This window comes from Chaetodon trifascialis, chromosome 9 (assembly GCF_039877785.1).
Source record: "Chaetodon trifascialis isolate fChaTrf1 chromosome 9, fChaTrf1.hap1, whole genome shotgun sequence".
NCBI lineage: Eukaryota > Metazoa > Chordata > Actinopteri > Chaetodontiformes > Chaetodontidae > Chaetodon > Chaetodon trifascialis.
The window spans coordinates 12,616,446-12,668,945 of NC_092064.1; the positions used below are offsets into that span (position 1 = coordinate 12,616,446).

The 52,500-nt window shown below is 43.9% G+C and overlaps 1 protein-coding gene across 1 annotated transcript; it reads left to right on the forward strand.

The window, feature by feature from the left end:
- The first annotated feature begins 8,876 nt into the window (after positions 1-8,876).
- Positions 8,877-28,821, forward strand: tiparp (TCDD-inducible poly(ADP-ribose) polymerase). The gene is made up of 7 exons (XM_070970234.1): positions 8,877-9,164; positions 10,212-11,255; positions 19,352-19,541; positions 19,936-20,123; positions 24,054-24,362; positions 25,878-26,135; positions 27,425-28,821. The coding sequence occupies exons 2-7, from the start codon at positions 10,237-10,239 to the stop codon at positions 27,612-27,614; spliced, it is 2,154 nt and encodes a 717-aa protein (XP_070826335.1). The 5' UTR covers positions 8,877-9,164; positions 10,212-10,236; the 3' UTR covers positions 27,615-28,821.
- Positions 28,822-52,500: the final 23,679 nt, after the last annotated feature.

Here is a 52,500-nt window from a genome sequence, read left to right on the forward strand (position 1 = left end):
GGTTTCTGGGTCATTAAAATTCCTCTTCTCCTCACTTCTCCTCTCTGAAGCCACAGTTTCTGCCCCAAGCGACATGTTGGCTCATGTCCACCTGCTCGGCCTCGCCTCCTCTCCTCCACCGTCACTCTCTCTGTTATCTCCCCACTGCAGAGTGCACTGCTTTCTCTGTGAGTCAGGAAGACAAATTTCTCTAGAAGTTTTCTCTCAGTCTCTCTCTGGCTGCCTCATGTTTTCCTCTCTGTCACCCCTTCTCCATTCTTTCTTTTCTACATCCAGATGTGATCACAGTAAATTGTCTTTGACGGCACAGATCTAGACAGTCATGCCTCATCTTTGTCTCCTTTCACTCTCTTCTAACTCTCTGTTTTTTTCTTCAACTCACCTTCCTCTCCTCGATGGCTGCTCCCTCTCTCTCCATCGAAGCGTGTAAGGCGGTATTCTCTGGAGTGTCACTTCTGCTTAAATCTGAGATGATGAAGCAAACAAAGTAAACGTCAAACCTGCCCAGACTCCTTACCACTTGTTTAAGTATCCCCTGCCAACAACAACAACCACAACCACAACCACAACAAAAACAGGCATGACCTGACTAAAATATGTACAGGCAACCTAAGCTTCCAAGCACTTCCAAATGTCACCCATACAACAGAGACAACAACAACAACAAGTACTGTGAAAAAAGTCCTGGTTCTGCTTGAGAAGCTATTACATGTTGAAACTACAAGAGTCCACTCAGCAGAGCACAGATCTCTGCCAGGCTCACAGTCAAAGGGCGGCAAGGATGACAAAAACTGGGATTTTAACTTTAGTGGATTTTAACATATCGGGTATGGAATTAATCTGTAGATGCTCCAGTTCCAGATGAGGCGAGACTTTTCTATGGATGTCAGTTTTTGAGCCACCAAAAAGGCCAAAATGGGGGCTCCAACAGACTAGGTAAGCCTTGTTTTTAGCCTAGCCGATTGCCAGAATTCCAGTATCTGATGCCAACTGTTCATGCTGGTTGAGGATTTCCATTAAGCTGCCTATATAACACAACATGAGCTATTTATTTGCATTAACACCAGGACTCCACATGACAAGGAGTTCTCTGGTTGCAAAGACAAATACTTCATCATAGCGTCCATGTGTACAAAGTCTAATCTACCCTCATCAAACAGGATGCACGTCTTATATGGCACATTTTGTTTTGACTGCATGCAAGATATTTGAAGCATCCACATGACACAACAAACAGAAGATCAGCTTGTCATTGCCAGAAAACACTAATCTCAGACATATAGAGAGGATTACTGGCCTGTCCTTCGTTTTCAGAGGTGAATTAACCCCATGTGTGATTGGCACCATATCGCTGCTTTACTTTATTTGGATTTTCGATGTGAATGATTAATAGGTTGCATAATCATGACTACCATCACCCTAAAAGATGTTTTAGCAATCCAAAGTTGCGACAGTATCTCTCAGTCAATGAGAACAGTTGCATAATTTATTCTGTGGCTCTGATGATGTCATGCAACGTCATCAGAGTTATCTGGGCTTCATTAATTACATTTAGAAACAAAAGCCTGTGTAACAAACACACAAACAGGTTTCTACGGAGTTTGAAATAATTGGGCAGTTACTAGGCAGAGATGATCTAAGAAGAATTTCTGTTGCAAGTTGCATCATGGGAAATGTAGGATCCATTGTTTTGTTAGCTTGACAGATGCTATGGGATAACCAGGATATCTTGGACTCTACTACTTATTTACTTATCTGTTGTATGCAAGTCCTCAGAATTTATGAAAGTACGAAACTAAATCAATCCCTGTGCTGAGTATCCCTGACTACCCTTTAATGTTTGCTGTACTAATATCCTTATCTAGCCTATTGAGTGAAGAAGCATCAAAATAGACTATCCATTCAGCTCATCATCTGTGATTACTTGAAATCGCAACCATGTCATGAGCACGTGTTAGCGTGCACACTAGAGATGATTTTGATGCCAGTCCTTTTGTGATGTAGGAGTCAGTCTTTACCATCCTAACACACTGTGATTTAACGATTCAGAAAAAAAATCTACCATTAACTATTATACAGAATGCTAAGTTATTATGTTTATTATTGTGTGGCAACCTATAACTCCAAAGCAGTTTCAATGGCTGCTGAAGACATAAAACCTCTGTATTTCCGACTGTGTAATCATAAAAAACTGTCCACAACAGAAAATTGTGGACAGGCTTTAGGGACACAACACAATGCCTGTTGACCCACAGCACACATGAGCCACCACACACAAGCTCACACTCCCTCCCGGGTTAATCTCCTATACTGGGCCCCCTCCCCAAGAGCCAGAGCTTGCCTTTGATCAACATACATTGTCAAGGCACACTAGGTGACCTGTGTGTGTGTGTGTGTGTGTGTGTGTGTGTGTGTGTGTGTGTGTGTGTGTGTGTGTGTGTGTGTGAGGGAGAGACACAGAAGTTTGGTGGGGGTGGGAGGTCCTAACCTGAAGTGCCGGATATTGTTGCGCTACTTCCTGCCCTCTAAGCCCTGACCCGGGGAACCACGGCCAAAGAGCCTTTTGTTTAGCTGACCCTCAACCTCTCCTCTGGCCCTCCCTGTCTCCCCTTCCTCCTCTTTCTTTCTTCTTGACCTTTTTTCTCTCTCTCCTTGAACCTCAAACGTACACTAATGCCAGACTCTTGGAATTGATCATCAAAGAGACCACCAGAGCACATGGTCACACGAACACACGCGCTCTCTCACACACACACGCATTCCTGTTATGTTGCCATAGCAGCAGAGATCCCTGATACCAAGCTTTGAACCTGAATGCGAGTAGGTCATTCTCACCTTTATGGTCCACTCAGAGAGATCAGATATGAGACAGTTCCTTCTAAAGGTTAATGCATGTGTAGAAGCTTGAAAGGTATTAAGAAAACTTAACACACATCATACACAGTGACATATCAAGAAGGAGTGACTAAACTAGTCCAAGATGACCACATGGATGTATGTTTAGCCACACTAGTGGCGTGGCTTCAGGAATGGTAGTTTCAGTCTGTCTATCTGTTGGCTGGTCCACCACTTTGGCCCAGATTGAGATTTCCACTAGCATCACCAGCAGGTCAGAGTTTTCAGTCATCCAGTGACATATCTCAACATCCACAAGATGGATTGGCACAGTATTTGGTACAGATGTCGTTGGTGCCCAGATGATGTATCCTAATGTGAAACTTAATGACTTCAGTGATTCCCTGACTCACTTGACTGCCAAACTGGAGACTTTAAAACCGTAGTCTGCAAACCATTGAGTGACACCACTCTCTTGCACAATGCACGATATTGCCATAAGTCTTTAGCTGTACTTTGTTTCATGCTAACACGCTAAACTAAAATGGAGAACCTGGTAAACAATATATCTGCTATACATCAGTATGTTAGCATTCTCACTGTGAGCATGCTGGTGTGCTGTCATTAGCCTTTAGCTCAAAGCATTGCTGCTGCTAGCACCCGCTTAACCTGATGTAGTCATAGGTCAGTAGAGTAACATTAACATTGTGTTAATGCAGCTTTCACATGTCGAGCTCTTTACTGTAATGCATCATATGAAATCCTATCAGAAATTATTATACCAAGCTAACAGGAAAGAACACAAAATCAATACTACAAATACAAAGATGCGTGTGAGTTCACCCTCCACTGCATCCCTGGTTTCAGCCCACATCTCAACAGTATGAAGCCCTAATGCACATGCTACGACATGTGACTCAGCTGTAAAAAAAAAAAAAAAAAAAAAAAAAGGTGTATGAGGGCACATATCTCCCTGTGTAAGAAAGTTCATGTCTGCAATGTGATGCACTGGCACGGGTGCAGAAAACACATGCAGCTATGCCAAAACCAATCTTATGCACGCACATACAAACACAACCAGTGTTCAGATTCAGCTCAGTCTACTCAAACTAGCATGCTTGTCATAGCTCTTCTAGTTATTTGGGATTACATGATGCTGTCAGTGAGAGAGAGACAAATTTATAGGTAGCCTGACTGGTTAGATCACAAAGAACGTGATGTCTTTGTGTTGGGGCAAGTGACTAACGAGAGCATGTGTAATAAAAAAAAAACAGTAGTGTGCAGACTGATCCTGCGCTGCGTTGAAGGATGATTCAATAGAGTAATTCCTGGTGCCATTTAATATGGAAGGGAGCCTCATAATGGGTAAGCACCACCACCCATTAACATTCCATTAACCACTTTAGTTAACTGTTTATTCGACCTTTTTTTGGACAAATGGCTTTGCCTCTGGGAAGTAGATTTTTCTACTCAGTGAAATGCACATACCTCTAACAGACAAAAAACGTCTTTCTCCCTGGTGTTTCCTGTTTTCTTTGCATGTGTGCAATTGTAACACACAAAGGGAATACACAAAACCATTTCAACTATTCTAGCCACAGATGACCTCAAATATCTCTGGGTGTGTTCAACATTTCAAAGCTGCCCTGCAAAAAAGTGTTTTTCTGTGCCGTCCTTCTTGATTGGAGGAACATTGTGCAGCCATGTTTGAAAGTAAATCGAGAGTAATTTTTAAATTTTTTTCCGGTGTACATCAGGTCTATCAGGGTGCATGCAATCTGCAGGTAGCTCATAACTGATGTTTGTAAAAAGCTGTTTGTGTTTAAAAGTCATTAATTCAGACTGTTTGTTGACTGTGTAGCTGCCGATACGGTTCATGCTTCATGCAATACAAACCAGGCGTATGGATTTCAGTGAACTAATGAGCTAAAAATGTATGCTTTAGATATGAAGCAACCACTGTAAGAAAAGTATATACAGGCATGTTTTAATGTTTTGTTTAGCCTCACTGTTTTTACCTTACTGCTGCTTCTACTTATGTGTATCCCTTCTGTTCTTGTTGGTACTCCATGCAGTTTCCCATGTGCTGTGTTCTATCTTTGGCTAGATTAAACGAGTATTAAAATTGTAACCATAAAAAAAAAATGCATAACTGCTCCTCATTTTGCATTATTGACAGGATTTTTCCCTGTACTCATGTGGCAGTTTGACACAGCCCACAAACTCTTTTCATTTTCATGGTGTTTCATCTCGCACAAAACAATTAGTCATTAAAAAAGGTTTTGGCACAGATCAAAGGTGGTACAAGGCAAACACAGAACCAGTTTCGATATGAAAGAATGGTACAAGCCGTGTCGCTGACTTACAAAATAAGGCACCTGTCACAGGCGTTGGAAGTTACACATATCCGGAACTTTAGTCATATAAAACCAAACGCTGCTTTCATATCAGTCAAGCTTGATATATGGTGGAAGTATTCAGATCCTTTATTTATTTATAGCAATGTATAAATACTCTTTCACAAGTCCTGTATTCAAAATTTTACTTGAGTAAAGGTTACGAACCATTAGCATCAAGATATTCTTAAAGTACATGCAGAATGGTATAATACATGAGAAAATGTGTTACTTTCCACCTATAAAACCGCTTTCTCTGTCTTTGTGTAAAATCCAGAAATTTACCCATTGCGATTCACATGAAAGCGACAAAATTACTGGCCATAATGACAATAATTATACAGCGAGACTTTCATTGCTGTTTATGGCACCCATGGGCTCCACTGCCAGTCCAACACCAATTACCTCAATAAAATGTATTTTTATGTTTCCATGCTGTGGAACTGTTTCATGCGTAAAACAGGCGTGTCAAGGCTGAAGGCCTGTCACCAGTGGTAACTGATCTGCCTCCAGTAATTGTGTTGTGTGCAGGCATGTGAACAGATGAGATTCAGAGGGTGGGGGCTGAAACACAGTACCTTTACTCTGTCACTTACAAAGACCCACCTAATGCCCTTTCATGTGGTTTTGGTTTGTAGAATTACTTTACTGTAAGTTTTATTCCGGACCGAGCGTGGCCGCCCTGGCTTTAAAAACACGCCTGGATTTACGTTCCTGCTCCTGCAAGCATCCACCCTGCTGTTCTGACCTTTGACCTCCTTTTCAGGGAGGCAAGTGGATAGAAATTTAACCGCAGGGACGGATGAAGCATCAGCACATGTACATTTTCATTGCAAGTCTGAGTAGGATCCCGTATTTGTGGGTGTATCCAAATTTTGCCAAATACTTTAATAATACTCCCAATGCAGGTAGTCTCCAAAGACATGAGTTTCTTCAGCTTATTGCACTTCATGACAGCGGTCCTTCCCACATGTATTAAAGGATCATTGCAGTACTTGTTGTTTCATGTGTTAAGATAGCTCACTGATTTTTGTCAGTCAACAAGCGAGCAGGAGTTGGCAGGCAGGTATCTCTTTTATAGGGCGTCCTCTGAGACAAGTCAAAACTTGAACAATAGTACGTCGTTATGCATGTCAGCCGAGGAGGAATGCTCGAGATCCGTTGGTATGCAACCAGGCAATTACTCTCATATACGTCAGTTCTCCCATGTCTTCAGCAGCAAGCCCGTAATTTACCAATTACTAACCTTCATTGGAACTCCTTTGACGGCATTGGTGATTGTCTGGAAGATGTTTGTAGACATTTATGTTAATCTACAACGTCTTGAACCGCAGCCTGTGGCCTGCATATGGAAAAATAAATCATTTGAAAAGTGCACAGGGATCTGTTGTTGGTTAGTGGCTGTTATGGGGTAAGATGGTTTGCATGTGGTACAGTATCAGGGGATTTGGCCTTTTCACCTTTGTCATTAAAGTTCAGGGGGTTAATGGTGGGTGATGTTAAAAGATACATGTGCTTTAATGGTGTTGATAGGCTTATTAATAGGAAGTTAATCTCATGAATAAGACATTCAATTTAGTGTTTCCTCCATAATCGCTCCCACAGGGATCCTGAGGGGAAATGAGGGCTACTTTAATTTCCTGTTATTTCACTTTCTAGAACAATAGGAAAAAGTGCAAGACTGAATGTTTCATCCAACTGTTGCCTCTCCTCCTCACAGAGACAAACTACACTGAACACCAATGGGTTAAAAGCTTGATTGAGTATTTAGGTGTAGGGCTCCTTATAGAAATCAGTCTCTAATTCCTGTTGAGAGGGAATAATAGAGGACAGCTTGTGACTGTCACAGCAGGCTTATCTTTAAAGCCACTAATCTGATGTCACACAGGTAGTGTTATTTGGAGAGTGATTGCCCAAAATGATAACTCTGGCTACACACAGCATGTTATATAAGATCCAAGAATCCCAGAATTGCTGCCGTTATATTCTGACGTAAACAACTGCGTGCTAAGTGTGCATTATGTGCTTAGAGACCAGCCCATTCGAGAAATCCTCTCTTAAGAAACAAGAAAATGTTTGGCTGAGCAGGCTCATCTATAAACAACGAAACTTAGGGCGGAAGGCAGTGCAGCACAGCAGGTTCCTAAAACACTACTTCTGGTAAAACAGGGAGGAGAGAGAAGCTGAGTCAACGCACACTCAGTAAACACTACACTCCCTTATGGAAATGTGACAGATCAGCTGCAAAGGCCAGAGTGAGGCTTGCTAATTACTGTAAGAAACCAATAAACACCAGATAAGCATAGGAAAATGACTAATTCTCCTCACATCTGCTTTTGGCTGAATTATAATTATGGCTGAATAAGTTTCATGTTTAGTCATGATCTGCTGTGTTTAAACATACAAATGTTTGAAAATGAACTGTTGAAGAACTGTTGTGAGAGATGTGATAATCATCTTCAAACAGGATTTAATTAACAAAGTATTTCAGTTAGCACATTTCCTGTATGCACAAATGATCTCATGTTTGACACAGAATTTCTAAGCATATTTCCATTGATGGTGGAAAGCAGGCAGATGAGTGCATTGGCTAGGTACTGTATTTATGTACAGTTTAAGGCTCTTCTAATTCACCTGAGTATTTCTGTTTCACGCTGCTTTATTCTTCTACTTCACTACATTTCTTATGTGAATGTTGCACTTTTTGCTCCACTGCATGTATCTGACAGCTGTAGTTACTAATTATCTTGACCAGCGACAACAATAAAATTCTGATGGCCACTTTCTTGAAAGACGCACTTTGTAAAGAGTTTCTAACTGCTAACTAATGGCTTTGTTCATATTTATGAAAATCATTTATGATACATCATTATGGACTAATCATCGTCCAATATGTTTGTGTTGCCAGGTTGTAAACAAAACAAAAAAAAGCCCCTTTGTGAGGAGGCGATCCAACCAGGCAAAAGAGGCAACTGCCTCAGGGCCCCAGACCCAGAGGGGGCCCCAAAAACCCATTTCACTGCAAGTTAATTTGTTTGGGATTATGTACCAGTAAAATGTACAAAGAAGGATTGCGTGGTGCTTATTCCTTAATAGATATGTGTTTAAACCGCTTGCCTCACAAGTTTAAATCCTGTGGCCCACTAGTATTGAAGAATAGTATATATGGTCAGTGTACTAACTTGGTGACAGCACACTTACACAAAACACTAAGGGTGGGTCAAAAGGGGGGCCCAGATTTTATTTTATTTTTTTGCCTGCGTACCTTTACAGGTTCATCTGGCGGTATCTAGAGTTGCTATAATATTACAATAATACATGTATTTCAGTGACCCTATTTTTTAAGCAGGTGTTTTACTTGAAATGGATTATTTGCATGTTTCTTACTGTCTTTACTCAATGGCTGTATGATGTATAGATATTTCTTGTCTCCAGACCTATTTGCATCCAGTTTGCTTTTTATTACTTCCGGGGCCAGCCATAACGGCCCGTCAGGGTCCTCACACCCCCATGCAGCTTCATCCGATCGCCACCAGACGCCTCCCTCCTCCTCCTCCTCCTCCTCCTCTCTTTGAAGCGAAGCACCGCCTCTGACCAGGTTACGGGGCGGGGCCTGGGCGCGCGGAGCCGGGACGCAGGCAGAGCGTCTCTCAACACAGCTGTGCTTCGTTCTTTGTCGGTCTCAGCTTTGCAGCGCTGCTCTATCCGGTAGAAGGATACAAAGAGAGGGACGGACAGCATGAAATAGAGCCTGAGCATGAGAGCGACGGGGGCAGCAGAGGGACACGAGAAACCGAACCGGACTACAGTCTAGTCCGGACGCGGATACTGTTTTCTCCGGACTGGATACGGAGCTCCGCCGATGTACGCACTGGATTTTAACCACCAAAGAGTGTCGAGACTGGGGGGAGAGGGGCGGACTTTATCGCGCAGGTAGGGTTTTGTTGTCTCGGTGTCAGAGAAATGCAGACAGGGTGTCCGTCTTTTCTTTAAAATCGGCTATGCGAAAGCCGGAACAAACTGCAGTGTGTCAGTGTTCGGGGCTTTAAAAACTCCCGCAGCCTCCAGCTCCGGGTCCGCCGGACAAGTGTCTCTGACGCGGGCGGAAAGCTGCTGTAGCGCCGCGGTGAAATAAAGCTCCGGGGTGCCCCGTTTATCTTTTGTCGCTGCTCCGCCGCAGTGCCTGTGTGTGTGTGTGTGTGTGTGTGTGTGTGTGTGTGTGTGTGTGTGTGTGTGTGTGTGTGTGTGTGTGTGTGTCCGCGACTGTAGCCTACGTGCAAACTTGCTCGGGCAGCGACGTGTAAGCGGCACGTAGACGGCAGTGGCCGCGTATCGGACTACTGCCATCAAAATATATCGTCCCGAGAGAGAGAGGTTTTGTTACAATGATGATTTTATCGCTCCTGCTCGGAGACGCAGCTGCAATTGCAGGCATGACGTTAGTGAAGAGACCGAAGCAAACCCACACTGACCAGGCCTATATACCCTTATTTTACACGATTAATCTGAGGCTGGTGACTCCGTGCACAAGTTCCCTTCAGCAGGATTAGGTCATATTTTTCCGCTTCAGTTGCTGCAAGGAGCGGCGTGAAGCCTTTTCTCCTTCCCTGACGAGAATCGGTGTAACAGGCTTCTCCTGTAATGTGGGCTTATCGTCTAATGTGCCTGTGTCAGCAGATCATTATGGTGGCTGCGTTATTCCTGTTTCATCTGTGGGGTCATTGTGGGAGCAGGCCAGCCTGTAGTTGTTGTCAAAGAGGTTAAACAGGTTTCGTTTCAGCACAGAGCGGGGCTTTTCTTTCCAGGAAAGGAAAGATGAGTTTTCACAGTTATTTTTATGGCGTAATTGCTCGTCCGCGCAACCTATTAATATGCGCTTATATGCGCCAGGATGACTTCACCGTGGAAACTAAGATTATAGGATTACAGGTGTTAACTTTGATGACTACCTCTTTCTTTCTCTCTTTCTCTTTCTCTCAGGACTGTCGGGGTTTAGGAGGTGATCATGGATAAAACTTTGCACATTCTCCAGAAATCCGCAGACGGTGTACCGACCGGGATCTCGCTGGATGTGAGCTTAAACATGGACGAAGCGGAAGATTTCACGGAGCAGCAGATCGTGGGGCTCCCGGACAAAATACCTCTGGTGAAACCTTATTTCAAGAAGAAGCAGAGGAAATTGGACGCAAAATGCCTCCACCGCGCCCTGGAGGATCCTATTCTGACCACTTTGCTGAGTACAGACACGCTGGTCTCCGGGGATGGGGTGTTTGTTCCCCGGAACCAGCCGGGCCGGACTCCGGGCACCCTGTGCGCAGCGGCCGTGGTGAAACAGAACTGTATAGGCCAGGTGTGTCTCAAAGACCCGGGAGCTGCTGACGATGCCACCGCTGGTCCCGGGTTGATGACCCGGGACGCTGATGTGGAAATAGCCGATACTACTGCGGAGCTGGAGGAGACCGAGCGGCGAGGGAAGAGACCCAAGATCACAGATCCTACCCCCGACAGCCGCTGCTTTCAGCCGAAACCTGGCCTCAGGGCGGCCGGCAGCACAGTGACAATAACTCCCCCCAGCAGGGATATACCTCCCATAGTTGCACCACAGGCTCCTCACCAGGAGGGGCGCATCAAAAGCAATGACCTCATAACCTCTGGGTCTAAAAACCTCCCGGGCAAAGACTGCACCGGCAGCCAGGACCCCCATCCCCTCATCCTGCAGCCCGACAAAAGAGTGCTGTTTCAGGATAAAAGTGAAGAGGCCTCTCTGGACCTGGTTTTTGAGCTGCTCACCCAGCTCCAGTATCACACGCACCAGTCAGACTCAGTAGACATCTGTGTGGATTTCCTCCAAGGACAGTGTGTTTATGGCAATGACTGTGCCCACCACCACACCGTCCTGCCCTACCACTGGCAGATCCGCAGGAGCAGTAGTCAGACGTGGCAGAGCATAGCGGACGACTCCCAGGAACAGCTGGAGAGATTGTACTGCAACCCGGACAATGAGCAAGTCAGGCTCAAGTTTCAGTAAGTATCTCTATAGTGTTGCCTGTAACCTGCAGGCTGTCAACCTGTAATGTGTATACTGTGTGTCCTCTGAGTAGATACGGGATCCTGCTGTGAGGGGAAGCAGCAACACAGTGTTTCTGTTTTGTGTCTGAACTCTTTTCAGTTCAATCAATTCAGAACAGGAACTGAAACCGTAATTCGCACACTTGAGGAGAAATGATCGTTTCCAACCATCTGTTTATTGTGGACGCCTAAATGTTATTTGTAAAGATCTTGAAATGAAAATTGCAGAAGGGTTTGAAAATTCGGACAGAAATCCTCTCACTGGATCGATAAAGTTGCAGCACATTGCACCCACAGCAGTCTGTTAAAAGGCCGCCGTGTGGTGAACTGATAGGTGCATTGTTGCCGTGTCACAGGTAGCTATGAATTAACAAATATTTGACATTGTGACATGGCAACAATGGTGCAGTAAGCTGATAGGCTGCTTGTCGACAATAAGCACGTCTGCTTTGGTGTGTTGGAAACAGTAGAGATCAGCCCGAGCTTCCTCTTTGGTTTCACTACCGGTGACAAACCGAAGGCTCTGACTCTACAGCTGTTCTGTGCATGTGTGACTGATGGGCTGCAGCCACGTGAATGTGCCTGTGTGAGAGTTACTTTCAGCGTTCTTAATGCAGCAAACCTGCCTTATTAATGCATATGCAAAAGTGTGTGTGTGTGTGTGTGTGTGTGTGTGTGTGTGTGTGTGTGTGTGTGTGTGTGTGTGTTTGTTTTGGCCTTCAGCTCCCGTCAAGTTGGCGTGTATCATATCAGCTATTGGCTCTTGTGTAGACATGGCACTCCATCTCCCAACCCTGATAATGGTTATCTAGTTCCTCCATTTACCTGCTCCCAAACTCACCCTGTGATTGGCTGGAGCCCCAAACCAGACTTCACAGCACTCATTGCAGAAAGCTGTGAACTTCTATGACCCTCAGTTGCCGTGTGCGGTCACTGACACAGACGCACTTGGCAGCTTCTCTCCTTCCCTCGGTCATAGACATGCACACCACTGTGTACACACACACGCACACACACACTGCTTGGCACGCAGATGCTCGCACGAATCGGCTGCACATAGAAGCTCAGTGGCTTGCAGTGCTCACACGCACGCCTTTCAGCAGACAGAGATAAACCTCTCTTTCACTCTCTCACACACCCACATAGATACACACACACATGCAAGCACTTGGCAAGCCCCAGTGGGGTGACATAAAGGAGCATGCACCGCTTCCTGTGAAACTGTACGGTATGCAGGCATATTCACACACACACTTGCACACAATGAGCACTTCTACATCCACTGACCCCATTCGGAACACAGCTTGCTTGTCATTTAGTCTGTTTATATTCTCATTTACTATATTTACTCCTGCCTTGAACTCCAGTCTCGTCCCTTGATAATCCCAGTATCCCATGGTTCTGGTGTCTGGCATATTTTTCCGATTTTTAATGGTTATTTTTATTAACGATTTTGCTGAATGTTTTCTTGATTGTTCGATCTGTAACATTCTTTTAAAGCTCACTGTGGCGTCTTCAAACATCTTGCTTTGTCCAGACCCCAAAGGTGTTCAGTTTACCATCACATAAATGAAAGAAAAGTCACGCTCGAGAAGCTGGAAGTAGACGATGTTTAGCATCTGTGGCTCAGTTGATTATCAAAATACATGCAGACACAGAAAGCAGCCGTTGTCAGGCAGTTAAATTGTTGTATTGTATCAAAATTAGCCAACACGCTGATAGTCATTGTTTGAGGATTGTGTTGACACATCTTTAATCAGTTGATCAAACTGAAAAGTTGTAAAATATCACGTTTTAACTATATTATGTTAACTCCAAGTATGATCTCATAATGTGTTAATTAACACCTGTGAACACCGTCTTAGTCACCAGAGCTGTCAACCATGTCCACCCCCCCCTCCCCGTAACATCACCAGTTCGTTCATGATTAACTAACCCTTGGAGCGACCATGTGTGTTTCTCTTTGTTTATGTCTGTGTGGACAGTACACACACACTCACACAGGTTTTGTGTGTGTGTGCAGGGATTTGTATGCGTCCGTGTGTTTGCCCTGTTGACTCATGTTTTCAACTGAAACTCTATGCAAAGTGCATATTGCTCCACAAACAGGATATGCACCTGGTGGTGTCAACCCAAATTCTTCAGAGGCCTTTTGAGTGTGTTCACGCTCTCACACAGTCAGACAGGACCATCTGGCTCACTTCACTGAAACTCCAGTAGAAACTAGAAACGCCACAATAACTGCACCAGTGTGTTTGACATATATTTCTTGTCATTGCAGTGATAATGATGATTTTTTTTAAAAGTCGCCTGTAAGGTGTGCGGCTGTGAAATCCATTCTCTTCATGCGCATTCTTTCCCCTAATCCTCCCCGTTGCTTCTTCTGGAGCGACGTTCTTGTCGCCTTTCAACACAAAACAGTGCGTTAAAAGTTTTTCTAACCCTGACCCTAAAAACAGGTTTGACTGTTTGAAAACGGTAGAGTGAAAACATAATGTCAAACATTTCACGTGACGTAAAACGTTTTCATTCCTGAAATACACAACACCTCTGGCAGGTCTGTAGGTTTATCCATCCACAGGAAGTAAACACAGGCTAATTCCTGGTTTAAAAAAAGGTTTTTTTTTGTATTGTTTCCGTCTTCTCGTCCTGTGTTTATTCACACCCCAGAGCTGAAATGGGAGGCTGACCTGCCTCTCATGGATGTGAACGTTATGAAACTGTTTCAGAGACATGTTGACGCTGGCTATGCTCAGTATTGGTTCTGGGCCTCTTAAGAGCCGAGCATCCTCTCAGGTGATGAGAAACTCAGTAAACTGTGGAGCTTTCACACTGCTCTGGCCATTCAGCGCTCCGTTCGCTCATTTACTCAACGCTTTGTGTTGCGCTGGGTGTGTGTGGAGAGCTCTTTTGATACTTCCTTTGGAGACGCAGTCCAGCCTGCCTTTTCATGCACACACACACACACATACACAGGGCGAAGGCATCACCGTGGTTACCATAGCCAAATGATAACATCGTTAGTGATCTAAAGAGCAGCAGATGACTTAACAAGCTCTACTGTCGGTATGGCAACTCAGGCCTGTTTTGCCTTCTGCCGTGTGTGTGTGTGTGTGTGTGTGTGTGTGTGTGTGTGTGTGTGTGTGTGTGTGTGTGTGTGTGTGTGTGTGTGTGTGTGTGTGTGTGTGTGTGTGTGTGTGTGTGTGTGTGTGTGTGTGTGTGTGTGTGTGCGCGTGCAGAAGAGAGGGAGTGGACGGCATTTTTGTGTGCCTGTATCTGATTATGTCCTGTGCAGCCTATTGTAATACGTATGTATGAGTGTGTGTTCTGTGCTGAGCTTTTCCCATGTGTGTAGGATCCATAGCACAGGTTAATCCCATCCATATGATAAGCAGGAATGGAAGTCGGACTAATCCGCCTTAGTCATGAACTCAGCAGTAAGGAGGAATGTGGCCGTCATCGCTTCTAAAAGTTATACTGTGATAATCTTCAGCTGTGCAGTTGCTTGCTAACAGATTTATGCCGTGCTGTTGAGTGTGTGTGTGTGTGTGTGTGAGAGAGAGAAAATATGGATTACATGATGTTTGTTATTTACACAAAAACACAAATTCTGAACCAAAGCTCCCATAATCAGACCAATTTCCTCTAATACATGTGCAAGGGCCGACTTTTGACTTGAAAAACATCTTAGATTTTTGCGTAACCATGACATGACACACATTTTTCGTGTGTGTGTGAGAGAGTCTCTTTTGTCAGCCAGGTGTTAAAAGCCTTGCTTGTCATTAACTGACATAAAGAGTCACCGGGCACATAGGGCAGAGCGACCTGACACCAAGGCGTGTGTGTGCGTGTGTGTCACGGGGGATTCCACTCATTGTGTCATGAATGAAAGAAAATCAACGATGGTTGGGCTATGAGAGCTTGTTTGCATGTGGTGATTGTGCGTGTGTGTGTGAAGGTGTGAGGTAGTGTCAAGACAATCAGTAAGTGTGCTCGCCACTTTGTGTTTATGTGTGTGTGTGTGTGTGGCTATAACGTGTCAGACAGCCCATGCCATGAATCAGTGGGCTGAGGTCTGGGCATCCTTATTACTCAGAGTCTGCCTTTATCTCTCCATCTTTTTTCCGCCTCTTCCTCCTTTATCTCTGCAATCGCTCCTCCGTCTCCAGTTGTCTACGTTTCCTTTTCTCACCTGTCTTTAACTCCATTTCTCTCCCTCTCTCTCTCCCTCTTTGGATCTCTTTTTTCATTCCTCAATTGTCCTTTGAGGTTTGAAAGAGGTGTGAGAGATGTGGAAAACGTGTGTGTGCTTTGCCTCTTCACACAACCAGTATGCTTTGCCACCCTTTTTTTTGTGCCCTTTTCTCATCAGCTCTTCTCGTTTTCAAGTGTCACTACGTGTTATTTTTAATCTCAGGCTCATTTATCCCGTTTCTTTTTTCACGCTTTGTATGCTGGGAAGAGTTTTAAAATTTCAAAGAGAGGTTTAAAGGACTCGGCGAGAGGGCGCCCTGAACTACGAGCTTAATGATCCGCTGTAGAGGAGGACAGAGACGCATTCTAACAGGAACAATCCAGGACATGCAGCAGACGACAGAGAACATTTCTTCCTGTTCTCTACGTGTGAGCGTGTGTGTGTGTGGTTGGCTTAATGTCATTCACAGGCCTCGTCGACCAAAAAACAGAAATCAAATGAAGCACATTTGAACAGATAACTGCAAAGTGAATAGCGTTAGGAAATAACACAAACCCGTGACATCAAGGTGGTGTGTGAGTGTGTGTGAAAGAAGCCTTCGTCAGCAGATTTGGTTGACTGGCTGACTTATCAAGGCGTGACTGGGCGAAGATTGCGCGCGTGTGCGTGAATCTGTCGAAAGTATGCGTGTGCCCGTGTTATTCTTTTTCCTAGCCTGTGACGTTCACAGTAGCATGACTGATGCTGGTATGCGGGTCCTTGTGTGTGCAGCCGTGAGAAAGTTCAAAGTTGTGTGTGTGTGTGTGTGTGTGTGTGTATGGGTGTGCGCTAAAGGCAGTGTTGGGGATTAAGAGCCATTTTGACAGTGCACTGAGTTTTCTTAACCTTTATTTATCCAGGGAAAGGTTCTGCTGAACACGCTTTCAGCTCTTTTCCAGCGACACCGGGCTCACACATTCACACCTGGGAGCCGAACAGAGGAGCTTTGGTGCACTTTCAGCACCACGTGCTTTGCTCAAGGGCCTTCCTCTGTCACCTTTAGCATACAAACACCCCTCCCTAATCAGCAGTTGGAAGTCTTTTTTCCTGGAAATTAAAACACGGTGCTTCAAATCTGCTCAGATTTGCATTTTCAGTTGCCTTTCGTGCGCACAAACTTGGAGTGGCCCGACATTGCAAGTGTGGTCTTGAAAGCGTCGACCTCGCCAGGGTGGGCGTGCCTCGAGTCTCTTTCCAGTTTTTTGATTGGCCTCCACGTTGAAAGCACCGAATCTCAGTGCACTTAATTTAACCAGCGGAATTTTATTTATAGAACAGCACAAACTAGTCTGGGAGCGAGGGAGGGGAAAGGACTCTGTGAAATCACTGACTGACCTCTCTGGAGATCTGTCTTCAACTGAGTGTGTGTGAGAGAGAGAGACCGATGTAATCAGTGAGGTGGGGAGGCAGTCTGTAAATGCAACAATGTTTGCTCTGCTTCCTCATAATAAAACCTGATTATATGTGTGCGTGTGGGCCAGAGTCACTGTTGAGTTCACACACAGATATCCAGAAGCTCTCGTCATCATAACACGCAGCTGCAGGCAGAAAGTGTTCTGTACTTAGAGACAGTAAAAGAAAGAAAGAGGCGCAGGTGCATCCGCAGTACTTTCTTTTTCAGACAGAAAGTACAGAGAACAGAGGTGTGCGGAGAGACGTAAAGAAGCAGTGAAAACTGGAACAGAGCTGAGAGATCACAGAACAAAGTGAGGAAAAATTAACCAGAGGCTGACCAGAGATGAACTAAAGAAAGTGCTGTTTTCACACTTGATTTGTTTTCTGCTGCCGTCATCCTTTTCTTCTCTGTTGCTCTGTTCTATCTCTGCCTCTAATATTCAGATTGAATTCTGGGTCTCTCTTTAATGAAATGGGAACGCACTTTTACAGCACTTGAGCGTCTGAACGCGGTTCAGAAAGCAGCAACTTGTGGACATCTGCGTCCACCTTGACTTTCTGGTAGTCGGGTGATCTGATAATGAGTGACTCATCCTGAGTTGCTGTTTTGTTTCTGCATGTGCTTGCTGAATGAATTCCTATTTCACTTCCTCTTACAGAGATGCAGTCACCCCATGACTGAGCAGAAACACTGACCGTAAATACAGTGTAGAGAATTAGCATTTGTATCTGCGTGCACACACTGTATGTTTTTGGAAACGACTCAGCAGCACCTTCCCCACCGAAACCGATGCGTGTGCGCATGTGCCTGTAACCCCAGTGACCAGTAATTGCACTGATAGCAGATGAAACTGAATACTTGATGTGAGGGTTTCACTTCTCCAGGCTGTTCGACTAATAACGCATCAAGTCCACACACTCGGTGTGTTTTAAACGGGAAACATCTAAAGGCTGTAATTCATGTGCTTAATTTAGAACAAACCTGAGGCAGAACACAACCTCTGCTTTACACACACACACACACACACACACACACACACACACACACACACACACACACACATTTCCAGGCAGACGCACACTCACCGATGTCTAACCTTTGACATTACATCCAATTAGTTTCCCAGCAAAAATCAATGAGCCCATTAACACTGAGGCCGTGTGTGTTTTGCCTGTGTGACTGTCCTGCAAAATTTGCACGCCCCTCTGTGTGTATGTCTACATACGTGTGTGTGTGTGTGTGTCTGCCTGCCTGCCTGCCTGCCTGCCTGCCTGCCTGCCTGCCTGCCTGCCTGCCTGCCTGCCTGCCTCTTTGTCTGTCTGCCGTCCATGGCATAGCGTGCCAGTGTATGATGCCCACATGTATGTGAGTGGTATGTCTGACCCAGAAAGGATTTGCCAGAGGCCCTATGGAGAACTAATGTAGACAGACTGATGCACACACACACACACACACACACACACACACACACACACACACACACACACACACACACACACACACACAACTGGGTTTTGACCCACACTTGTCGAGACAGAGAGGGGTTAAAGGTTGTATGCACAATAAGATTATGCTTTTCCACCATTTATCTGAGCAGATGCTAACTCTTCTCTACGAAGTATCAAAAAATATGCAGAGATTTGCTCATTCACTTTCTTGCTGGCAGTTACACCAGAAGACTGATACCACTCTCATGTCTGTATGCTAAATATGAAGCTACGAGCTGGTTAGCTTAGCTGTGTATAAAGAGTGGACACATGGGCTAACTGCTAGCCTCACTCTGTCCAGAGGCAACAATAAGTTCACTGAAGTTCACTGAGCAACATATGATATTATGAACACAATATAAGCTAAGATAGCCAGCTAAGCTAACAGCTGCTGGCACTAGCTTCATATTTACATGAGACATGAGGGTGGTATCAGTCTTCTCATCTAACCAGGCAAGGAGGCAAATTTCTCACTATGCTACATATTGAAAGAGCATATTCCTCTCGACAGAATCTCTTTGATTCAGGTCTGTTTTAGCTTCTGGGGAGCTGTTGTTAAAGTAAGATTGGCATGAATCATTACGGTGACGTTCTTGTTTTCAGCGTGTCTAAATATAATGTTTTTGATCACGTAAGCCTTGTTGGTTTCTATTCTCTGCATGTTTGCATGTGGCATGTAAGTCACGTCGTTGCTGTCATCCTGTGTGACTCATTCTGAGCGAGCGATTAGAGGTTTGGTCGTCTTCCTCCTGGGCACTCGGGTTAAATTAGGGTTTAATCAGCAGCCACATGACCAGACATGTGGCTGCAACCATTTAACAAGGTCACCGTGCCACAGCCACATGTTAGCTAACCGTGTGAGTGCGTAGTATCTTTTCATGCGACTGCAACAGTTGGTCATTATTTTTACAATGATTTGAACTTTGCGTTTCAGGGGCCGAGTGTTTTCCCTAGACTTCGGGGCGATGCGAGTGTGTGACCTGGAGTTTGACCGAGTCCGGCGACTGACCACCCCCGCCAGCCCGCTACCCATGCCCGCAACAAACCCAAACCCCAACCCCAGCTGTCACACAGTGTGGAAGTACTACTGCAGAGACAACTTTGGCTGGAGGGAATACTCCGAGGTGAGTGTGTTTATGTGTGTGCGCTTGTTTGCGTGCGCGCTCTGTGAACATGAGGCCAGACGCATTAACTCTGCCCACAACGATCGATTGTCTAGCCGCTGTGATGGGATCAATTTAGCCACACATACATGCACATATACACACCTAAACAGCCCTTGTGACACCGCAGTCCCCAGCCAATTGCAATTTATTTCACCAAATCAGTAAAGATTGACTTTCTTCTACCGGGTGAGGTTGTGAACTCATTATCAAATTATCTGTTTGTTATCTGAACATTGCGCCAACTCTCCCGTCCTCCTTCCTCTGTTGAATGAAAATGCAGAACAGTCCAACCATATAAAATGGTCCAGTCTAAACTCTTCTTCTTGTCTTTGTCCACCTCTTCCTTCCACAGCCTGTGGTGAAGCTCATAGAGGAGGCGAGTCTGAGGGGTCTCAAGGAGGTGCGGTTCATTACGCTCCAGAACCAGTATATCCTCAACATCAGGGAGGGTTTCCAGCAGAACGCCGTCTTTGGGTTTAGACGTCAGATCAAGAAGCGACCCATGTTCATGTCCTCCGTGATGCTTACTCCCCACTTACAGTAAGTAAAGGCACATCTCCCCTACTCTTAGAATAAAGAGGCGAACATATTTAGAGGCCTCGCCTGGATGTTACCGACCAAGAGTTGTTTTTGTAGTTTTACCGGCGTGGCTCTAGGGATGGCAGAGTTGATCTGGTTCGCTACTGGTCAATTATTTAAAGGATTGCAATTAGATTCTATCGAGACATCCATGTCCCCCTCAGGATGAATTGTAGTAACTTTGGTGATCCTCTTGACTTTTGATCCTCTTCAAAGTCAAAGCCTCAGCTACAGTTTGTGCTGTGCTAATTAGCAAATCTTAGCATGCCACCGTTGTTGTTGTGAGCTTGTTAACATGCTGGCGCTAGACTGGAGCTGCTTGTTTCTGCCTTGTCACATTGAGGATGAACTGACTACCAAGCTAATTTTCAAACACGCTCAGTGTCGTCCATGTTAAGCTATTTGGGTGCTAAAGTGTATCGTTTCTTACCAGTGTATTATCCTCTATGAAGGATGACAAGACCTTCTGATAAGCATTCGGCTTCACAATTGCTGCTAATTAATAGTAAGGCACGTGTCAGGGGCAGTCAGTCAGTTAAGACGTAGAGGTCATTCCCTTGATTGATAGTCTCTTTGTCTCTATTCTCTATCTGTCACTCCTCCCCCTTGTTCCCATGGTACTCTTTGGCAGAGCCTCATGGATCGTTTAGCACTCACATCTCAACCTTGTTAGAGAACATTTTGTATTTTGGATATGAAGCCACATTGACTATTGGAACAAAGTTCACGATTTTACATAAAGTGCCCAGCAACACATGCACAGTAATACACACACGCAACGCTGGCTCTTCAGTGTGTGATACACTGTCCGCCTGTGGCTGTCTGTGTTCTACGAGCATCCTCGTGCCTTTTTGGAGACTGGCAGGCACACAGAGGTCAGTACACGATGTCGATGTCACAGTCAGGGCTGAATACTCAAAAGCCCCAGAAGAACACATCACCTTTAATCAGTTCCAGTGCTGTTGCGCATTGGCAGCCTGAGCTGAACATATTAAAACTTTTCGGCAATTTGGGCAGGATTACTGGGACACAGGAACCGTCCTGTGCAGGGGGAAGCAGGCCTGAACCAGACAGACGCAAAATGAGATAATGACGCAAATGAGAACAGATGAGACAGAAAATAATCAATCCAGCAAGCCCCCACAGTTCAAGAAATATGCACTGAAGTGATTCAGATTGGCCTTAAAACGCACTTTTCTCACAACTATGAAATCTGTCCACTTCTTTCAAGAGGATATAAGCTGATTTCAGGAATTTCCATCTCTCAGCTGCCATTTTCTTTCAAGCAGTGAAGTGATCCAACCCGCTGCACTTGCCACAGTGATATCCCTGAAACAAGTGATACCAGATTGGAAACAAGCGGAGTCATCTCACCCCATTTGCAGAATGTTTCACTTCCTTTGCCGAACAGGCTGCTGTCGCGGTGTCCTGCCAGTGTCCCACACAGAGCGAACGCTAGCACGAGCTGTTCCCAGACGGGGGCTTGACAGAGAAGAGTGGACAAAATGGAGAGCAGGAGCCGGAGGAAGGGGAGAGAAAATTAGATGTAGGAAGCAGGAGACAGAGAGGGAACGAGGGTGAAGTAGACAGCAAGTCAGAGAGTGAGACAGCGAGCTCAGCGAGGGGAAGTGAGAGAGGTCCAAATGGTTTCCAGACTGGGTGCACAGCAGAGCGGAGCTGGTGAGTGAAAGAGTGTGAAATGTGACTGCGGGGAGCTGGAATTTGGATTGAGGGATTTGTTCCCAGGACTTTTTCATCTGTTTGTTGTGTGTGCCTCAATTAATCAGTTCGTGGGGAGAAAAAATTTGGATTGTACAGTTACGATATGAGGAGAGCAGGCAGCATACACACTTTTTTTTTAGTCACATTTTGTCCTTGTTTTTTCATTTTTTTCCCTCAGGGGAGTGGATGCAAGTCGACGCACTGTCCTCCCAAGTGACTAAAACAAGTGTGCGTGTATCGGGAACAATCTGTGCTAGGCTTAGAGGTTGAGGTCATTAGCTTGATTGGCACTCTCTCCTCTTCCCTCCCCACCCCCCTCCCTCTGTCACCTCTCCCTCTGTCACCTCTCCCTCTGTCCTGATGAAGTTATTTTCAGTCATCTCCTCCCTCCCTTATTATCTGTCCCAATCGTTCTCCTTTTCGCTCCTTCTCCCCTCAACTCCATCACTCTCTTGTTATCTGTCCCTTTTCATTTCACACTTGTTTTCTGCAGCAGGCTGCCTGTGATCTCTTCAAAGCACACAGGGAATAGAGACATTGATTGCGGGAAGAGATCGAGAGAGGAGTGACAAGATAAGAGAGAGAGAGAGAGAGAGAGAGAAAAGAGATGAGGAAAAAAAAAACGTCGCACTGACTCAGAGTCACACTGATCACAGGCTCTTGACAACACACACATACACACACATACACATGCACATGCACACTCTCTCATGCCTGATAGGGCTAACAGCATTTACACTTACAGAGCGATAACTTGACAGCCAAACCACTGTTATTGACTCAAATGCCAGACACAATAGTTTTTTTTTGGCACTTTTGTGACAGTTTCGCAATTGGCATTTTTACCCTTCCCTCTCCCTCGCTGTCGTTCCCGTCTCTCCCTCACTCTGCCTCCCTGTTGTCTTGTTTGGTGTCTGGGTTTAATTTTCACGTGGCCCCGCTGTTTTGTTTGGTCGCTGACGGCTGGCGGCTGCTGTGGAGCTGCTCCGCTCCGCAGCGCTCTGATGTCATTGTTGACAGTTGGTGGGATAGGAGTTTGGAAGCGCAGGCGCTTCGGCTCATCACGGCGGTTTTGTTTTACGTTGGGATGCAGCTTTGAGTGGAAACACATGGGAATGAGAGCTGGAGGAAGGAAGAGAGATAGGTGGCATGCTGTGATGTATGGCTTGTGGTTGGCACCTTCGTTCTCTTTATTATAAAGCTCCTGCTATAACTGTGCTGTGCTGCAGATCTCAGCCTGAGTTGTTCTGACTGCTGAGGCTCTGGTTTAAGCTGCAAGTCAGCTGATGCTCAGAGATTCATGTTTAAAGGCCTATAAGAACAAGTGGGTTATAAACTACAAAACACTGCATGTGGTCACAGTGTCTGTTTATTATTTCTTTATCTTTTGAGAAATTTTCCCTATATATAGAGTTATTTTTATGTCAGTGATGAACATATAAGCTGATAATAAGGTGCTTTATCTTACTTTTTGGCAAAATATGCAGTGAACATCTTCAGTGTGGTGTGGAACAAAAGGAAATGCATTGTCAGTAGTGTCTCATTTCATCAGATTTCCTAATAATTTCCTGAAAGGTTGCCTGGAAAGAACTATGTAATGTTACAAATTAGAGAGAAAGTAAAAACAAACATGTAAGACAGTTATTTGTTAGTTGTGTTTCACAAAGAGCTTGATGATTGACCTGAATAAACACTGATTCGTTATTATAACATAATTTGACATGTATGCACGTTTGGCTGTTGAGCAGCGTCTTCTGGGCTTGAGTCATTTACACCAGCAAGTTAAAAGGAAGCGTATGTGACACTTCCAATTAATTAGGACATCCAGGCAGTTGTTTGTCTCCATTTTAATTAGCACTACATTAAATAGTTCCTTCCAGGAACTTCCTTTGAATTCACAGTTACATCTCATTTCCTGTCTGGGAAATTATAGGAAACTATGGGAGCAATAAAATAAAGCATTAGCACATTTAGGTAAAAGAAAGTACACAAGCTACACAGCTGTAAGGAAGAGGTTGCGAGTGCACGTATACACTGTGCTTTTTTATACGCAGTATATGTACTTTATGAGTGTGTATGTCTGCACATGTATTTGATCGACTGGCTTGTTTAAAGTTTATAAATTTTATGATGTAAAGTATAATTGTACCATTTTCTCTTTCTCTGTAGGACTTTGGGCGGCCTCTCGTCATCTCCCCTCCCCTGCTCCTCCTCCTCTTCCTCCTCCTCCTCCTCATCCATGGATCTCTCAACGTCGCATCCCCTCTCGCCGACGACCACCAACCCGCCCAGCCTTTTCCCGGAAACGTGGTTGCCTATGACTATGAGCCAGGACTTCCTGCAGGTGCCTGTCTCACGTGAAGACCGTAGCTACCGGACGGTGTACAGCCTTTTCCACAAGACGGTGTCGGAGACCAAGTTCAGGATCATCAAGATCCAGCGCGTGCAGAACCCCTTCCTGTGGGAGAAGTACAAGAGGTGAGCCGAGGAGATATCATCTGTCGATCTCACCTCAAATTCACCAGGCGCTGCAGCACCCGTGACACTATACAGCGGCCATGTTTGAGCGTCTTCATCTCTTTCATGCATTCTTCACTGAACATGCTATGTGCTGCAGCTGCGGCACAAGACTTTGACGCATTTGTGGTTGTTTTATCGAACGAAACTCTGCTGAGCTGCTCAAGTGATCACCAGCTACTGTGTCATGAGAGTAGTATGATTTTAGGGGATTTAGTGTTAGTCTGATCTGAATCTGTTTTCTCAGTCGAGAGATGTGACCACACTCGGAGACCTGTTTAGAACAGAAATAAGTCTTCCATATCGATGTTTATGTAACGTTATGAGCCTAAAGTTGAACCAATATGTTAGTGCAGTGTGGTTCCTGTTGTCTCAGATTATTTGGTTCCTCTTTTGTCCTAGTTTCACATATTTTGCTGAATGTGCCGTTAACCGTCTTACCGCATCTGCATTTCTGTTGTGGAACTCAAGAATATTTCAGAAGACACAGATGCATATTTACTTGCAGATAGAAACGCGGACAAGAGCGCTTCTTAACAAAAACACAGAGCGGGTGAGAAACAACAGGAGAAGAGGAAAGGGAAAAAAAAAAGAGAGAAAGAAAATAGGGCAAATGGGACCAGCTGTGTGGGTAGGCAGTGGTGTGTGAACTCGTAGGCTGGAGAGATGTTTGGTGACGAGGATGTTCCTTTCACCAACACAATGGGTAACCGCTGCGGTTAGAGCCAAGCAGGTCCTGTCAGCTGTCAGTTAAACTCTCCCACACTGACTGGTACCGCAAGGTTTCACAATGACTGACAGTGCGTGTTTGTGTGTGTGTGTGTTTGTGTGTGTCGCTGACTCTGAAAGCAATGCCCCCTCTGAATGTCAGTTGATTTCCTTTTCCCACACTCGGGTCGTGACAGGGAAACCTTAACTACTTGTTTGCGTGTCTGCATGTGGGGCAGGAAGTCGAGCAGCTTCATCTTAACATTTTGGACGAAATCGTTCGGTTGGAAATTTGAGCGTGCGTGCGTGGGCATGCTTGGATGCGTGCCGTGAGCGGTGTGTGTCAGGTCACAGGCTGGGAGGTCATGCCCGGGTCACAGCCTTTCTGTCTCTGAAAGGCTTTCGCCTCTGCATGCTCGATTGATCCGCTCAGGCCATCAAATGAGCGGTGTGTGTGTGTGTGTGTGTGTGTGTAGATCGAGAAGGCGGATTAGGCCCGATGTTCTTTCCCGGCTTTAGAGCAAACAAGGCTGTGATCACAACTTTCGAATAGAGGTAGCTGGACCGCTCCTGCTGTTTACTAATTCATCACCTGAGAGATGATCTGTCTTTGTGCATCAGCCCATTTACATAAAGAGTGAGAACGAGGGTTTTTTCTTTGTTTCTAGACGTTATTTTATTCGATTTTGTCCAGTTAAAACTAAGAAATAATAAGCTCTTACACAGCCATCAACAAATCTCACCCTCTGCTTGTCTCCGGTCCAACAGGAAGAAGGAGTACATGTCGCGGCGTATGTCGGAGATGGACCGGCTGCTGAGCGAACGCCACCTCTTCCACGGCACCTCGGCTGACGTGGTGGAGGGCATCTGCAAGCACAACTTCGACCCCCGGGTCTGCGGCAAACACGCCACCATGTTCGGCCAGGGCTCCTACTTTGCCCGCAAGGCTGTCTACTCCCACAACTTCTCCAAGCGCTCGCCCAAAGGAGTCCACTGCATGTTCCTGGCCAAGGTCCTCACTGGCAGGTGTGTGTGGGCGCTGCCGTTAACAAGCTGAGAGTGGAATGTTTTTTGTGTCTGTGGATGGGATTTTTCACGGCTCTCTTGCCTTCAACACAGCAAAAAAGGCACTTAATTAGGCGTTGGTGATGAAGTGTTTTATGCAGTATTGTTATAAATCTGAATGTAGTGCATTTTTAGAACGTTCAGTTTTGAAACCAGAAGGGAAATGATCTGTTTTGGCTAATCCGTGAATTAAAATTTGAAAAACCAAGATGCAAAGTCCTATAAATGCAGTAAGGATGCTTCCCTCTCGCCTCCTGTGTGACATAAGCTGTTTAATTCCTCTTTGTTTAGCAAGGAAACCATACTTTGGTTTGATGTGTTACGTGGAGGTGACATAGCTTGGCATATACTAAATTGAGGCTTTATTGGGGGTTACATGTTTAGTGTCCTTAAGTGAGCTGATGGTGCGTCCCTCCAGCTTAAACGTCACCCCTCTTTGACTCCATCTCGCTCTTTTAATTCAACGTCCAGAACACATGAACATTCATTTGGATCATGGAAATCTTGAGGTTCTTTTCCATAAACCATCATTCAGTCTTGCTGTGCATCACACTCCTCCCATTCCTTAAACTGTCAAGTCAAATCTAGAGCCACGCATGTAAAACAGCTGATTTGGCTGAACACATCATACATCAGCAGCTTTGTTATGCTGCAGCAGATACTCTGTGGTGTGCCCAGAGGATGGCGTGGTGGTTTGGAAAGACACCACATATTATCCTCCCCCCCAGACGCCAAACCTGGGTTCAATCTGCTCTCCAGACCTGAGCAGGGATAGAGACCAACTTAAGAAGTTATCTGTAACGGTGTGGTTGCCTCGCCTGGCTGAAACCATATGTGACTCTCAGCAGCGTCTCTGCCCACCACCTTTGTCTGTAGCTGAAGATGTTCTTATTTTCATATGTTTTATTGATGACCCCAGAGGAAGGGGAACAAAGATTGATGGATCATTGGTCTTTTGGGCTTGGCATGAATATTTAAGAGAGGAAAAACAAACTGCGTACAATGCACCGGCTCATTTCATATACATACAGCACACTCATTTCATGCACTCACAGCGTGTGCTTTTATTATTTAAGGTGCCCTGAACCCACACAGGAGCAGCATGCATGCCATCATTAAATTTAGACGAGCCTTCGTTAAGATGCTAAATTATTCCTCTGTAACTGAATGGGAATGTATTAGCAGCTTTTTCCTACTGTAAGTAGTCCCAACCGCACAACTGACCATGTCTCTGTCCTCTGTTTATGCAGGTTTACTGTAGGAAATCCCTCCATGCGGCGACCTCCGCCCATCAACCCTCGTGACCCCTCCAGTGACCTTTTTGACTCCTGTGTGGACAACTGGGTGGACCCCCAGATCTATGTCATCTTCAACGACGACCAGAGCTACCCTTACTTTATCATTCACTACGAGGAGGTACCCAGCACTGTCGCTGTCTAAGCCCTGGATCAGACCTGGATCCGTCTGTATTTGCACATACTTACTCATAGTTTGTTATAGTCTGTGGAGGTGCGAGATGGGTGGAGTTTTCCACTTCAGATGGAAAGGCACAGAAGTTTCATGATGACTGTTGCTTTAACCAGCTCTATTGGAATCACTTTGTTAGACTAAACTTCATCCATCTGCTGCTCTGAACAGGTTAAAACAGTCTGAGACATGTTTGCAAATGCTCAGAGATTTAGGTCTGCAGTCGACTGGGTCCAACTGGACTGGACTGCAGCAAGAAAGCAAAGGACAACACCTGTTTGATGCGGTGTTCAGAGGTGGACGATCACTGACGACAGCTGTGACCACAACAGACTTGACTGGACTCATACAATGCTTTGTTATCTAGTACAAACAGGAGCCTCGTGGTGATCACGGGACACAAGAGGATTTTATCGACCTTATTGATCTGGAGCAGATGCTGGGAAAAACCAAACCTAGTCCTCCTCTGATTTTGACGTAGTCGTCTGGCTGTACATGAACTCAGTTCCACATCAGGACAAATGCTCTAGTAGACAATTAGCGTCCTGCCAGTACTGTGAATAACCAACTGGCCGTATTATTCTGAGGAAGCAGCAACCAACCAACCAGACGCTTCCGTATGGCGACACTGACCCCCATCGTTCTCTTACTAAAATCATAGTGAGTGTTTACCCAGCCTTCGGCCCATGCATATTTTTTTTTCCAAGTCTATGTGCTGCGTGTTTGAATCTTTTAATTTAGTGGACATGAATCTTGTGGCCTCTTCAAACAGACATTGGACATGAGTTTCAGTGGGACTTCTACAAACGGACATCCACATATTGTAAACCTCCAGGCAGAGGTTTCACTTGAAGCCAGTGCCGTTCCCGGTTGGCGTTTTTGCCTTCGCGCCCACCGCTTTAGTTCCTCGCAGGGGATTGAAGAGTGTACAGTTTCACGGTGAGACTCTGCGCTGCAGCTGCGGTGGCGGCGCTGTAGCGTTTTGACAACAAAACCCCTGAAACTCATCTCTCTTGGACCGCTCTCTCTCTTGGAGACAGTAGACTTGTTTTATTGAAACAAACTGTACAGACGTTCTCTTTGTTTATATTTGAACTGTGTGCCTTTTGTTCATAAAAATTTTATTTATGTTAGTTTAATGTAACATTGATTAAATAAAGAATCTAAAAGAAAAAAAAGAGTAATTGGTGAACTTTTACTTCATTCAAATCATGTTGCTTAGTAATATCATGCTAACAGTGTTTTGCTAACCTCCCTCCTAGATGTTCCTGTAAACATCAGACCGATCAATAGTCATCATAGGCTCTCAGAGTGGGAGGTTTTATGGGTCACAGCAATAGAGACTTTGTTATAAGCTAATTTAGAGAACGCATAAAAGCATCTTTGTAATCTCACTTGTGAATCTAAACGCCAAAAGTTTCTGAAAAGAGTTCAGTAATAGTTTGACATTTTGGGAAATGTTCTCATTTGCTTTCTTGCCAGTAGTTGGAAGAGGAGATTGACACCATTCTCGTGTCTGAGTGGTGAAGCTGGAGACAGCAGATGGCACATTTTTGGGGAGTTCCACTATTTTCGGTTGGCAAACAACCAGACCAGTAATTAGTCACATCCAAGAAACACTGAAACTCTCTGTAACAATCAAACAGGATAAGAATGAATGAATTAGTGAGCTTCAGAGGTGGTTGTTGGTGCATCTGTTGACAGACAGATAGTCTTTATGCTAAGCTAAGCAAACTGGCTGCAGCTACATGCTTACCACACAGACTTGAGTGATATCAGTCCTCTCGTAACTCTTGGAAGGACAGCAAAAAAGTATTTACTGAAACGTCAAACAATTGTTAGGAAGAACTCCTGGCCAAAATGATATGCAGTGAGCGGTATTTAGTATAACTGTCAGCCATATGCTGTTGGTCTGAATAAGCTGGTCTCAATAAGAGCTATGTGATATTTCACAGTCAGCGATTTTGGGGCGGGTTTTTCTTCTTCTGATTATTTGTTCTTGTCTCGGTCCGGGACTTGTGGTATTAAAAATCAGAAAGGAATTCTCCCATGCTCACCCCTCCCTCTGTCTGCCACCCCCCATCCCCAGCAGTGTATTATCTGAGTGCCATGTCTAATGCGGTCCAGAGGGAGGCTGGCGGAGGTAGCCGTCTGTCCCAGCCCAGAGACAGCTCATATGGGGCACAGCAGAGAAACTCCAGCCCTCCTCCTGCAGCTCAGTCACTTCTCATTTCTCGTCCTATCTTTCTCCTCATCTCTTATCTTTCTCCGCCTGATCCTTTTATCTCACCATCCTTTCTCTCAGTCTGGCATGTTCTTGTTGGAGGTTTTATTTGTTTCCATAGTCATAGCTACCACTGAGGACAAGGAGGTCATGTTCCCACTATTTATTAACTGTATTCTCTTTATGTGAATTGAGAGGTTAATGGAATCGTTTGACATTTTGGTGAGAGATTAGAGGAGCGATGCCACTCTCATGTATATAAGCGAAATGTGAAGCCACATCCATAGCCAGTTAGCTTAGCTTAGCACAAGAACTGGAAGCAGGTGGAAACAGCTAGCTTGGCTCTGTCCAAAGGTACCTACCAGTACCTCTAAAGCTCACTAATTACAATTGTTATATGTAATTTGTTGAATTTGTCCAAGAAGTTGGACTTCCTGGAGTGACAGTGACAGTGATGACAAGTCTCCTGGAAGAAGTAGTTCCAGCTCATGACCTGAACTCTTGTTGACCCGTTCCTTTAACACATGGTGATTATTTTCTACTCTGACTCCAGTATTTGCAGAGTCTAAATGTTTAAGTTGGACTTCTTTCAGACCAACAAAATGATAAATAAATAAAGTCTTTTAGAATTTTACTTTAAAACAACATTAGATGCTGCCTCGTGTTTGGGACTAACGTTAACAGAAGGCATAATTTAACAGTTTACTAAACAAAAACAAAATAAAATACGGATAAAACCAAATCATGAAAAAATGGTCTTCGTGTTGGTTTCTGCTGTGTGTGAGTGACTCATGACCTCGTAATCTAAATTCCTGACTCGTTTCTTTCGAAACCATTCACTTGGTTTGAAGCAGTGGTGCCAAACCCTTTTGGCTTGCGGACCCTTAAAATAAAGCAGTTAAGCTGAAAATTGATTTCAGAGGGAGAATATTTTGTAAAGTAATTTCACAAGAAAACTGCTAGAAAATATGATTGAAACAAAACATGACAGTGACTGACAGCCTTTATGTAAGTATCCATCTATGTATTATCCTCACATACGTGAGGAACCCTGATCCATCGTTTTGTGCCCCCCTTGACTCCCTTTTCCCTGCATGTGCACCCTTCTGTCTCTGCCCCCCTCGGCCTTGGGTCACCGTGTCGTGTAAGACTGTCGTGCTGAGCTTCACTATTTGGCAGAGGAGAAGGGAATGGGAGAGATAGGGAGAAGGGAGGGAGGTAGAGAGGCACAGAGAGAGGGAGGAGGAGGAGTTATTTTGCTCTCTTCGTGCCTCGTCGCTGGGCTGCGTGCCTGTCTGCTCTTCTCGTGTGCATGCAAGATCGCGCAGGTTGCCCTCTATTTGCCCCCACCGCTCTCTATCTCCCAGTCTCTCCTGGCTTCCCTTTCTTAATCTCCCTTACAGCCTTTGGTTCTCTTTCCACTTTTTTCCCCAACTTGCCCCCTCTCATCAGCTCTTAACAGCTTAAAATCCTTTTGCCCTCTCATCTTAATGATTCTACCTCCTTCTCTCTCTCTCTCTCTCTTGGTCGCTGTCTCTCTGTGAGTCATGCAGCGGGCACTGGCTGGGTTTGTTTGCCTGACTGCCCTCCAGGAATTGCTGCTGGCACACAGAAAGCACTACTTTGTAGACCTGCTGGCTGGGGTTAGAAAAGGAGAGTTGGAGGAGGAGTGCAGGGGAAGGTGGAGGGTGGATGGAGGGGGTGAGAGGAGAGAGGGATGAGACAAGGGAAGCACAGGGGGGAGATGGAGGAAGGAAAAGGGACAGAGGCGAGATGAGGTTGCAGAAGGGACTGCATGTCTGTGTGAGGAAGATAAAGGCATGCAGAGAGTGAAGTATAGCCTTCATAAGAGCAGCGACAGAACTTTGAATTATTCAAAGGAGTCAAGATTATTGTGTACGGTGTTTGATGCGGTCCCACAGCAGCCACGTTTTTTTATGTCGTACGTTGCCGCTCGCTCATCAAAATACAGGAAGACTGAATGGAGGCCAGGCTTCTCAAACAGATACAAATCATTTTGGATGCATTTATAATTCATTTGCGTCTCATTGTACCGTAGATTCAAAAGTGCACCTACACGTACAAACACACACATCAGGTTGAATCAAGCTTATTAAGCTTTCCAAACTAAATTATTCAGTGTGTAAAAAGGGGGTTTCCTTTTTGGAGAAACAAGACAAACACGCCCACGCTGATTTGTAATGTGCAGTTTTGCGATGATTGAGTGTGTGCAAAATTGCCTCTGCTGCTTTTTCAATCAAGGCTTGTGATGGACTTTTAGTGTTATTTGAACCTAATAGATGATGCTGTTACCAAGAAAAGCAGCAGAACATTACCTCTGTTCATCTGCTGAACGCCGTGGAACCAAGCACACACATTATTTCTCCACATGAGACACACTAACTTGGAGACTCATTTAGAAGGAAGCTCTGCATCCGGCTGAATTCCGCTTCCCATCAGTCAGTTTGAAGTTGTTGTTCATGAACTGCAGAGTCAATTTTAAATGCCACTTTGTGTGAGTAAGCGTCTTGAATGTGATTCTCACAGGAAATGGCGTAAAACATCTGAGAACTCTTTTTGTAATGTGATCTTTTCTTCTTTCTAGTTTTCTGCCGTTTCTTAGACACCGCTCCCTTCACCTCCTCTCTGCTGCTCTGCTCGGCTCAGCCAAAACTCTCCAGCCCCATGCTTCCGGCTTAAGCTTTTTCATATTGCTCTAATATCTCTGTCACTCACACGCATGCCGGCACGCAAGCAGACACGCATGCAGGAGCTTGCATACATGTGTTTACTTTTTTACGCACACACACTCACACAGACACATGTATCTGGAAATGTCTAAGCTTTGGTCCGTATTAACCCAATATCTCGTTCCTCTTCTCTCACACGCATGACCACTTAAACACAACGATGTGCATGCACATGTATATGCACACACACACGCTTCCTACATTAAGCCCAGGTCCATCTTGCTTCAACGATGCCCAGCTGCAACCAATGAACATTCCAGTTCGTTTTTTTCCCCTCCCTCCCTCTCTATCATTTCAAATTTCAGCTCTAAGCCTTTAAGAGAGCCAGCAGCCAAATATGGTCAGGCTTGTGTCATGAACTTTGCACGACCTTCTAAAGCGGCGAAGAGATCGTGACCTTTAAGACCCTGCCTGAGGCTGAGCTTTAGGCACCATTTGGCATGACCACAGAGAGAAGTCAGATGTGCATGTGCGAGTATGCACGCTGTCGTGGGTATAAGTCCGAGAGAGTTCACGACCTGTGACTTACTGAATACTTCTGACCGTTTAGTGGCTCATTTTACTGCTCTGCATCTTTGGTTTACGGCATCTTAATTATCTCCAGCACTTATTTTTATGTTCCCTTTTTTTTCCCTCTGCCATTTTATTTCTTCTTGATACTGCAGGAAAGGAAACAGTACAGAGAGGAGAGGTAATTCCCTCCAGCCAGTAAGTTTTATGTCTAAACAGGTGGTGCAACATGACAATTAACCGAGCAAGCAGATATATATTCATCTGTCCTCTCTCACAAGAGCTCACAGGAGCTTATTGTCGTGAAGAGTGAAGATGGAACTTTAAAAGTTTCCCGAAGGTCATAAATGGGGCTACATCTTGTTTTTGCCACCTGAAACCATTAAAAATACCAGGTAGCTTTGGCACCTGTGCCACGACTTGGAAGTGGATACTATAATGGTACCAAAACAGCTTTATTGACATTTCCTTTTCGCACATTCTCCTCACCAAACACATGCAGGCATAAAAATCCACCTGTGAGCAAAAGAAACATACCTCTTCAGGCCGTCACTGTGCTTGACCTGAGCAAAATTAAGGCCTGCTGTCTTTGTTTGTGTGTCCAACTTTCTCTCTCCCTCTCTCTCTCTTTCTGTCTCTCTTTTATCATCTCTTTCTCTCTGGCTATGTTCCACCAGCCCTGCTGTCATCTCCTGTTTATCTAATTGGGGTTCAGAGGACTTGAGTCTGACAGGGAGGGGAACAAGAGACGGAGACGAGGAGGAGGAGGCAGAGAGAGACAAAGAGACTTCAGGAACAGGCCTATTAGGAGTCTGAACAGGCGGGAAGGTTCAAATCTAATTGAGCCGATCGGTTTGGAGAGCTGGTCTGCACCGTCAGGGAGCTTGGAGGGTGGAGGACAGTCTGCAGTGCGGTGCTCAGTCAGTCCTGGTAAGTCCACCAGAGACTAGAAGTCACACTAATCTGTGGCTCTAAAGTTCATTTCAAACCTCCCTGTTTATCACTGAAATATATATTTATTGATTTGTTAGTTCATTGCTGTGGGTGTGAGTGATTGAATGTTTCTTCTCAGGACGACCACTTCTCTGAATGTGGAGGCAGGGTTCACAACACTGGCATGTTAGCTTTAGCGTTAGCTGTGTGGAAGGTGAACAAAATGTGCATTTGCTTGATAGGAGTTTATAGCTGGTGTTGTTGGGGACTCTGGGATGACCCATCAGAAGCAGCACCTAAGCAGGAGCTATTTTGGTGCTCCGGCACAAGGAGCATACCAAAACGATTGCAGCTTTATTCTGCTCCCTCATTGTGCCACGACTTGTTCTAAAAACCCACAAACTGTAAAATGTTTATGTTGCAACATTAGCTGATGTCTTATTTCATTCCATTGCCATGGAGCGAGTTCAAACAAGCAATTTTTTGCAACATGTTTGATTTGGATGGAAAAAGCTCCCTTTATATAAGTTTGGGACATTGTGGTGGACATACAGCCAGAAACACTAGATACATGTAATTTCCAATTCTCCACACTTTTATTCAATTGAAAACTAAATCATTTTGATCTGTAACATATTTCATAAGAGGGACCTTTGATTCTTAGTTTGTAACTTCAGTGTGTATTATTGCGATGTGTTACCGTGTCTTTTAGATATGATGGTTGGAGTTTGCATGTGCCCTCCTTGAAAAGCAAAGGGATCTAAAGCTGCATAATGAGGCAGATGCTGAAAACGTTGAATAATGCTGTTACAACTCTGTGTTTCACCCACCTATGGCTCACCTCTGTGTACAATATGAAATGTATAATATGATGAATCCTCAAAAGACATCCAGTTTGGCATACCGCTATCCTTTACAGAGGCCATTGAAAGCGTAGTAGTGTTTGGCACTCCTAAGAACTCAGCATTCCTTTCTCTCTCTAGCAAAGTGCTCTTATTCTAATGCGTGAGAATCAGGTAGCTTCTTTCACACCAGTTGAACCATGTGTAATGTGGCCTTTCAAGGAAGAAAGACAGGAAAGATGGCTTCTAATCAAGGATTTATTTAGGAGCCTTCAATGCACTCACACGAGGTTGCGTGTAAAAGTCTAAGGGTGTACGTCTATGTGTGTGTATATCTATGTTCATGTGCATCTGTCTGTTTGAAGTTCAAAAGGTTAATTGTGCCATATGGAGCGTGCGTGCGTGCAGGCGCATGTATGCCAGTATGCATGCAAACCAAGCTTGTCTGTGCTGAGTTCAAAAGGTCAGACGTGCCACAGTGCTGTGGATCCTGCCTTAATAATTGAGGCTTAACAAGCACATGTTAAAACATCATGATCCCCTCTCTCAGTCCTGGCTCAGACATGAGAGCAGCAGAAACAGCTTGTTTGTCCAAACTCAATTATTCACCAGTTTACGTGCTCAATGACAACCCAGTTTCTCACCTGGAAGAATTTCACTTTATTGGTTATTATTGGGATGTTTCTGTTTATTTTTTATATATTACGTATTTAATTTTCTTTTTAGTTCTTTCGTTCTTCACACATTTAACATGTGCAGGAGGAGGAACATAACTACCCACTCACCTATTAGTCACCAGCAAAAACACCATCAGGCTTCCTCATGGGGAGGTGTGATTTTTCTTTCCGCCATGCTGAAAAACGAGGATGTCCATATCAGTTTCATAGCATGACTCTACACTTTTTATCTGCAAGATAAGTCCTGTCTTGTCTATTCAACGCTGAGATGTCTGAAGTCTCAGATTCAAAGGGATTAGACAATTAATAATGTCAGTAATAACACTTCAAATCTCTGTCTGCTCCTTCTTTTAGGGCATGACCATACTAGGCATCAGCATCCTGCTCAGTGGATCATGTCTTAATGAATGACGTTACTTACAGAGGCTGACTCTTTTCATCACGCCTTCTTCCCACATGTAGATAGAATATATATATATATATATATATATATATATATATATAGTGTGTGTGTGTGCGTGTGTGTGTGTGTGTGTGTGTGTGTGTGTATACACTATACACACTATATAGAAAAAACATAGAAACATATATAAATGCAATTGCCAGTTTCTAGTTTATATAAAAACAGAGTCATGCTATGTTATGTTTGCTTATTATTCTAAATGTTAAAGGTGTAGTCACAGTTTTTTGTACTGTACGTCTCTTTTGTATGAGGTTGGCATGTAGTCTGAAATAAAGGTTGAATTTGTCATTACCTGTGCTATTATACGTGAAAGCTGAAACTAGTAAATAGCAGAAAACTGGGTTATATTGCTTATTATAGTTCTGATGATGTAACTGTAATGGGAAGTATTTTTAAAGTGATCTTCACAACCCTGGTTGTCATTTAAAAGAATATTATGTTGCTGCTTCTTTTAGTGTGTGTGTGTGTGTGTGTGTGTGTGTGTGTGTGTGTGTGTGTGTGTGTGTGTGTGTGTGTGTGTGTGTGTGTACGCACATTGTGGTGACCATGTACCCCTCACATTGTGGGGACTCGCCTTCCCAATTGGGACAAACCACAAGTCCCCATAATGTAAATCATTCATTTTTAGGTTGAAGACTTGGGCTATGGTTATGGTTAGGGTAGGTCTCTAAGAAATTAATTAAAGTCTATGTAACATCCCCAAAAGTGATCGAGCTATGACTGTATGGGTGTGTGTGTGTGTGTGTGGGCAGTGCAAACAGGCACACACAATGCAAATGTTCAGCACAGCTGGCAACACCTTGGCTCTCTGAGGCCCGTGCACGGTGCCAGTGCTCATTCCCATGGCAACATTATCAAACAGCAGCCATGTGGCAGCTGTCTTACAGGTTCCAGCAAAATGGCCATTCAAATGTTGATTTGAATAAATATGCTCATCCTATCCATTCAAATTGTAATATGTGGAGCCGTGGCTGGAGAATACAATGTGCTGTGAGGAACAGCAAGCAGCAGAAGAGAGCAGCCTGGTTTCTCTGGGTCTTCAGTAAGCCTCCAGTACATCTGGGGATTTAGAGTCAGGGAGGAGTGGAAGGAGTGAGGAGGCAGGAAGGGTGAGGGCCAGCAGGGGCTCATTCCCAGTGTATACAGGTGGAATTAATGGGAAGCAACAGGAAAAGACTGAATGTGTGCACACCTCCCTAAGGCCTGAAGGATTATAGCTCATGCACACACACACACACACACACACACACACACACACACACACACACACACACACACACACACACACACACTGGCACCGGCTTTTGATAAATACTCGCTCAGTCTTGCAAATCTAATCATTACTCAGTCCCTCTCAAATGGGCAATCTAGTTCTCATAGACACTTGGTTTTGCATCTCTCACGCCCAGAACATCATAAATCCCTTCCACTCCTTTTTTACTCAGACGTGTGTACACCTTTAACAATTAGACTATACGTGACTAAATTCCAGTAGTTGCCAAATGGAGACCAGCTATGAATCAGAGCACCCATTCTGTTGTCACGCTCTGAACTGCAGTGTTTCTTAATATAATGGGCTGGGACTCCGAACGTGTCTGGCACCTCCCGACATGACAAATGAGCTTGAATGTCCTGTTCATCCATCCAAGTTCGCAACTGAGGCTAAGTGTGTTAGAGCTTGTCCCCAGACAGATCCAGGCAAGAACTACTGTGTCCACGCTGGACATTTTATTTAAACAACATGTTTTCACTGCAGTTAGACTCTGTGTGGTTGTTGGTGGTGCTGGGGTGTGCATGTCTGTCTGTTTCCGCACCTTAAAAGAAAGCATCTTTGAAACATCTTAAATTAAGACGTACTATGTCAGTCCACTATTGAAAGTAAGGTATATGTGCAGATCAGGATAATAGTTTGATTAAACCATTTGCATGGTTCACAGTGTACAAATGAAATCTAGTTTTTCCACAATTACTAGCCAGGCTGCTGTTTCTCTCGATATATAGGGTTTATATGGCAACCTACCACAGCATTAGCTAATCTGGTCCAGATGAAGCAAGTCTTGGCTTGAAGAAATGGAACACAAAGTTTCACAGAAAATGTTATATTGTTGAAAACAACGTCAAAGTATCAAATCACATAAAAGCAACAGCTTCTCTCGCATACTTCTGAAAGTGCTGTTGACATTGGATGCATCAATTGAGATGCCCAGAGCTCCAAATTCATTGTCCAAAACCTTCATTGGAGTAATTACAAAGTTCTTAATCAGCAGTTTATCTCTGTTCTGTTTATTAGTGAGGATTTCATCCAATCAATGGGACAGAATTATTGACAAAAGGCCGGAGAGCAGTTTTATGTGTGTAATGTATTCATAACTTCATTCATTATTCCAGATTAGGACGTTATAGAAATGATAGAAAACACATAATCTGAGCTATCCCAATAATTTGAAGGGAAAAGTTTACACATTCAGCTTATGCAGGAACATGATTATCCATCCATCCATCCATCCATCCATCCATCCATCCATCCATCCATCCATCCATCCATCCATCCATCCATCCATTTTCTATGCCGCTTATCAAACCTGCGACCTTCTTGCTGTGAGGCAGCTGGGATAGGCTCCAGCCCCCCCCCAACCCCGAAAAGGGATAGTCGGGTATAGACAATGGATGGAGGGATGGATGGATGTCCCACAGCAAAAAAAAAAGAAAAAAGACCTGTATCATTAATAACAAAATATCATTAAGTTTCACAGCCAGAAACAGAGCAAAGCTAATATCATATACTGTACATAATGTTGTATATATTGTATATATGTATATATTGATATATTATATATATTGAATAGTTTTTTAACTTGAGGCATTTTTCTGTAAACTCCACAATGTCTTCCAAGTGGAGCCAATTTTTAGCCAGTTATAGGTCACCATCCAACCAATGTTTGCCTCGTTGCTTTCTTTCTTGCTTACTTATTTTCATTTGTTCCTCCTTCCCTCTCTGTTTATCTCGCTCCCCATGTCCCTGTCTGCTGCTAAACCCTGAGGCCAAATGATGCAATAATAGGTTACAGGAAGAGAAGGGCATGAAGGAGGATGACAAGCAGGCGGGAGGAAGTGCACAAACTCAGCTTATCAAAACCATTTTGTTCCCCACCGTCCAGGTGAAATGGGAAACAGCTCTTGCTGTGCAGGAAGCAGTGTGCAGGAGGAAACAATAATGAACAAACAGAAAGAAGGAAAAAGGGAAGCAAGGAAGATCGAAAGAAAGAAAGAAAGAAAGAAAAAGCCACCATTTCCTGCTCTATGGGGAGCAAGCTGGGGGAAGAGTGGGCACCACTGTGGGAGGAGGGAGGGTGTGGGTGTGTGTTTGAGAGTGTATGAGGCGTGCGTACGTGCAGAGTGGTGTGTGAGCTTCGGTGGAGGTGGGGACGAAAGAACAGGATGCACAGCCCTTGAGGAATGTGTACAGCCTGGTGGCACGTCTGTGAAACTCATCCCTCCCTCCCTCCTTTCTTTTCTCCCTCTTTCCCTCCCTCAGCCTCCCCTTTGCTGTCCTTCCCTCCCCGAGACGGGACAGCAGTCACACAGGCAGCGAGACGGAGATCTGTAAAACGATATAGAGAGGACAATTAAAGGAGGCAGGATGAATATGAAAGAGCGCAGTGATGGGCAGAGGCGGAGAGAAAGGGCCTTTGGGATCTGGGACATTAAAAAAAGGTCAGAGAGATTGCCTTCGAAGGGGGAGTGATGGATAGAGAGAGTGAGACTGAGCCAACTGCAGTGAACAGAACAGAGTACATGATCCCATTATCACTTTGCGCCCTCAAAACCCCCCAAACTTTAGTGCTATACGTCACATCTTGCTGCTGAGCATGAGTCACCCAGGGATCTCAGGGGAGCTCTGCAAATGACTACAGCTTGCAGCTCACGACTTCAAGTTTCTATTGTTGACCTTTGTGTCACATGCTGTCGCCTCCCTCTGCCTCCTGCATACCCTAAAAGTCTCTCATCTGACCTCTAATTGTATCATGATGTTACACCTGTGCTTTAACCTCCTATTTCACTTCAGTTCTTATATGTATCAGGCCGGATCTCTCTTTTTCTTTTTTTGTTTTTGACAAGTAGCCTTGGGCATGTTCCCTTCCCATTCATTTCATCCACGTTCTTTCTCATGTAAAAACTCTGCCTTTCCCTCTCACACAGCCCCTCCTCTTCCTACCCCCCCAAAAACAGCTGCTCTCCATTCGTTCTGATTATCCTGGAGACCAGAACAGAACAGACCATGTAACAGAACAGCACAGACTGCACTTTATTTACTGTGCTGCATGCTGCCTTAGCTCTGGCTGGCTAACTAGCCACAGCAGGCCTGCATTCCAGCGCCCTGCAGTCAGCCTGCAAACTCTGTACCCTGCTTCGCAATTTGTAGCTAAAGTGACTCACCTTCCATTATGATAAGTACAAAAACAGCTACAATAATAACAATAATAACAATGAACTTTATTCATGCAGAACGTCACAGTTACAAGGTGCTTTATATGGTTGAGCCAGGTTTAAAACATTTCAAGACTGCAATGATGCAAATACAGTCATTTAAAAATAAAAATACCCAACAACGATATAAGACAAAAACAATAATGATAAAACAGATAAGACATATTCAAAATAAAATTCTTTGCTACCATTAATTTTCGCCAAATTATCTACTGACTCACAGCAATTTTTTAAAATGACTGATGCTGGTGAGGCATTAATCCAACAGCGCTGTTCCCTCCAGGTAACCTTAATGGTAACACTTGCTGTAGGCATGTTCCTACGGCAGGTATCTTGGTGACGGGATTTGTGTTTTCTCCGTGTGGCAAAACCCTCCACCGCTGACCAGGAAGTCTGACATGAAATCACTTTCCTGACATTGTCTCTCGCTGACAGCTTTGTTTCTTGAGCGGTTTATTCAACATGTTTAACTTTCATATGCATAGAGTTAACTTTGAAATTTGTCCTGAAACATTAGATTGTTGTCTTGTGAATAACACATGAACTGCTTGCTGTTGTATTGCTTTACTCATCATTAGTCAGCACCCCAGAGCCTGTTTCCAATTATTTGTGAGGTAATACCGTGACAAAGAACTGTATATGAGTAATGGGATTCCTGGTTAGTTCTAATACTAATGTATGTTTTTCCATTCAAAAGGGTAGAGAATAGAACTGACAACATTTCTCCTGAAAAAACAGAGGGTGTACAAATGTCTGTAAACACTGTCCGTCTATAATGTGACTCACTGTATGACTCGTGTATGAGCCACGTCTTATATGAATGATTTGGTCATCAGATTTAGTGTAAAAGGGTCCCACGTGGAGCAGCCCCATGTTAGGAGGCAGTGACTGAACAAAGGTCCCTAGTGTGAAAGGTATGCAGCGCAGGGTAATGACACTGGTTTGTAGCAGAGAAGCTTTTATATAAACACGTGCTGTTTTTCTTCGGCTTCCAGTCCCCACTCAGACTTGTTCGACTTTCCATTGACTTTCACCTTCTCCAGATTCTCTTTGTTCACACTCAGACAGGAGGACGGGATGGCATGTGTCCAGGTGGCGCCTGTTTATTTGATCTATATCGTTCATGTCAGAATCCTGATCCACTCTGAGGAGCTATAAAAATGTCAATATTTAATCTGCAGAGTTGCCAAATGTTCCACTCACACCCACCTAAAAGCTCGAGAAAGGGGATAAAAATGTTGTTTTTTCTAAACTAACAGAGCTTTATATGTACCAGTAGTTCTTTGGTAGATGTATACGGCAGATGATCATCCATCCTGTTCTTGCGGATTTCTTTTTGTTTTGTTACACAATATCAAATCACACCTGAATTATGCTGTCTCTCTGAGTGCTACAGTGGATCATTCCCCTTCAGCTTATGTCTTTATGTCTTTACACACTGATTGCTCAGAGATAGTTTCTCAGTAAAACCAAAATTTCATGCCAGGTAGTGATGGTAATGAGAAGTTACAGGTTTGATCATTAATGCAAGTTCACAGAAAATTAATTGGCAATTATTCTGATCATTGATGAACTGTTTCGCAGCTCTTTTTTTTTGTATTTGTCTCTCTCTGTCTCTGTGTGTGCTTTTTGTATCTTAATATTTTCTGTTCTTCTTTGATAGTAAAATGAAAGTCTTTGGAGTTAGGACTCTTAGTCAGGTGAAACCAGACATTTGAAGACGTCACCAAAGTTTTTTTGGAAACTGTGATCATTTTTCATAATTTTATGACATTATATTTGCCTGCAATTGCTGGATCCGTGTGTCACACTGTCCACTATCTATCCAAATTTCCCTTTATGGCATGCGCAAGTTACGCTTCATGCATTAGAAAAACGCTGCCATGAACATAATGCAGACAGGAATCAGGTTTGACATCACAAATGTCAAAGTAGGAAATGTACCATAATCATGAGTCTGTGAGGAAAGCTTCCCAACATTTCCTGTCCAGCTTCTAAACGTTTTAAACATAGCACGAGGCTTTGTCACCGACTCTGTCAGTGTTAGCTGAAAACAAGAGTCTGTTCCTGTGACTCGCAGAGAAAGAGAGAACGGCAGTAAAGCATTTGCAGCCTGGATCTGTCATTTGTCTGTGGTACATTTAGTAAATGTTTGTTGTTGTTTCTTTTCTCTTGTAACCTTAGCAACAAGCCTTGGGGGCGCCATGGTCCCCAATTATCTGATATTGTTTTGGCAGCCCTGATGTCTCCTGTGATTGAACTGCACACATGTGCACACGCTCTGTAGTTTGACAAGGTGTTAAAGGGGGCTTACAGGATATTGGTGGGCTCAGGGCTACAGTGTCTGGCACTCTGGTAAATATCCCACACACACCTTTAAACAAGAGGGATGGAGAGAGAGAAATACCAGACCTCGAGAAACAGATCCTCGTCGTCACAGAGGGCAGGTTTACCTGTTCTGTTTCTATTCCAAACTCTCGGAGCATTTCTGTTGTGGAGGATGGTGGTTGTTTCAGGTCATTTTCACTGACTCAGTCTTAAGCTGTTTGTACTTTCTAGCCAACTGATGTTTACTGCCAAACACAGCTGCTCGCTAAGATGGAGATTGTGGGGTTTATTGTGGACCATGAAGGGCAGGACGTATGTTTTCATCACTGCATAGTCTGTTGGTTTCTAATGGCAGAAGAAATCAATCTGCGGTTTTGAAATATATATATTGCTGGCATACATGACAGGGAAACAGAATACTGTCACTGTAACAGCTACAGATGATACTGTTTGCTTTTGTTGGTCTTTTTTGTAATTTTGAGGTGTATTTTTCACGTTAATGAGTATAACCTGTGTTGTATGTCAAGACATCACGCCCAGTAGAACGTTTGTTGAAATAAAGGTAATATCAGGTTTTGATGATTGATTTACAATAGATTGACCATTGAGTCCTTAAAAATGTGATTCCTTTATTCCCTTGTTTCATTTTCTTGCATCCAAACATAAATACAAGGCTCTGACAGATTAACATGGCTCAGCTCTCCTCCGTCTTTTCTTTTCTTTGACAATGGAAGTTGCCCTTCAACCAGATGTCCCATGTCAAACCCTCATAACAGGAAAGCCATAAAAGCTTTCTCATAACTGCTCTGTAGGAGACCATGACCTCTGACCTCTGACCTCTGACCTCTCAGGGCTGTAGATTTTACAGCAAGAGTTTGACATATTCAGAAATATGCTTATTTGCTTTCTTTCCCAGTTTTTTTATGGATTAAACAAACAAGATAAAATCTATTATTTAATTAGTTTTAAGCCTCCTTCATAATCAAATTCAAATACATCATCAGTCAGTCATCATTTCCCTGAACATCGATCCCTGCTCCCATTCACAGGCGACCCGATGCAGGAAATGTTCCTGAACATTTCAGGATAGACGGCATGTGTGAAAGGGGTTTCAGAGGTGATGAGAGGTGGATGTTGTTACCATGAGACAGGGCCAGGCTAGCTGTTTACCCCTGTGTCCAGTCTTTATGATAAGCTAAGCTAATGGTTGCTGGCTTTATTCATATATTTACCGGACAGGTATGAGAATGGTATCTATTGTCTCATCTAAATCTTGGCAAACATGCACATCACTATATTACTTTCAGCCAAAGCAAGACACGAGAGCTGGCCTCAAACTACCCTGATGTTGTACACGGTTTAAGCAGTTCAACCACTTCCTGAGAACGAGCTGTCCACAGATGAGACACGTTTCTCTCTTCCCTCCCTGTAGTAATATCAGCACGATCAGCCCACATTTTCTGCTTGACAGGTGAAAGCAGGTGGGAGAGCCGTGGGTGCCGGTCACTCGAGAGGTGAGATGAAAAGCCCAATACGATGTCATTCACCGTCCTCCCTCTGTTCCGATTTCTGCTCCTGCGTTGGTGTGAGTCCGCTCTCGGCTCCAAGGGCAAACAAAAAGAGAAACGGCAGCAGGTTGTCAAGGCAACACGAGAGCCCCACACACACACGTGCACACACACAGGCACACATACATACAGGTGATGTGTGTAGTTTGCTGTGTGTACACATGCTTAGACGTGTGGTGATTATGTCACCATAGTTCTGTTGTTGCAGCGTGAGTGAGTGTTTGTGGGCTGGAGCTGAGGAACCTTTCACGACTTCAGCTGATGAGTGGGAATCTAAAGTTGGCAGCATGTCGCAAGCTTTATTTATACAACACTGTGTCTTTAGTCTCACGGCTAGTGTCCTACTTTAACACAGACTTTGGAAATGATGTATTAGTGCAGAAAATCACACCCACAAATAGAATTTCTATGGAGATCACATTGATGTATCTTTGCATGTTTCCTATTAGTTCTCTGAGATTATGCTGTGGGATTTTTTTTAATATCTGATTGTGTGAACTTTTCCTCTGAACAATGTTTTCTATTCTAAATAACAAGACATTCATCATCCCGTTGCTCCTCCTCTTAACCTCTAAAGAATGTGGTTTTGATAATCTTCATCTCCCTTTCTCTCATTCTCATATGTCATTCATGTGTCATTCCCCCCAAGAGCCCTGAGATAGTTTTAATGGCTAGGCGTGCCCGCGTTTCACATGCAAATGTGGGAAAAGTAACGACCAGGCAAAATCAAGAGAAAAATTCAAAACAAATGCCTAATTAGTAGCTGGGGATTCAAATGGAGCCAACAACACCACAGCCAATATAGCAAACAATTTTGAGAGGGGGAGTTGAGAGAGGGAGTGATATAAATGTCAGGTTTTAAAGATGTGTTAATGTGCACTTTCTGGTACAGAGAAAGCATTCATGGCTGCCTTAGGGGGTTTTGTGTGTGTGTGTGTGTGTGTGTGTACATTTGTGTGTGAAAGCCAGTCCTCACATCTGTGTATGTGTGCGCATGTCAGCTTTTTTCATATGTGTGCCTAGCTGTATGTGTTAATTAACTACAATATGCAGTGAGCATTACCGAGGGGAAAATGGATCTGGAACAGCTCAAATGCAAACACCTTGCTTAGCCATGCAAAAGATCAGACTGACACTGTTAAATTCAGCCTTCACTGGCAGATTTAATGATCAAAGGATTATAATCTGATCTTGGATGGCAGCCTGGGATGAATTAAGGATTCATTTGCCAGATATTAACTACGAAAAATGGATTAGGCAGGTATAGAAAGGCAAATATGGAGAAAGATGTACTGAAATTCAACCCTGAACCTATTTGCTTACAAGGAAAGCAATTTGTCTCTCCCCCCTCTTCTCCATTTTTCCTTACTGTGTTAAGAAAGGAAATGCTCCGCCTGAATGTTGGCAGCCCCACCAGAGTCAATAACAGACAAAACAATATGAGTGGCAAAATTAAATAGGATAACTTTGTGTATACGGCCATATCCCTGTACGCCCTACAAGATCCCAATCCTAATAAACTCTCCCCTGGTCTCTGCCAAATCTAATTTGTTCACTCTGCTTGTGTTTCTGCAGAGTGATCTTGATTAAGACACACACCCCTCCAAAGGGCTGGACCAACTCCTTATCTCACAACAAGGAAGTGAGGAAGGAACCATCAACACTGACACAAAGGGTGGGCCACTTGTGATGTGAGTCGGCTGTGTTTAGGTTTGCGCATTTTTCCATTAACTGTGGGGTCTAGAATTTAACTTATTCTAAGTCTGACAGCTGGGCTGTCCAGACCCGCGCATTTTGCTTTATTTTGTTTTGTTTTGTTTTATCTGGAAACTGAGCACTATAACATGAATACAAAGCAGGTGATGAGAGAGAGATCTGCTCTGAATTGATGTTACATACAAAGATTACACAGCGGATGAAGTGAACCCCATTACCTGATCAGACTTCAAGACTATATTGCATAAGCACCAAACAAAACCAGAAAATAATAATAATAGAAAATGTATCCATCTTAGTACTGCATGCTTATCAATATACAGTCTGTAGGCCTATGTGTAGATGAACACGTGTTAGTGCTGCATATGCCTGAATATGGTGGAAAATAAACCTCATATAAGTCATTCCACCTATTTTTGTCAAAATACAGTTAATTCACATTTTTATGTGACACAAAGTGCATAACCTTGTCCATAATATTAAAGACATACTGTGAGACTTCAATGCAAATGTTCAATCTGCTTTGCCAAAAATTTAATTCATGTCCTGGACATTTCTCATTATGAAAGAAATAGCTTGACAGCCAGGAGACGTCTTATCTGAGCTTCGCTAAGCTTGGCTCTGTCCCAGGGTATGTGCCAATCAGAACTTTTGAAAGGTAATTAACTAGTCGAGAACATAACCTCCCATAAAACCACAACTACATGTTTTTATACAAATTCAACAACCAAGATAACATGTCATTTACTCGGTATGCTAAGCTAAGCTAACTCTCTCCTGTCTGTTTTCATATTTCATGGACAGATATGAGAGCGGTATCTTCTTATCTGACTCTCAGCAAGAACACAAATAAGCGCTTCTCCCAAAATGTCAAACTATTCCTGTGATATCCAAAGTTTATGGTTTACAGTGTTTACAGTATGTACGTACTGTTTGTCTGAAATAGAACAAAGTGGGATGTGATGGAGAGAAAGAAAGAAGTCAAATAGAAGACGGTAGAGTATGATTTGAGTAGGGGTCAAGGTGAAATGCAGAAATACAGTGAGAATGACAGCAGAAAAGGTGAGTTCTGAGAATAAAGGGGCAGGTGTTAATGAATGAAATTAAGCGAGGAAGCAAAGAGGAAGTGGGAAAGAGGGCATAAAAATATGGGTACAAGAGGTGCCCCCGTGCTGCACTCCTCTTCCCTTCACCCGGGGTGGTCCTCTGGCTAGATAACCCCAGCCAGACAGCCGTGGGTGATAGAGATCAGATTGAGATGACAGACTGGAGTGCTGCCCAGACACACACACACACACACACACACACACACACACACACACACACACACACACACACACACACACACACACACACACACACACACAGTAATGAGGAGGAAATTAACAAGGCATTCTGTAGAAAGAAAAGAAAAAATCTGCATTCTTTGTTGTTTGCCTGTCTTTCACAGGAAGAGAAAAAGAAGTGAGTGAAAACAGAAGGCTGGGAGTTCTTTGTTCTGTCAAACAAACATGTCAACTTCCCAGAACTGTCTGTTGAACCTGCAACACGAGTGCTTATATACTGCTTCACTGCACTCCGCAAGTGTCGTCATGCATATCCTCAGTGTATCTTTTACAACTGGCTAGCCTTCATCTTAACAAATGGAAAAAAAAGTTTTATTCATGTTATAAAGGTGGCTCTTTTTACTTCTAGTTAGCTGGCTGAGAGTAGATAGAAGACGTTGGACACGTGAGTTTGACTCTCTGGCGCAGTTCTGGAAAGGTTTCGGTCTCACCCGACACATCAAGACCACTTTGTTTCCCTTGAGGAGTTTGATTCTGGCAAAGTGTATATTTCTTGTGGTGGGCCCCATGGTTCAGCCCTGGGTCCCCTTCTTTTATGTGTGAACATGCTGCCATTAGGTTAAAGCATCCGCGACACATGGGGTCTGTGTCTGCTGCTACGCAGATGACACACAATTCTACGTCTTAATTATTATGATTGTTATCATAAACAGACATCAAAATCACAAAGCAAATTTGGAACATGACATACTTTCCACTCCTTTTGACACATTTAACTAATCAAAACAAAAGAATTGTTGCCCTGTAGGACTCACAATTGTCTCTGCAATTTGGTAGCAACAAAGCGTGACACTGCCACCATTTGCAAACTGTGTCTTATAGGCTCCAGATGTTCATATTTGACAACTGTGGCCACGATGACATGTCTCATCTTCAGTTGCTTGTTTGATGTTGCATTTTCAATAAAGCAAAGCAACTGTTAGACCACATTTACTCGAGATACTTCAGAAGACACATGTAACACCAAAGCAGCCTTCCACCATGTGTGCAGTAGCATGTGAGTCTTTGGATGGCAGGTGCCCTTTGTCTGATGATTCACCACAGTGTCTTAAATGTCCTGTCACTGCTTCATTGATGTTATTCTTGTTGGAACTTTGTGAGACCTCAGGGATTCATGAACTGCCGATCCTGCTGACAGACTAAAACCTGCAGCTCAGACTGGAATTTACAAGCAGGCGATAAGCATGTAGATACTCAGTATTTTTTCCACTGAATGCCCTCTGTCCATCAGCTGTTTTCCCCAGTTGGAAAACAGCAGATTTTTGGGTCAGTGGTGAAGGTTAGGTGTAAGGATACATTAAGTCATGGTTATGGTTAGGGTAAGTGTCCAGGAAATGAATGCAAGCCGATTTAATGTGCTCAAAAGTCACCAAAGTCAATGTGTGTGTGTGTGTGTGTGTGTGTGTGTGTGTGTGTGTGTGTGTGTGTGTGTGTGTGTGTGAGTGACACGTGTGAAAGCCTCTATCCCAAAGGTCAGTGTCTCTGGGTCCAGACGGCTCCAACTCAGTTTCTCAGTGCGGCTTCACTAATCGGCTGTAATTATGTCTCACAGCCAGCTCACTCACAGTCGCACACACACACACACACACACACACACACACACACACACACACACACACACACACACACATTGACTCTCTGCCTCCTTGGTTCTTTATCTTTTTTTTTCTCTCCTCTTTCCCTATCTTTTTTTTTTTTCCTTGCCCAGGAGACCGGAGTCGTGGACGCCTCGGGGTGGCTGGCGATGCATGAGTGTGTAAGTGTACACATGTGGATGACACACTGTTACGTAGGCAATGGGCTACTACCCTGCCCAGACACAGCTCAAAGGACTCCCTTCACAGCTTCAGGGTGTAAAAAGAGATGCAAATGCCTTCGTGACTTGCCATAGAATGAACGGGGTTTCCAATTCGAGAGTCATCTGCTGCACGCATCACTCTCGTCTCCCCCGTCCTGCTACTGTGACGCATAACTTCCTTGTGTTTCATCAGTTGTCACACCTCAGGGTGTATGGTGACGCAGAAGCTGCGTGGCAGCCTACATCCAGACTACCTGACCGGGATCAGGGGAGTGCAGTTTAAGGGGAAGCCAAAGATTTTATTCCTTTGATCCAAACTGTTTGTTGTTGTTAAGATATAGAAATTTATTAATATGTTGCAATCTCTCATATACAGCGATTTAATAGTCTGTTGAAGTTTTAAAGTGTAATTGTGCTTTGTTCCAGCTTGTGTCATATTTTCCTACGTTTGGCCAACTTTCCTATAGGTAAAAACAATGTCACTCAAATGCAGGTCAAAATGGGCAAGAAGCACGAGTAGTCAGACAATCATACTGATTTCATACAAATCCCTTAAACTGATTTTGGAGGAGAAAACAAAGATTAATTGTGACCAAAACTGTAATCATCCACCACAGTTTACCTCCAAATAAGCTGCTTTAGATAATCTGGCTAAATTGTTGGCTTGTTTATAACCTGTCTGATAACTTGTCTGTCTGAGTTTTTTTGCCGTGATGGACTCTCAGAATTATTTTGGACAGTACAATGTTATCATTACTAACAGGAAAAATGGCCAGACCAATGAAAATGAGACCCAGGCTGTCATAAACCAGAACTATGCTTTAAAGTCCCATTTATAATGCCAGATGAATGATTTTCCTGTGCAGTTTTTTGTTCCCCCACATTCTTCACAGTACAGCACTCATGATATCATTCCCCATTATCCAAGACCTTTTGCATAATAGTGCAAAATTATTATTACAGTTTTTTAAAAAATGGTCATGGCTCCATTTGATGCTGAACAGCTGAACCTGCAATTTCCATCCTCATTGTTTTCATGAAGCACCACTCCCTCTGCCTAACCATAAGCGTGACTCGTGAACACATTAAATGTTTATCTTTGGTTTTGCCTCCAAAGCAAACATTTTTTATTGTACAATAAATCTAAAACTAGAAAATGTAGTTACGTTGCCACAAAGACAAAAACTGTAATCATCATAAAATGATAAGTACACATTTGTATGGCGCTCTTCCCACAGTTGCAAGAGACAGTAAACAACTGCTAAGATACAAACACACACTGTTGTCGTCAGTGGATGACACCAGTCAGTACACAGGATAGTTAGAGATATTTTGCATCATTCAGAATTAAAAAAAAACACCCTGAATCAACTATGAACCCCAGCTTGCTCATGCCAGTTTTATTTAGTTGTATCATTATTTAACTGTCATAAAATAAAGTGTTTTCTTATCAGAGTGTGCATTACATTGCATTCTGCTTACTGTCAATCACCTGGCACACAGAAGGAAACCAAAGTCTACTCCAAGAAATAATCCCTCAAAAAAAATGTTGCCTTTTGAACTGAATTGTGTTTTCAGGGTATTGAAAAATACACTTTCAATTGTATATTAAAAGAAAGCATTGAGCATGCACACACAGGGAACCATACAGTAGCTACTGTATATGGCATAAACAAGGAAATGAAAGGTAACATCATTATATGACAGAATGGGAGCATGCAGATAAGGAAACAGCACATAAAATGAACCCTCCTTTAGGTAAACAATCTAAAAATAATTAACTTAATTTGAACTAACAATTGGCCATGCCTGACTGCACCTTCTAAAACAACAATCCCATTTAAATTCCCAGGCATTGTAGCCATAATGACGAGTTATAATACATAATTGTGGTTGGCACTCATTTATATTGCAGTGATGTACATTGAAGTGAACTCTACTTAACCCTGTGACAGTGTTCATTTATTCAGAGGGCAGGTTAGCCTTACAGGACAAACCTGTTTCATTTCAAAGGAACTCTGTGGAGCATTTTAGCCTGTGTGTCAATGTGTGCAAACCCAGCTGAGCTCATTAAACTGTTAATATCGCTGTCTTCCTCTTCACAAAACCTCAAACCTCACTAGATATTGCATGTTCAGTGACTGAAACACACACACACACATACAGACACACTCACATATGCACACACAAAGCTTCGCAAAGCTTTTCTCACTAAATGCGTGCCTGGCTGCTTGCTTAAACACACACACTCACACACAGACGCACACACACGCGGCTGCAGCACAGCACTCTTATTTAAACTGATGTGAGTGCTGTCACGACATCCGACTAGTCCTATTTGTTCCACAGAAGCCTTGGCGTGAGAGAGCAGGGTCACCCCACTGGCTCTCATGCAAATCCATTCAGTACACACGCACACACACACACTCACAGACGCACGCACACACTTAATAGTCCTGCAGATAAGCAAAAAGACAGAGAGACAGACAGGCAGTCAGGCAGAGAGCCATGTAAAGAAGCAAGCAGGGAGAGATGCGGGACAGGAAAACCATTAGGCAGAGAGACCAACAGAGACAAAGACAGACAGACAGAGGGACATGCAAATCAACCTGAAGACACAGAAGCCGACAGTTGTCTAGATGGACACGTTCATGTCTAAAATAAACAACAGTTGAGTTCGTCCCCACAATGTATAAGTTGTAATACTTCCCTCACTGGTGGCCCCAAATGGTAGCAAGAGGTAACTGAATTTAAAAAATGTGCTATCATGTAATTTTTTCATAAACTGTCCTCTGGTTAGTGGCTTGTGGAGGTGGAGCGGAGGATCAGCCATTGACGGTAGGTCAAAGGGCAGGAGTATAGTCGACATAGACGAGTAAGTGCCATCCAACCACAAAGGTGTGGGTGGAGGTAATTCGTTATGTAATATTTTTTATGTAACATTGCCTCTTGCAGCTTTTGCAGGAACTCTTCAGGTGTAAGTCCACATCTGCATGAGCATCGGTCTGTTTTTTGTTCTGTTTTTGGATTTCAAGGCAAATGGTGGTGAATACAAGAGACTAATGCACAGGCTAATGTTAGCCAAGCTAACCGCGATGTTAGACAAGCTAACATCATGTAAGCAAATAAGGCGGCATCGCTCAGTGACCTGTGCTGCGAGAAATTCTTATCACAAGACAGACTACCTTTTGGTTTTGCCCTTCACTGGCCTGCTAT

Coding starts and splice junctions, on each gene's coding strand:
- tiparp (XM_070970234.1), top strand. CDS start 10,237: ATGGATAAAACTTTGCACATTCTCCAGAAATCCGCAGACGGTGTACCG. Junction 11,256..19,351: donor CAAGTCAGGCTCAAGTTTCA/GTAAGTATCTCT, acceptor TTTGCGTTTCAG/GGGCCGAGTGTTTTCCCTAG. Junction 20,124..24,053: donor ATGCTTACTCCCCACTTACA/GTAAGTAAAGGC, acceptor CTTTCTCTGTAG/GACTTTGGGCGGCCTCTCGT.